The 72,089-nt window shown below is 37.7% G+C and overlaps 2 protein-coding genes and 1 pseudogene across 2 annotated transcripts; 1 reads left to right on the forward strand and 2 right to left on the reverse strand.

Annotated features, from left to right (window-relative positions):
- Positions 1 to 19,048: 19,048 nt before the first annotated feature.
- Positions 19,049 to 31,773, forward strand: LOC145987280 (uncharacterized). Its single transcript, XM_083121796.1, has 3 exons — positions 19,049 to 19,310; positions 24,104 to 24,455; positions 29,630 to 31,773. The coding sequence occupies exons 2-3, from the start codon at positions 24,184 to 24,186 to the stop codon at positions 30,405 to 30,407; spliced, it is 1,050 nt and encodes a 349-aa protein (XP_082977922.1). The 5' UTR covers positions 19,049 to 19,310; positions 24,104 to 24,183; the 3' UTR covers positions 30,408 to 31,773.
- A 2,527-nt stretch (positions 31,774 to 34,300) lies between these two features.
- On the reverse strand, positions 34,301 to 50,845 carry snsl (snustorr snarlik). Its single transcript, XM_083120950.1, has 3 exons — positions 50,601 to 50,845; positions 36,532 to 36,624; positions 34,301 to 35,330 (listed from the first exon to the last, which is right to left on the reverse strand). The coding sequence occupies exons 1-3, from the start codon at positions 50,656 to 50,658 to the stop codon at positions 34,966 to 34,968; spliced, it is 516 nt and encodes a 171-aa protein (XP_082977076.1). The 5' UTR covers positions 50,659 to 50,845; the 3' UTR covers positions 34,301 to 34,965.
- Positions 50,846 to 63,083: 12,238 nt separating this feature from the next.
- On the reverse strand, positions 63,084 to 66,563 carry LOC145987281 (ubiquitin-like modifier-activating enzyme 1 pseudogene; annotated as a pseudogene).
- Between the last annotated feature and the right edge of the window lie 5,526 nt (positions 66,564 to 72,089).

The raw sequence follows: 72,089 nt of genomic DNA on the forward strand, positions 1-72,089 counted from the left end.
TTAAAGCATTTCAATTCTGTCCAGGAACCTTTTATTCGGATAAATTTAAATACGGTCCAGGAACCTTTTTATGCAACTTGGACAGAATTTAAATTGTTCGACAAAAAATATTCCGGTCCTGCAGCGGAACCCAATAGAACCCATTAGAATTTATGGGTTCCTGGTTACATTTGTTTTACACTTAATAATTTTATAATACAATATTTTCTCTTCTAATATAGTTGGTAAGTATATATATTATTTTCTTAGCCGGATTCCTCAAAAGTGTTCACAAGGCGTATGTCCCATTATATCCTGCTTTTAGTTCTAAGAAATAATCATGCTTAGTTTTGTTGAGATGACATTCAAATATAATATGGTCCGGTATTCCTTCAGTTGCACCCAGAGGCATCTCCTGAATGCATGCTGCACATGCGTCAATTGTGGGAAAAAGGACAGCTTGCTCTGCGATGACATTCATGAGCATTTCTACATTCTAATTTCTTCATATAGAAGAAGTATTTATTTTACACGAGAGCACTGACCTAAGCTTATATTCCATTGGATCTGAAGTGACGCATGTGTCAATTGTGGGAAAAGAATTATTACTTTCTTTCACTTCAGATCCAAGAAATGTAATATAAGCTCAGTTGAGCGCTCTCGTGTAAAGTACGAGGCGCATCCAGAAAGTAAGTTTCCCTATTTTTTTAAAAAAAAAAAACCAACACAGTTTCAGGAAACCATTTATTGGCAACAGGTACAGCAAAGGTTCAGCTATTTTTCAACATAGCAACCACCAGAATTGAGCCACTTGTCGTATCGTGGTATCAACTTTTGGATCCCACTGTCGTAGAACTCTGCCGCCTGTGAATGGAACCAGCATGTGACAGACGTCTTCAGCTCTTCGTTGTTGCCAAAACGCTCACCAGAGGACACGAATTTCTTGAGGTGCAAGAAAACGTGAAAATCGCTGGGATGCAGATCATGACTGTAAGGTGGATGATCAAACAACTCCCAGCCAAATTCCGTCAAAACAGCTGCTGTGCGCCGAGCCGTATGTGGACGAGCATTGTCATGGAGGAGCACAACACCTGCAATAAGCATGCCACGCCTTTTGTTTTGAATGGCACGTCGCAATTTCCTTAGTGTTTCACAGTAATGGTCAGCGTTCACCGTTTCACCTCTGGGGAGGAAGTCAATGAGCAAAATGCCCTTCCTGTCCCAAAACACGGTGCACATCACTTTCTGTACCGACAGCGTCTGTTTCAATTTCTTCTTGACCGGATATCCACTATGCCGCCAATGCATTGACTGCTGCTTGGTTTCCGGGGTGAAGTGCGAAATACACGTCTCATCGCCCGTGACGATCCTGTCGAGGAAATCATCGCCGTCATCATGGTACCGTTGCAGGAATGTCAGTGCTGCTCCTGAACGTTTCATTTTGTGTTCGAGTGTCAGGTTTTTCGGCACCCACCTGGCACACAATTTTTTGAACAGCAGGCGCTGCGTGACAATCTCATGCAACACGGATCGCGATATCTGCGGAAAAAGGCTACTCAACTCCGTAATCGTGAAGCGACGGTTCTCTACGATGCGCTGCCGCACCAGCTCAACCAGATCATCAGTGATGAGGGACGGATGCCCACTGCGCTCTTCATCATGGACACTTTGACGACCTTCCGAAAACTGCCGACACCAGCGACGCACCATCTGCTTACTCATAATGTTCGGAAATAGACCTCACAGAGCTGATGATGAATGTCAATTGGCGCAATGCTTTGTGCATTCAGGAACTTTATCACCGACTGAACCTCGCATGCGGCGGGAGAAGGAATACGAACTTCCATTTCGGACCACTGCTGCCTCGCTACTGGCATGCGGCAGGAGAAGGAATACGAGCTTCCACTTCGGACAACTGCTGCCTCGCTACTAGCGCTGGACGGGATCTGTCCGCCTGGCATATGATTGATACGTCTTAGCTCTGCTGCGCATGAGCAATTTACACGGCTCATTATGTTTACTTTCACGGGAAAAAAATAGGGAAAGTTACTTTCTGGATGCGCCTCGTAAATACTTCTCCTATATGAAGAAATGCTCATTAATGTCGTCCCTGAGCAAGCTGTCCTTATTCCCACAATAGATGCATGCGTTCACGAGACGCCTCTGGTTGAACCACACTGACAGATGCAGGATTGCACAATCTTCCTAGTGTACAAGTCTTTGGGGTCAAAGGTGTAATCTAACGGACATGTACTAATAAGGGTTGTTCAAGAATTTCTTGAAAGATTAATATCTTGATACCAAGGTTCTTAGGTGTATGTTGTTGAATTGAATAGTACTTTTTCCCATAAGTCTTCCCTGTAATTGTCCATTGTTTCTGCCAACTTTCCAACAATTCTGGTTAGCATGTGCCTAGCGCTTTTGCAGAAACTCAATCCAAAGTGATCGGTGAATTGATTCTTCAGCAGCATATTTAGCTAATGCGTCGGTTATTTGGTTTCCTTCTATGGATGTATTCCTTGAGTCCAGACAAAGAAAATACTGTAACCTGAGTTGGCTAGTTTGGGATACAAAATTTTTATGTTAACAATATAGATACTAATCGACATAGTAATGAGCTGTCATCGACCCCAGGGAGTGTAAGACTGAAGCTGAATCAGTGGCGATCACTACCCTCTTGAGTAGGGTGAACAGACGTCCTCTTTTGTCCGGACATGTCCTCCTTTTTAGGTGTCTGTCCGGCATCCAGGCGGATTTTTTTAGAAATCGGTAAATGTCCTCCTTTTTAGAAAGATTATAGCAAAGGCCATAGCAAATGTGCTGCCTAGAGAATGCTTCCACATGTAATGATCATCATTTAAGGCAGGGTGCGAAATTTCCGGTCGCCAGGTCGCCATTGGCGACCAAACGTTTTTGGATGGCGACTAAAATTTCGTTGTTTCAAATGTGTGTCAAACACGTCTCAAGACTTCATCTCTTGAGAGAAACGGCAGAAGTTATAGAAGAAATTGTAAAACTGAGTGATATCCACACTATTAGGTGGTTAGCCAGCAAAGAACGTGCAATAAGAGCTCTCTTGCAATCATGGAAAGCTGTTGTGACCCATCTTGAACAGGTGGCCCATAGAAAAGACAATGATGGCGCTAAAGCTTTGCTGAAAAGTTTGAAGCAATTTAAATTTGTTAAGCTTCTGTACTTCCTTTTGGATTTCTACGGGAAATTGAACCCTTTAAGCGTGGCACTACAAAATAAGAATCTTTTGATTTCATCTCTGAAAATAAGAATTGAACACTGTATTTCAGTTTTGGCTGACCTGGAATCTAATGTTGGACCAAGCGAACAAGATTTCTTGGACCATGTATCCATTTCAGGGAAGATCAGGGATGTGCAAGAGTTTCAGACTGTTAGAGGAAACTTAATTAACAATGCGAAGGTGTACATCACAGAAACATTGCCGTCTATGTCAACAGATGCGATTGCATCTCTGCATGTTTTCGACACCTTGGGTTGGCCTTCCAAAGAAAATATTCTTCAGTTTGGGAAGAAATAAAGAAGCTCTACATATACTTGAACCCGAGCCTTTATAATGAGAAAATGGATGTTCTGTCAGCAGAGTGGACAGAATACACACTTTTGTTTCCTTCTCCAGCTTTGAATCAGACGCTGGAGAAGATCCACAATGCCGATCCACAGTGCGGAGTGTTCAGCAAGATTCTCCAATTTGCTCCAGATTTTGACATTTTGTGATGTTCTACCAATGAGCACAGCCTCATGTGAGGGAGGTTTCAGCTGTCACAACAGACTCAAGACTACTTACAGGAACTTTCTGAAGACTGAGACACTGGATGATTTGCTCAGAGTTTTCGAACACCCCCCCCCCCCCCCTCCAGCCTCCCTGTCCGAGTTTGACCCAGCAGCTGCGATTGATAAGTGGTACTTCAGTGCAGAACGACAGCGCTACACAAACATTAATTCCTAACTTTTTAATAATTGTTCATATTTTTATTATTTATCAATAGAAAATAGTGGCGACCAAAGATTTTAGTCTGGCGACTGACTTCAAACTTGAAATTTCATGGCCTGATTTAAGGCATATCACTTTGGGTGCGTTAAGTATTCGAGCAATGCTCACCTAGCATCTGGAAGCTCAACACGATCACTTTCCCGACTGGGTCATTAGTAGGGTGTGGACTTATAGGAACTAAAAATCTGAAATAGGCACTTAAAAAGGCACGAAAATAGGCATTTAAAAGGCACCATAAAATTAAGAAATATACGTTAAAATAGACAATGAATGAACTTATTTCAACTCTATTCTTACAATGCACAGGCTGTATTCGCACTTCAGTTTATACATAAAAGTGCGATAACGATTAACAAACTATTAATATTAATACTCTTTTGTTCGAAATTCACATTTGCAGGGCAAAAAAATTCTCACAAAAACAGCTTGTGCAAACGACTGTGTGAATTTGAACAAATGATGAAAAAACAATTTGCACCATTGTAACAAAAATAATATTTTCAAACAATGTTCTAATTGAGACCCTCAAATCTGGTAAATACAGTGTTGCCATTTTTTGTGGTGTCCTCTTTTTTATGACATTATCCTCCTTTTTCGCCGCCTCTGTCCTCTTTTTTGAATGTGTGTGTCTGGTCATCCTACTCTTGAGGTTTTTCTTCTGTATATACAACAAGGCTTGACCACTTGACGAATAGCAAATGCTATTATTATTTGTTATTTCTGCGTCACTTTAAGCTTGACGCGCACTGAGACACCGGAAGCGCGGCAACAGAATGGAACAGTTTCGCTTCCGGCATCTCGGTGGGCCATAAACCTCAAGATAACCTGCAGACTTCTAGCCGGAAATTCCATGCTTCGGTTCTGCACGTTCCCCTGTAGTAAGCGTTACACCATTTGATTTCAATAGAAGTTGACGACAGAAGGGTAACACTTTACTATACCGGAGATGGATTTCTTCAAATTTACAGGAAAAAGTACTTACGCAAATCATTTTCTGTAGTGTTGTTGATGTTCGGGAATGTAGGGTAATAAGAGTCTAGTTTACGTCCTTTTCCTAAGGAATACGTGTCATATATCGTTGGAAAGGTTATTTTATAAGGAATTCAACAAAGTAAATCCCAAGGCGAGGAAAAATTTCCTGGAGGAGAAAATCGAAAAAAACCGATGTTGTCGGATATGCGTGATTGAACGTACTGAGGACATTTTTCGATAATGAAGCACATATTTAGGGGTGAAATGAGTGCTAATGGAACCTAACCTAACCTCGTAGGCATACCTCGTTCCCGTGAATGGTTAGTGACAGAAAGTGTAAAAAGAAAAACTTACTTACCCTACGGATGCCGGAGCGCCGGCTGTCTGCTAGCACGGTTTTGTGAGTGGGCAAGAAGGACGTAAACTAGACTCTAGCCGAATGTAGTTTTGATCCATTTTAATGCGAATGCATGTGGTTTTCTACGAAAATCTATTTCCGACGCGCTATTGCTGCTGCTAGAAGCCGATGTTGTCCGTATATGCTAAATTGAACGAAAGGAGTGCTAATGGAACCTAACCTAACAGGCCTAACCTAACCTAGTAGGCATACCTCCTCCCCGTGATGGTTCCTGAGGCTATCGTAAATTTTTGGGATAACATCAATGGTTTTTGGGGCTACCCGTGGATGGTTTGTGGGAAATAAGGAACAACAGTAAGTACGTTAATGTAAGAAAGACATTATTTTCGTTATAAATTCATTATTTCACCTAAAGAAATGTTCCGCAATGCAGAATAGTACGTTAGCAATGTAAAAAATTGCGAAATAAATCATTGATAGGTGTCTCCGGTATAGCCATGGTATAGCAAAGTAGTACCGACAGAGGTTCTGTTGACGGATTTTTCCGTGTTTTTGTGTTATATAAATTTTTACTTTTCTCCCATAAAATTATGGAAAACTTGCGGAAATAAGGCAATTTGAAAAGACAGGACATGTGCTACCTCTAAACAGTTTGTCGAACGCGCGAATGATGGGCGCTTCCAGAAACGCTGAACGTTGGAGCACAGTAACGTCTCTAGGTTGGGAGCGCTTTATGACGTCTCCTGGGTGCAGAGTTGAGTCAGGCCTCCCGCACTGGTGCAAAAATCCGAATAAGGTTAATTTCGGAATTCATTTGTTCGTGCATGAATTAACCAGCTACCAGTCGGCACCACCATCGATGCTAAATCCTAATTTTCTCATTAAAAATTTAGTTTATGTATCTATTAATCAATGATGATCACTTGTACGTGATTTTGTATTTTATTAAATGCCTTTCCCTTCTTAAACATGTATAAGAAAAATCGTATTTTTAAAGTCAATAGTTCTACATGACGTAACATCGTTCCATATGATCTGTCATGGACGTACACTAACTATTTTAATAAGGATGTAGAAGAACAAAAAATAAAAACAATGGCTTATTGTGCAGATTTTTATTGTAAAAACTGTCAGAAGAGGAATCCAGAGCTGTGTTCGTGTTCTGTCATATCCTGAAAGGTTAGTTATTTATGAATTCTGTTCGCTCTTTATGTAAAAATAATTTCCATAAAGTTAGTTTCCACGGAGAATTATTCCTAGCATGTCTTCGTATTCTGTATTTTGCTTCATTTAAGTAAAAGGACATGTGTTAAAAAAAACGTCTGAAAGATTAAAGGTTCGATTTTGTAACTTAATGTTATTTATAAATTACACAGGAGGATAGGAAGCCAACGAGAATATTAAGAATGACTTGAAGTTTGTTTGAAGTTCGGAAAAGCTCATTTGTGCATGTTATAATGCAGAAAGTTGCAAGTTATCGCGCTCCTATTCGCTTCTGCATGAAGTTTATTTCTTCTAGCATTTAAAACTTTGTCAACATGTACAGGAGATGAAAAAAAGCGTGTAAATATTAAAGCAATGAAACCTAAGTTAACGGTTCCTATCGTTCTATGATTTTTTTTAAAATTGTCTTAGCAGGAAGACTAATTATCGTAGAATTTTAGCAATCATTGTCACACGAAATTTGAACCTTTCTTAAAGTAATTAGCACTCTTTGGATTTTTTTTAAAAAAATATTTATGTTGAAAAAACAACTTAAAAATTACCTTACGCAAACTTTCACGCTTCCCAAGGACAATGTATTTTCCATTGACTAAGGACTGTAAGTATCGTAGACTAGTGGGAATTAATGTAGAAGTAAATCGGAACCTTAGTAAAATGAATTTAGGTAATTTATTTATAATGCTAAGAGAACCAAAACTGGCCTGCCTAACCTAACTACGAAAGCATACATTGAACCAAATCATAAGTAATCACTAGTTTTGGAAACGAAATGAGTGTAACTAACCTACATGTGCAATATATGAAAAAATATTTTACGAACATTTACACATGTGTTACTGTAAAGAAAAATCCTTTCTCACTGGTGCCACGGGAGGAAGATTTTGTGTTTCAAATCGCATTTTAATCTATGTGCTTTAATCCAACCCTACAGAATTATGAATGTTACTCCTATTATTAATAATAATATATTTTGTTGATGGAATCATCTAATTATACCTGTAGTTAATATTATTGCTGTAATAGCTCTTGTTGTTGGTCATGGGCTTTGATCTACTAGATGGTATGGGTGATTTTGATTTGTTGACATATTTCCTGTCCTGGTATCTTCTTCAGAAATATGTTGTGTCATAACATTTTTCTTGAAAGCACTCCCGGGAATAGATTCCATGATCCATTTAATGACAAAAATTGCATTGTTAGCCAGGTGTAGGTTAGGCAGTAAGCTTCAGGGATTCTTTCTAAAAGATAATGTGGTAAAACTTTGCTTCATATGTTAGGACGTTTAGTGCAATATCTATAATATTTTTTTATTTGCATTACCACGCACTGTATGGTGCCATAAGAAGTAGTTACGATGCGAAATAATGTGAAAATTGAGTAAAAATAAATCAATTGAATGGTGACAAGCTCATAAGATTTTGCGCAATTGTTGAAGGAGCTATCATAGAATGGACCCTTATACATTTGACACTACTTTATTCAACAGATACAGATAGTGATCTAATGCATATTCATTTCAGCAACTTTTCTTTGTTATGATAAGCTTTGACCTTAGCTCACAAACAACTCTAGCACCATGGAATTTATCTTTTTTGAGTGACATAAAATGCAGAGTGCTTTGTCTTGCATAGTTATATGTTTCTAAAATAATTTTTCGTCTTTTATTTTTCTCATAGAGCTGAGATATAGTTGGAGAAAATATGGCGAAAGGACTTGAGGCACAAAACATACAAAAGTTACAGATTTTGTGGAGACAATTTTTCAGAGAAAATGTTTATGAATTCTAATAGAAATAAGTTAGTGCATGATGCATACCCAGATGTAGAACCAAGTAAGTATATTGCATTTCTTATGGAATAACATTGTCATTAGTTATGTGGCTCATGCATAAGAAATTGTATTTTCCCTTTTCTGCATTAAAAAAATATATGCTTTAGAGATAAATTTTGCTTAAAGTACATAACACCTAACAACACGATACATTGCTTGAGGATGTTAGAAACAAATGTATTTAATGTTTCACTAAATATTCCAAGCAGGATGGATGAAAAAGATATGATTTTCAGCTAAACAGTCCTGTAAAATATTTGAAAAGTTTGATTAAAGGAAATAAAATACTCATATTTTTCTGTTTGAGACTGTACATAAGTGAACCTACTATGGAAATGTTTGTTGAGTGTGTTAATGATGCTTTAATAATTTCAGTAACTTTTATTCCAGTGAAAGTCTGTAGGACCTCAAAGAGATTATCATACCTTATGCAAAATATATTAATTACTAGTGATTCAATAAATATATATATACCTGAATAACAACGTGTTTGTTTATTTTCCCTTACATTTGTTATTAGCAATAGAATATAATGTTTTACATTTCCACAGTATGAGTATTAAATCATTAAGAGTAATGTACTTACTCTGAAACTGTTCTCTTCTTCTGGAGTATTTCAACATGTAAATTCATTCTTGGTGAAGTATAACATGTCACCATAGTGAGTGTCCGACCAAGAAACCTATCAGTATGACACAATGGTTTGTCTAATGGAATTTCATTAACAATATTATGATAATATTCAATACAGTGGAAATTATTTGATGTAGGGTTTTAAGGATTTCTTATAGTCTTTTACTCTATATTCCATATGTTTAATGCTAACAATATAATTTATATATGTAATTGGAAGTAAGATGCTTGAAATAAATTTTGGGACTTCTAGGCATAATTACCATATTGGGCCATTCAATGTATGTGAGGAAGAATCCTCTTATCTAATATCCTTACTTGAGTTTGAACTGTTCTTTTAGGTCTACTTTATGCACAGAAAGGCTAATTTGGTTGAAACTACCGTTTAAAGTGGGATCCGAAACACTATGGGTCTCCACCGGGTATCGAACCCATACCTGAGTTAAAAACTGGGTGTGAAGAGCCCCTTGAGAAAGGTTGAAAGTGAAATGTTATAAAGACTTGCAAAGGATATACACAAAACTACGAACTTCCTCAGATACAGTATAAGAGCCCCGCTCTTCTCAAAAAGGTAATGACATTTATTAAAGTGCTGTCATTATCTCCAAACCTGGTCAATAATTGGTAAGATCAAAAGTTTGAGGAAAGTATAATCTACACATTAGGTAGGAATAAGCCAATCACTTAACATTTAGACATGACACATTGGATGGTCTAGCCCTTGCAGCAAATCATCATGAGTGAGACACCTATGTTCAATACGAGGCCAAGTTAAATTTACTTCTTGATGGAAGGGATGATATGAGAAACATGCACCAATGATCGACCTGATAGTGTGAAGCTTGAAAGAATGATTATTTATTAACTCTTTATGTTCACTTTCTTTTAGACTGACTAGAAACATGTGTGACATTATTTAGAAGTAGCAGGGATTTTGTCATTATGGCATCCACTATGAGTGAAATGTTGTTGTTCATTTCCAAGTGGCATATGTCACATGTCACTTTGGTGTGAAATCTCTCTAAATTGCAAAAGATACTGTTGGTTTCTTTGTCATCAGCTGGAAATTTGCACATTTCCTTTGTTTTTTAATTAGCTTTAAAAAATGCATGTGCAATATTTATTCTGAATGCATGGATTGTATCATCTTCAGTACTGTATTAAGTATATGAATATATAAAATACATATCTGTGCAGGATAAGATCTTTCAGTGGTGTATTTTTAATTCCATTGTGTGTGTGTGTTTAGGAGTGGGGGCTGGGAGTGTGCTTATCTAGCTTGATCCTACATACTCAATGACTGCTTTGTTTTTTTTATTCTAAGACATTCATATTTCGAGTCCAGATTTTTATGTAACTATGAAATATGTAATGCCATATGATGAAATTGTAGTCAATATGTAGAGTGGTTCCAGTAAGTAACTTCGAACAAAACTCGCTTGTATGACATACTCCTACTCCCATTCTAGATTAAAAATTAGGGATTTTTGACAAATACTAAAATGAATAAGCATGCAGTGATTAGTTAATAATATATCTTACAAACATTCACACGTTTTTAGAAATGGGTTGAAATTACTCTCATGCAAACCAGAAAAGTGAAATTTCATACAACTTCGATTGATTGATTGATTTGGTGTTTTAAGTCAACTTTATTCACAGTAAGGCCAATCGGGACTGGAACTACAGTTTAAAGTGGGATCCGAACCACTATGCATCTCCATATAGGTACAACTTCGAGATGGGGTGGTTGCTATATAGGCATTCTAGGTTAACTTGTGTAAGGTGTGACCTTTTCTTACTCTATTTTCCTATAACTATTCATTATCACCATCATAGTAGTTTTTACAGAGAAATAGACTGATAGAATTAAAACAATTACAATTTTATTCCAGAAATTATTCTGTTTGATAACTTCCCCAATGAGCTGTGTCACTCATAACTATTATTTTATTCTATTCTCTCATGGCAGATGGCACTGAACTAGTTTCTATGTCGTTTTGTCCAAAATACTATTTCATCTACAGAACACTGAATGTAAGTTGTGATAGAAATTAACTGTAGTGTAAAATATTTACTTTCATCTACAGCATAACATAACCCATGGTTCTACAGAATAGTTTCTCAACCTATAGGGTGCGACCCACTCCTGGGTCCTGAGGGGACATTTGGTGGGTCGGGAAGTTGGGTTCGAAACTTCGTTAACTGGGTCTTAAAAACCTATTACCTTAAATTACTTAGATATATTGTTTTAACAATTTAAATTCAGGCCGTGTTGTTGTAAAAGAGCAAATATATGATTATAGACTAGGTGCACACCCCTACAAAGTAATTCCGCTTGTTCCCATTTTATGGGTCCCATGAAGTGTAATATCCTTCAAGGTGGGTCCCCGACTGAAAAAGGTTGAGATCCACTGCTCTACAGCCCTGGAAGGGCCTTGCCCTATCTCATGACTGCCAGTCTGCCTCCCACAACCCTACCTAGAGGTGTGGATATCTTCAACCAGAAATGGGGTGACTTGGGTCAGCACATCGAACCCTCAGCTGTTATAGGAGATTTCCCAGACTGGGTTACACTACTCACTTGTAGGTCCCCAATTTCCTCAGGATGGTGGGTTGCCAACAGTCCTATACACAGGCTGAAGACCCAGAGACTGAACCCAGGTGGACTCAAGCTCATAAGAAAAAACTGTGTGATGAAAGTCCTGTTACTACACATTTTAAGTTTGGAAAACAAGTACTAGCTATATGTACATATCTTTTATTCCAGTATATTTCATACCTACAAGCCCCCACCCTATTTGTAATGGTTTCGTTAGATTAATAGTGCTAATGTTCCATCAGTAGTTTTTAATAATACGTTTTATGTTTTATTCTTATTTCCTGAGACAAAACTTCGAATCCTGTCTTTTGTTTCCCTGGCATTTTCGGCATCAAATCTCCCCCCCCCCCTCTCAGGGTACTCCACTGATATCAATTGCAGAGAAAGTGAATGCATTTGTCTTTCGTTTTACGAGGCCATAGACAGATGAATGGAATTTTCTACGTTGGTAAATCAGAAGTGTCTACATCTTGCGATTGAATATGGTACACAAGGGAGAAAATTACAGCCGATCCCCTATAATACTAGACATTCAGTGACGGCACCAGAAACAGTTGCTGATATTATGTATCCTGCAGATTATCACCCATGTTAAACTGTGCAGCAATTGTTGTGAAGAGAAAGAGATAATTTGGGAAATGTTGCAACATGGCTCGAGCGCTCTTTAGAACACTTTGGGTAGCGCAATGATCCGCTCACCCCACCCTTCCATTCCTGCTTTTATTTTCTGCTAATAATTCGGGACATATCTCGTAAGGTCGTAGTATTTATTTTATATAAGTGCATAAAAATGTTCTACAAGGATAAATACCATTGTTCAGTTAATGCAGGGGTCCTGGATTCGAATCCCTGTTAGAGTTTTCTTTGTGTCATCAATTTTTCATGGCATCGTCGCGATTAGCCCAAAATTGGAAAAATGCGACGCTAAATAAACAACGACGAGGGAGGGGTAAAACACATTGATCTATGAACAAAGTAATCACCGTAGAGTTTACACAAGATACAATCGCGATTTCCCCAAAATGTCAGAAAAGCAACGCGTAATAGGGAGAATACGAAATAAAAATACTTATTACCACAGATAATACACGGACCATTTTTCATGCACAACGGAATGATTTACGTGCTGGAATTTCAGGAATTTGAAATTATTTTCCTATGTTGTGCTTCTGGGCTACTAATTCTATATATCTCGTAACTTAGATGTAGAAATCATTCAAACGTAACATGCATTAACTGAACAATGGTATTTATCCTTGTAGAACATTTTTATGCACTTAAATAAAATAAATACTACGACCTTACGAGATATGTCCCGAATTATTAGCAGAAAATAAAAGCAGGAATGGAAGGGTGGGGTGAGCGGATCATTGCGCTGAGACGCATTCAACTGTCACTGCCAAGAGTAAGATATGATTGGCGGAGAGGTTGCTATGACAACGCTTTACGTTTCGAAACAGCCGTAGGGTGGCTCCACATGTTCGGTTTGCTATACGCACAGATTACAAAGGAGAGATAGGAAGTAAGCGATCTTATTAATCTGTGGTTGAGTAGCAGAGATCAAGAGCTGATAACAATTGACAATCGTCTTGAGATCCATGGCCGCGTCCGAATCGGCAGCAGATGTCACCTAGAGCACCGTTCCATCCGGGGACTCAGGCAACCCAAGGAATATAGAGATTAGGTAAAGCCATCCGAAGATTGCCGATCTTGCACGAACGCGTGACGTCACCGGAGAAGCAGTGAGCTCGGCTGAAGCAGACGGCCCCTAGCATTTATATGGGAGATTCAGAGAGCGAAAGTATATTATTACTTTTAGGAGGGGGAAAATAATAATTGTCATCCTCCAAGATGGTATTGAGGCATCCTTTTAATGATTAGTAACATAATTGAAAACGCGCTACTTTTAAAAAGGGGCAAAGTACATGTGAAAAAATGTATTTTGAAAATCCATATTCCTGAAACTTTCTGACCGATGCGCTACAAAGAAAGTTGCGTGTTCTCCTTTAGAATTTCGTCATTTTACAAATCGTAATATAATTTTAACAAAAACGTGGCATGCTAAAGAAGAATTAAAGAGTTTAAAAAAATAATTGATTAATAGACTTAGTTTAATTTACTTCGCTTATCTGTCACATATGGCTAATCGCAAAGATGAGGATGCGTGATGATATGATGAAATTGAAGAAAGGAAAGTAGACCCATGCCCGGGCGGGGATTCGAACCTGGGGGCCATTGGCATCGTAAAGCGTTGTGCTAACCACTTCGCCACGGAGGTCAGCATTACAAGGAAATAAACAGAAATTGTCATCTATGTTTTAATATGTGAGAAACATTTGCGAGGAAGTTATTGAAGTAACAAATAATTATTACAAAACACTGTGATGAAAATTATTAATATATCTGAAATATCGAGAGTTGACCTTGCAGTCTCTAAATGTACTTTTAGGGTTACGCAAAACCTTTACTCAAAATTGATAGTGTAAATTTATAAGCTATTAAAATTTAAAACTTATTCCTGTTCGAAAAAAGAAACTGCCAAGTTAAATTAATATTTCGTAGAAATACATATATTTTTATTTCATGAGGCCAAGAGATTATTTGGAGGGGACGGTGGCTTGGGAAGACTATAGCCCCGGATCTCGATCTGCAAAGGGGCTTCCAGTGGGAAAACATTCCTATGAAATAGTCCAGAAGAAGGGGCGAAATGATTTTTTTTATTTGGCTCAAGAATACAAAGATATAAGTGGATATTTGACAAGCTTAGTCTAAAACTTACAACTGAAGTCGTACGTGTGTGTTGGGGAAGGGGGGCTACGTGAGGTAACACAGTGGAATATGATTCACAATACTAAAATTAAAATAAATATGTGGGAACAATAGAAATCAAAATATGTTGTAGCTAGTAACAGCGCAATAGTAAAGATGGAGGGGTAAATCGTATTTTCCCGGGGCAATCATTTTTATTATTCCGTTACATACGACACAAAAATGCATATTTTGGCTAAAAGAGCATTCATTCATTTATTTATTTTGTCGTTTTACTGGGGGCAGATAAGAGAGAGAGAAATTGTCGAACGAGAACTGGGGGGGCGTTACTGCCCCCCGCCCCCCCCCCGTAGTGTGGTCACTGCCTATGGCTATGCTGGAGAAGAATGCACCAATTAATACGCTATTAAATAAAACAGATACTTTTAAAACTTATAATCAAATTATTTGTGAACTATGATTTAAATTTAGAGAGAGCACATACCTGTTTAATTTAATTTGGATGAGTTAACTTCTGAAGCCTGCAATTTCCGAGCCTTCTTTCGGAGTAACTACACTGCCCTTTGAGCCGTAGCTGCTGCATTCAGGTGGCGGAACGAGCAGAATACTAATTAAAACAAATATGTGACAAATATATAAAAAAAAAACAACGTGTTGCGGCGCCAAAAAAAAGACAGAAGAAGAAAAACGTGGAGAGTGCAGTGATATTTTACGGGAAGCAGCAGGCACGTATCCAGGAATTCCTTTCGGGGCGGCGGCTGAACACCATTTTTTAAAGGGGTATCACAATTGTATGTTTAAGGCCAGTGGTGGCAATTGGGTTCCAAAATGTGGGGGGGGGGGTGGACAAGGAGACAAGCATTAAGAGGCCATAGTGTGATAGTGTGGAGGCAAAAAAATGGGGAGCAACTATCTCCTAAATCGTCGCCACTGTTTAAGGCTGTCATTTTAAACAGAACGTGAAATCGGGACATTTTCTACCACTCAACTCCTCTGTTTCCATGCATTAATATTGTGTGCCGGAACCATCTCAGTATGTATGTTTGTCCATTTCTTCTCATCAGGCATCAAAACATCTATGTACCAGAAGTGTTTTTACGAAGGTGTTACACATGCACGGAATGCACAATCCACTCGACAACGCAAGATTCAAACTGTGTGCAGGGAACTGGAATCAGACAGTTCACGAATATTTCTCTCTCATTCGAGCCTGAACACCACTAATGTGTCTTGTCCTCCCATGTTTGCAGCTCTTATAAAAGCCGAAACCCACCAAATTGTTCATATTCATGCCTAAGCACTCGCAAGTGTCCAAAATTGTCTGTTGAGTGTGTGTCGAACCCAGTAGCCTTAAACAAAAGTATTTTTTATGCCATGAAATTCTCGGAGTGCATACACAAAATTTGGTCCTGACACAACCAAATCATCACTCAAAACTTTGATTTTCAGTTGATCTGTTCAGGTTATTTCTTTTTTAATAAATCGCTCCAATGCCCAGCCCGATACTGCCGAAATATTCATTTTAGATAGCGAGACCTTCGATCTCTTCGTCTTTCGACCCGAACTACTCGTAGCACTACTCGAAGTTCTGCTGTCGTCAATGTCTTTAGCTTTGGGCCAGAACTGGCACAAGTAGTAGACTTCGTTGCTTTACGGTATTTAGTTCATTTCATTTTCGAATCACTAGATCTTATAAAGCAACCAATGGACACTGACTGATCACTAATCGACTGTATAAAATGTCACACTTACCTCTGAAGTCTCCACCTATTCTGTTGTACAGATCAACCGGGAAATTGAAGTCGCGTATTAATATCCTCATTATATTCTAGAACGTTTCGCAGATATCACGATTCGTAAATATTGCCAGTAGTTCGACTCCTTCTCTTTTTCAAGAACGTTCCCTCTCGCGCTTTCCAGAGATTAAAAAAAATTCAATGAATCCGAATCGCCCTACCTGCGGCGCTACCTTTGTTGTGCAACTTCCAAATGCTGACAAGTCTCTTCTACATAGTGTTCAAGTTCGCTACGACAACACCGAAAGCGTAAGAAAAGTTTACGTGCAATATTATCAACTACAGGGTTATAGAACATTCTCCGTCTTGCCTTGATAAGTATTTCTCTCCTAAAATTATCGTCACATTATTCAAGAAGACAAAAACCTAATTTTATCTCGTGTAAACTGAAAAATTTCCTGGGGGAGGGGGCTCGAGACACCTGATGCCCACCTTGGATACGCACTATTAACAATAACAGGGTTATAGAACATTCTCCGTCTTGTCTCGATAATTATTCCTCTCCTTAAATTATCGTCACATTATTCAAGAAGTCAAAAACCTAATTTTATCAGTGTAAACTGAAAAATTTCCTTGTGGAGCGGGGGGGGGGGGCCTCGAACCACCTGATCCCTACCTTGGATACGCGCTATTAACAATAACAGGCTTATAGAACATTCTCCGTCTTGCCTAGATAATTATGTCTCTCAAATTATCACCATATTATTCAAGAAGCCAAAAACCTAATTTTATCTAGCGTAAACTGAAAATTTTCTGAAGGGGGGCTTGAGCCCCCTGATTCCCACCTTGGATACGAGCTGTTACCAATAACAGGGTTATAGAATATTCTCCGTCTTGCCTCGATAATTATTTCTCTCCTTAAATTAACGTCACATTATATTTTATTTGACACCACAAGAAACAAAAAATCTCATTTTATCTAGTGTAAACCGAAAACGTTCGGGGGGGGCTTGAGCCCCATAAGCCACCCCCCTTGGATACGTGCCTGGGAAGCAGTCACGTTTATTACACCCTTACATTTACATACAATATTATAAAGTTCTGCTTTTAGATCTCGCACAATGCCTTTTTCACAAAAATGGGCAATCTCGCATTTTTTTATATCAATCAAGCTGTGATATTTTAGATTTCTTCCATTTGTTTTCTGATAATAGTTTTCACAGCTTTCCATAGCATTTAGGCATGATTTCAGTTGACAAGAACAAAATAATCTTATTTCAAAACATAGAGCAAAAAGAAATCCAACGCGCTTAAGTTAAAACTCCCTTACATTGGAAGCCTGGAGAGAACAAAACAGGGGTTCCTTCGTAACACGATTTCTTGAAAACCATTTTACACATTTGAATCAACTTTGTGATAAATTGATTAGAAAGGATGAATCTTAACAGTAAAAGTTGTAACTTTTCCCTTGCTACTATATTTTAGAAGATATTCGTTGTCAAATTTCTCAATATTTGCATAAGGAACCAGCCTTTTCCGTGCAGAGTGTTTCGATGGTGACGTCATGCATCCACGGACAACTGCGCATACGATCTGCGCCGCCGAACGAGCACCCCCTGCAGCCAACCTCCGTTGTCCGAATTCGCGGCAGACGTGGAGTCGGAGGGGAGAGCAGAGAGGCGCGACAGATGCACGCTTGCACTCGCTGTGACCCTGCGCTTGGCAACCATATTCTAACTTTCACATTGTACAGACAACATTTACTGATTAGAGGATGTAAAACTCAGTTATACTTTAACATTTTATCGATAATACTGAATGTAGAAAAATTGTAAATGATGAAATAGCGTGTTACATTTTTAATATGAGTAGTAAATAGGTGGAAATCATTGTCATGTTTGTTTGGCGTCTGCCTTCTGCTTCCGTGCAATGCGCCTGCGCCCCAGAGCGCGGTAGGTGAAGTTCGGGCTGACACCTGGCGGGAAAAGTGACAACCGTACTACAAGGGGACATGTAGATTCGGACGACTTGGACGTGACTTCGACGGCACGCGAGGGCAACGGGAGAGAACGGGACGGAGCTCTTGCCAATCCGGACACGGCCCATGCCTTCTCAATTTTCACTAGGGGCGTCCGGAACGGTAAGATTTTTTAAATCCCTACTTTTGGGACGGGAAAAATTTTCAATTTGTCGACACTGAAAATCTCGAATTCTATACGCCACTTTTGCCTAAGTGATTGTATGTGCATACCCGGAATAAAAACTAGCAATTTCCGAGAAGTTTAGGACACTTACAATGGAAGAAACATCGAGAATTGACCACCTTTAAAAATGACCATCTGGGGGAAATTTTTTAAATCCCAACATTCGGGACGGAAAAAATCCGCAATTTCTCGATAACGTCGAAAATTTTCGGGACGAAAAATGTTCCAAATTTCCCGAAGCTCTGAAAATCTCGAATTCCACACGTCATTTTCACCTTACGTGATTGTTTTTGTATTTCTGGTACAAAAACTAACAATTTCCGATAAGTTCCACACATTGACAATACAAATACAAATTTTTGGCTATATATTTTGTATTTGTAAAATCTATTAATGTACCTGTATTGTAATGTAAGTATTGACATGTCCTATATTACCATGTACTGTAATTTGTACACACCGGTAGTCCTTGGACGCAAATAAACTAAACTAAACTAAACTAAAAGACGTCGATAATTAACGACTTTTTAAAATGACCTTTCGGTATTTCCCGACTTTTCGGTATCCCGCACACCCCTTCAACATACCACATATCGATACACGTTGTACTGCACCCTGCTGCTTGTGAAGCTAGATGCCACCAACTTTAAAATAAAATGAAACCGGAACGGCTATTTGTCCTCCGTTGAGAGTAGTTGAGAGCCAATGTGTGCAATTACTATCAGACTTGTCATGTTATTGCGTTTTGAGATAATTGAAGCTCAAAGTAGATATTTATTTTGTAAATTTTGTGCATCATCTTGAGAAAAATACAATAATTTCCCTCTTTGATTTTTCCTAACAAGTGAACTGTAACACTGGTCATTTTTTCACACCGTGTAAAAGTACTGATAGGGTGGAACTAAATGTAAACTGTTCAGACTGTGAACATTGTAATAAACATATATAGAGAGAGATATTTTCCGAAGGATCTATGGAGGTAAGTAAATTACTCATTTTTTTAAAAGCAATGAGACGTGATGATTATTCTGAGTGAAGCCTTAATTGTGTAGTTGAATTATTGTTGATTACAAGAATTTCTTTTCATTACAATCCCATTATTTCCGCCCTCTATTGAAAAGGAAGCCTGATTTATAATAATCTAGAAGCAAAGTATATTTTTTCTATTAAAGTATCACATAAAACTATGTAATATTCAACATTAACTCATTACTGTGAACATGTAAATATGGTATATGATGTACACTGTGTGGTTCTGGTCAATGCTCGAAGAAAATTAAGAAGCTTTGCATGAAGCATCCCCCCATTCCCAAACTCGATCAAGTATCCCTGCACCAAAGAAATTCCACTTTGAGCACTACATTCGATGTTCAAATATTAGGTTTACCACGAATATTCTGTTGAATAGCTGTTTCAATCTAATTTTAAGCAAAAGATAAAATAGTTAACCCAAGTTCCGATTGTTTAATTCCGAAATAATCATTGTACACAAGATTTCTGTTACATGGTTCGATTTCTATTTACGAGGTGCATTCAAGTTATAACACCTCCCTTTTTTTTTTTTTTTTTTTTTTTTTTTTTTTTTTTTTTTTGCAGGACTGGAAGCAGATAGAAACGTGCGGTTTGTTGTACAATGCACGGGCACTCGTTGTCCATGAGTGACAGAGATGGCAGCACTGTACAGCACATAGAACTCTATCGGCCAGAGTGAGGACTGTTTTGGATACTTAAAATGGCGACGTTTTCATTACAAGAGCAGCGTGTAATCATTCGTTTTCTCCATTTGCATGGTGTGACACTGATTGAAATTCATCGCCAGTTGAATGAGACCTGTCACCTTAGTGCCCTTTGGAACACAATGAGTAAGGATTACTCCATCGCTGTCCCAGAACATGGCTACCATCATTTTTTCAGCACTGGCTCTTACCCGAAATTTTTTTGGTGACTGTGAATCTGTGTGCTTCCATTGAGCAGACTGGCGCTTCGTTTCAGGATTGAAAAATGGCATCCATGTCTCATCCATTGTCACAATCGATGAAAAGAAAGTCCTATTCATGCTGTCATCATGCGTCAACATGTCACGCACGCAGCCTTGTGGTCGTCCGTCAGCATTCGTGGCACCCACCTGAAGGACACTTTTCGCATTTTCAGGTCTTCATGCAGGATTGTGTGCACAGATCCCACGGAAATGCCAACTTTGGAGGCAATGTGGTCCACACTCATTCGGCGATCCTCCAAAACAACTTTCTCCACTTGCTCGATCATGTCGTCAGACTGGCTTGTGCGAGGCCGAGATTGTCTTGGTTTGTTGTCACACGACGTTCTGCCTTCTTTGAACTGTTGCACCCACGAACTCACATTAGACACATCCATGACACCATCACCACATGTCTCACTCAACTGGCGATGAATTTCAATCGGTGTCACACCACGCAAGTGGAGAAAACAAATGATTACACACTGCTCTTGTAATGAAAACATCACCATTTTAAGTATCCAAAACAGTCCTCACTCTGGCCGCTGCGGATAGAGTTCTGTGTGCTGTACAGTGCTGCCATCTCTGTCACGCATGGACAACGAGTGCCCGCGTATTGTACAACAAACCGCATGTTTCTATCTGCTTCGAGTCCTGCAAAAAAAAAAAAGAAAAAAAAGGGAGGTGTTATAACTTGAATGCACCTCGTATGTCTGTTTACACATACCTTAGAAGTATTGGTGATTACTTACTGCGTGCTTTCTGGAAAACTATTTTCCCCTTCCACATAGCCCTTGGTTTGCAAGCAGCCATTCGTTTACTGTTCTCTTGGAACCAGACTGCTCTACCGTCTACTTCATATGCATGGGTGTGTGAATGGGTATTACGTCTGTAAATGTTTTCATTGGATGTTAGCATTAAGAATCCATCAGTGCTTCCAGCACCTGATCACGCAACACGCAGTCTCAAGCATGAAACCTCTCTTGAGCCTGACACAAAAATCTGCTGGAATTGTGTCTTTGAGATGACCTTAAACCAGAATGGCTGCTCTGCAAAGCGACGATTCTCATGTAAACTACTTTTGAAATTATATAATTTCTCCGGTAAATAATACTTTAACTGTGCAATTAGTTTCTGCAAGCTTTGAACTTCCTTCCTCATTTCCTTATAAATTGCGAGTGTCATTAAACGTTCGGAACCATTACCTTTTTCTACATGCTGCTAACTCTTTCATTGCTAAGTATGTTCCAATTTCAAAATCTCTAGTTTGGTAGTACAATTAATATTGACATGCCATTGTCATTCTTTTTCAATCTATTCAGGACCATACTTTTAATACAAACAGTCACAGATCTGGTATGTAGATGGGACATGAAATTAAGTTGGGATAAAATTTTTTTGATAGCGTCCCAACACCTCTCACTCGTTTATTTAGTTATTTTTAACATTCGTATTTATCTATTCTGCATTGCAAAATATTCTTCAAGATGCTATTTTGCTTTTTTCATGAAAAAAAGTTCAATTTTTGACATAAAGAGTAATTATTAAACTATTGATGTTAGCCCCACAAACCATCAATGGGTCGCCCCAAAAACCATCATCGGTAGCCCCAAAAACCATCTACGAGTAGCCCCACAAACCATTGCGTTAGCCCAAAAAAGCATCCACGGGTAGCCCCAAAAACAATTGACGTTAGCCCCCAAAATTCACGATAGCCCCACGAACCGTCACGGGGATGAGGTATGCCTACGAGGTTAGGTTAGGCCTGTTAGGTTAGGTTCCATTAGCATTCATTTCGTTCAATTTAGCATATATACGGACAACATCACTTTTTCTCAATGAAAGAAAATACCAACAAGAACTTCTAAATGCTACAGAAACTCATTTCGGTAAGTAGTTTCTTGTGTAAAAATGGAGAAATTCGTTGGGACGCTATCAAAGTTTTACCTAAGTTGGTAAGAATTTGGCAATGATAATTTCACAGGACAGTTCATAGTCATTGATTCATGCACAGAATTAGTAACACCATTAAGCCTTGTTTCCATGATATGAAAAACTAAATATGCTGACCAAGGCAGTAATTTATTTTATTAAAGACATAAACTAAACGTAACGTTTCAACCTTCTAGCAAAGGTCTTCTTCAGACTCTGTATCAAGTACAAAGGTAACAAGATACAAAAACAGGCCATTATATATACACAAACATTACTCCCTCCAGACTATTAGAAAGTTGTTCTGGAACTTTCTAACAGGTGACTTTCCCTTGTCAACTGTACTTTCACCTAAAAGGCTAAACATATCTACTTCCATATAGAATGTGGTTGGACTTTTTATCTCATGCTCTTTTTCCTTCATTTTTCTTCCTTCTCCTCTCCTCTTTCTCTCTTGTCCTTTCCATTCTTTCTAACACCTTCTTCCATTCTTTGTTTAACTTCAGTCCCCCATTCCAGTTCATTGTGTCTTCTTCACTTTCTTCTCTATTTCCTTGGCCTCCTTCCATTTTCTCACTAGCATTCTCTTCTCCCTTCCTATCTGCTTAGCCTCATCCCACTCTATGTCATGTCCTGTTTTCTCGTGTGTTTAAATATCGCATTTCTCTCTCTCTTAAGTTGTACATCATCCCTATGTTGTTTCAACCTGTCTTTCAGCCTCTTTTTCATTTCCCCTATGTACACACTCTGACATTCTTTACATTTCACTTCGTAGATAATCCCTTCCTCTTCCCTGTTTTCCTTTTTCTTGTTTGCATTCTTCGCTATTCCTAAGATGCTTCTCCCTCCCTTCCTCTAAGTTTTAATGCCCGCTTTCCTAAGCACTTTGCATATGTTTTCTTCCCCATACTCCTTATTCCAAACCTTCTCTCCTCTTTTTCTTTCTCTTCCAATTCTCACCTGCCCCTTTTCTTCCTTCTTCTGTTTATGTCCAGTCTATCCTGCTTCTCATAACCATTTTTTTCCAGCTGTTTCCTTAGGCTATTTATTTTGCCTTCTTTTTCACATTCTTTCGTGCATATTTTCTTTATTCTGTCCTCCATATTCTTTATAAAATTAATTTTTGTCACCTCACTTACATCACTTCTTTTATGGCAGAATACCCCTGCTGCACACTTCTTCTGATGCCAAGCAGTTTTAATTTCTTGTCCTCTCTTCCTTTTCATCAATATATCTAGGTAGCTTAACTTTTCTTCTTCTATTTCAAGTTCCAATAATATCCCTCTTTCTTCATCTTGTATTTCTTTGGCAAAAATGTTGAGCTGCCTCTTCGTTCCCTTCCATATACCAAAACAATCGTCCACATATCTGCAAAACAGAATTATTTTGTCACCTCCTTTTTCTGTCACTTTCATTTCCCATTCAGACTGAAGTTAAACAAAGAATGGAAGAAGGTGTTAGAAAGAATGGAAAGAGGAGAGGAGAAGGAAGAAAAATGAAGGAAAAAGAGCATGAGATAAAAAGTCCAACCACATTCTATATGGAAGTAGATATGTTTAGCCTTTTAGGTGAAAGTACAGTTGATAAGGGAAAGCCACCTGCTAGAAAGTTCCAGAACAACTTTCTAATAGTCTGGAGGGAGTAATGTTTGTGTATATATAATGGCCTGTTTTTGTATCTTGTTACATTTGTACTTGATACAGAGTCTGAAGAAGACCTTTGCTAGAAGGTTGAAACGTTACGTTTAGTTTATGTTTTTAATAAAATAAATTACTGCCTTGGTCAGCATATTTAGTTTTTCATAGAATTAGTGTATGAAATGAATTTTATTGTTCATAAATCTGAAGTATTTTTTCCATTTACAGTGAAAGAATGCAGAAAGTTCGTTAGGTACATGTGCATGCATAGGACGTTTAACTTTTGGAAGGGAGACTGATTGATAATAATGAGTGAAATTAAAGTGCAAAATATGACAAAGGAACATACACAGTCTTTGAAAAGAGGAAAGAAAGACAAAGAGAAAGAAGCAAAAAAACAAGACAAGAGGAAGAAAATAACTGACTTTTTCACTGAAGTATCAAGTAAGAAGTCTGCGAATAATGCTAACAAGGAAGGTGAAGCTACTACAGATGCCTCCAGTTCGCTTTTGCAAGACAATAAGAAATCGATTGAGAAACAAACAACCTCCTCAGATGATGCTCAAAAACCTTCTGCAGGGTAAGTTTTACAGATTTTATCTAGTCTCTTCTATTCCTTGCTGTATTTTCAATTTCCTTACTCTTTGATGCCAGTTTAACTCTTATACTATGTGAGCACATTTCTGCAGTCACTAAGGAATCCATGCATATGCTGGGTCTACTATATTGTTTCACCCAAAATTGAATACTGCTCTCCGATTTGGTCTATGGCATGCCCCTCACATTTAGATAGACTAAATTCCGTCATAAATTTCTTCCTGGCCATTGTTTGTCACCGAATTCCATCCACAAAACACTTGGCAAAACGTTAAATATCCAAACTCCTCACTAGAGACATAGACTGACAGACCATATATTCCTGCATAAAATAGTGAATGGCAACATCAGAAGTGACCGCCTTCTTCAGGAAATTCATTATTGTTTCACCTACGTCACAAACTGTTGCAGTGTGGGATCGAACAGCCTTGATGGAGGAGATTGTGCCTCATCCATTGTTTCCTCTTCCATAGACTGCTGATCCAATATGATAATCTAACAAGCCAAATAGACATTTTTGAAAATCTGGCACGTTTTAGAAGATTGTTGACTAAAAGTGTTTAAGTCTTTTAACTGCATGTAATTTTATTTGGTTATTATTCTTGTTTTTTTTTTTTTTTGTTTTTTATTTCGAGCATTAATGGTTAACGCTGTATTTGGAATCTTCAGTTAAATAAACAAATAAATAAAAGTATTGCTTGCACTATAGAGTTCCTTCCTTCTGATTTGCTGTTGTTACAAGCGTGTTAACATGTTTCGGGATAGCATGTGCTCCCTTTATCAGGCATTTAAAATTTAAAGATGATCTGCAAATATAGTACTGTTAGTTGTGTGACCGTTCTTGTAACAACCATGAATTAAAAGAAAGACACATTTAGTTTAAGTCTGGGGAATGTACAGTGTTTGAATGTTTTGTAATGATGTTGAGCATCGTTAACCTTTTGCCGCCCAAGCGTCTCGAACGAGATACACAAAAGTAACCCTCACGGAACCAAGCGTCTCGATCGAGACGCTGTGTCAAGGTCGTAGTTTTTACGTTATAACTTTTCTATTTTTGGCTAGAATTTCGATTTTATTTTTTTATATTGTTCCTAACACATGTATTTAACAGAAATGGTTTTTTGCATATTTTTTTTGTCTTCATGAAAATGGAGGGGGAAAGGCAGGAAAAGGGACTTCTCTTTTCCGTCTCTTTTCAAGGTCAATTTTTTGCCGACAAAGGAAGACCAGCTTTGTTGTTCTAAAAAAAAAAAAAGTAAAGTGCTCCCCTGTGCTTAGCACCACACCATGAAGGCGTATAGGTGGTGTGAAGGTACCGCCCCACACTTTCTTGATCTGGTCATGAGTGGGGGTGATGTGATCAGCATCATGCCCCTAACTGCCTTTATCCCCCAGGGTTTCCCCCAGGTACCCATGTTATTCGACACTGGGTGGGCGCCGGGGCCGCTTCCAACGTTGTTCTAAAGCAATGCTTTTCACTCCCTCCTGCTAAGTGCATTCGAAGGAAGCTTGTTTATCAGTATCCGATGTCAAAATGAAAGTTTTCCGTGAGGGTGCAAGCATGGGGTGGGGGGAGGGGGAACTGGTTGTTGAATCTGCGTTGTGAGAATGGAATTTCGAAGCACGCTGAAGGAAACCTTTGGTTTTTTTTTAGTACAAGTGTCCACAAGTGGCAACAGGGGTTACCCAGCATTGTCTAAAAATAGAATTTCAAGCAGCTGCAAGAATTGGCGCTCATTTTTTACTACGTTCTAGCTTTTCGTCCGTGAATGTTGTGCGTAGGTGTCGTTTTGTGCCCAAGTGCGAGGACATTTTTTGGGTGAAGTGACAATTTTTTAAAATAATTTTTTGGGGTTTTCTCCCTTCTCCCTCCATATATACACCAAATTTGCATAAATTTTTGCATTTTGTGCATTTTGACATTTTTTTTTCGGGGCGGGGGAAACCCCATTTTTTTTTAAAGAAAAGTATTTTTGAGGGGATTTCCCCCCTTTCCCCCTCCATATGTACGCCGAATGTGCATAAATTATATATCGTCTGAATCTGTGATTCATTCTGCGTACAACGGTATATCTTTCATATCTCTAGGGCATTTAGTTTCTGAGCTATAGTCATTTCAAGGTACCGCTGCATTTTGAAGTTTGAATCAGTGGCGTGCCGACCATTCCTTTTGGAGGTACAACTCAAGTTACATTGGTCATATGATAATAATGCAAATATTTTTGTGTTCCTTACATGTCAGCAATCATTTCCATGTGCATGTCGACACTGTCATGTACTTTTTCCTTGGGGGGAGGGTGGGGGAACCAAATTTTTTTTCCGAAATTTTGGAATTTTGAGAGTTAGCCCCCTCCCCCCTTCCACATATATGCCGAATTTGCAAAAATTTCATATAGTCTGAATCTCTGGTTCATTCCGCCTACAACGGTATATCACTCATCTCTCTAGGGCATTTAGCCTCCAATCTACACTCATTTAATTGAAACTGCATTTTGCTCAAAATCGGCTCGGGCAATAGAGGCTTACATGTGAAAAAGGCCTTGGGCGGCAAAAGGTTAAGGTCCAACTTCTAATTGATAAGTTCAAGATAGCACACAACACCGGACCCGCATGTGTATTCCTCCTGCCACATTGCCTGCTTTTGCTGACCCAAAGTACCATCACGTTGATTGATATACACATAGCACACATAAACAATAAACACATCAACTACAAGATTACCAGGCTCCAACAATCAACGAGAATTACATTACAAGGTAAAAAGACTTTCTGATAGTGCCACCAACCAACGATATCGAACTAGTAGCTAAACCAGTGGTCCGTTGCCTTGAAATCCAAGCTTCTCAAGATGGAGGAAAAAGTAGCAGCTGCTCTAGGCATGGCTACGTAATCTAGCCCGAATGCCAAGAATAGTAAAAACCATCTGCCCTTCAGGAAGTATTGGAAAGAAATATTTATTATCTCTTCCGTGTAGTTTACTAAGGTGATAAGTGTCAAACTGATAGATAAGCTTTGATAGTTGATGTCACAACATAAGTACACTTAGGACAAATCTTATGTGAAAACAAACTTGTGCAGAAGTGTGAGAGGTGATTAATCAGGTGCGGTTGGCCCTATAGCGCACAGGATCAGTGAACCCCCAGTAATATATGTCATTTACCTCGAGAATGGACAATAAACAATGTCTTTACCTTTTGACAAATTTTCGCTAAAATTTCTACACAAGAAGTCATGTATTTGTGTCCGTACCACGGCAAATTCTTTCGCTGAGAAGAGAAACCGCGAGTAGACCGCCCTCGTGCAGACCCTCCGCTGAACCCCCACAGGAGAGTTCCTGCCATAGTAAAGGTTCAGGCGGCAGGCAGAAGCTCGGGGTAAGCTATATGGGCAAAATATATGGCAAAGGATACTGAGGAACCTCGATCTCCAACCAACGGTCATGCGCAGTTCGTGCTCTCTCAGAAGTCGCAGCAGAAGCCAGAAGGCACCGTCCTCTCTGCGCGCTGCAAGTGAGGCCCAGCTGGTTCCTTACTTCCAGTGTTGCCCTGTGAGGTTCAAGTTTGATGCGCATTCGTTACATATTCAATCTTCTCTGTTGAATAATTTTTGTGCCGAACTTCTTGGCATAAATGCAAAATTGAGCAGAGAAGGATGAGTAGAAATAAATGAAAGCTGGAAATAGACGCGATGAATTAAAATAAAAGAAATACATTACTAAAATAATTTGAGCATGTATTCAGACCTTTTCCTTAAAGATGGAAACACTTCGGATATGTGAAAGTAAAAGAATGCCGCGATCTTAGACAAGAAAGGAAGACGTGACAAACCCTGTCAGTGTCAATTTTTCAAGTTTGTAAGTTTTCGAAGTGCTTTCATAGTTGTTGCAAAGTATTGATGCTCCGAAGGATGGACTATGTTACGTCATTTGATGCAGTGTAGATGTTGCCGTCTGCGCAGGTAAGAAATGACCGCTAAAATGCATACAATTAACGGAAACAAATTTTCTTGTCTGTTGAAAGAAAATTAGAGATAAAGCGGTGCTGGTCGACCAACTCCAAGTTTGAAGATAGAAAAAAAAAAAAAGCTGCAGCGTTTCAATGAAAGGGTCTCAGGTTTCTAGTACGCACATGCCATTGATTGCCATTTTCCTTTAATAATTGTAGGACCGTTGTGTTTAGTCGTTTTATAATTGCAGGCATGGACGTCCGAAGGCGAAAAGGGGCCACACCCGCCTGGAAAATTAATGTCAACCTAAAACTATTTATTACACACATATAATTTCATTTCAGTCACAGTAATTTATGATAAGTATTATAAAGGCGTTGCAGGGACTGAAGGGGTGTTTTTTTTTTTTTTGAGAGAGAGAACAACACTATTACAGGGGAAAATGTGCCTCGTTTATCCCCCCTGGAAAAAAATGATCTTGCTTCCCATCCCTGGAACAAATCATGAGGACGTCCATGATTTTCTAATGAGACCAGAAATTTATTTCATAGAGGCACAATGTATTGTACTTAGTTTTAGTCCTAAATTTATTTGCACACCTCTACTATGAAACCTCATTCTATGAAAAAATTATGTACCAATCTTTTAACCCACCCCGATCCCTTTGTTTCGCGAAGAAAGTTTTTTGCGGAAACTGAATATGTGTCATATGACTTCGGTGAACCCCCAGGAAAGTAATGCACGAGCCGCGCCTGCGATTAATAAGAACTTTCTGAAAAGATGTGCAAAATGTCTGACACTGTAAGGAAAAGTAGATGATTACTTGACTTATAATTGTGAAATATTTTAATTAAAATGCATCTATGTGCTTCAGTTGAGGTGCTAATGCACATCTGATTTTGCTAGCAAGTGACATGTTTCCAGTCACTACACAGATATGCGTTCAAGTGGCACAATCACCAAATGAAGACACTGTACATCTTAAAAATTTGTTATGTAGCTAAAAACATGAAATAAAGTAAATCAGCTCCCTATCGTACATATTTTTTTAGGATTCACTATCAATGTACATAATGGCAACAAAATTGGTGATGTGACCCTACAGACGTCTTTATGCAAGTTGAGGGTGGATGAATTTAAATTATGGTGTGGCAGTTATCAAAGTTGATTATATTTTCTACTAAATATGCCTTTTTATTTTTATCCTTTCAGTGATTCTCCAAAAAATGGAGTTGAAAGCAAGCATCTAGAAATGAGTCTTCCGTTAAAGATACCTCTCTTCAATCCGTCAATAATGTCCAAGTTGAAACAGGGACTTCAGTTAAAATCAGAACCAGTGAAGTTAAGCTTGGCCAGTATGAAGCAGGGACTTCAGGTAAAGTCAGAACCAGTAGATTTATGTTCAACCAATGTGAATGAGGGGCCTCAGGTGAAGTCAGAAGAAGTGGATCTAAGCTCAACCAACAAAGAGGATAAGAAAACGATAACCGAGAAGAAATGTTCTGAAATAAAATCCAAGAAAGTTAAGCAGGACAAGACAGCTAACACTGAAGAAGCAAGTGGTAACAAAGATGCATTTACATGTACAAAGTGCTCAAGAACATTCAAAGGAAAAGTCGGACTAAGCAAGCATAAATGCAAAGCTGAGAATGACAATCCCGGAAGCACAAATGAGAAAGCGGGTGACTCGTTTGCATGTGAGATTTGCAGCAAATCGTTTAAAACGAAAAAGAATCTACTGCAGCATGCTATGAAGCATGCCAATGAAACTGTTTCGTGCAAAGAGTGTGGGGAGTTGTTTGCGGATGAAATAAGTCTCGAGGAACACATTGACTTTCATCATCACAGTGACGCGGACAGTATTGGTTATGACAGAAATCCCACCGAAGATCCCTTAGAACCTGGGAGTGGGTATCTATGTGGAGCTTGTAATCGGAAGTTTGATGTCGAATTTGCTTACTTGGTTCACAAGCGTTTCCACAACATGTAGTTAACCCTGAACCATGTAACTTTTACAAAATGGAGAACACTTTTGAGACTTTTAAGGAGAGTTGGGAACATTACTCATAAAAAGTAATGTGTTACTGTTTGACAATTACTATGCTTCCAAACGTATAACTGTACTGTTACCATTATATTGCCATGGAATATAAGGATATTTAAATGTTTACCCAAGTTTCACATCTTGTCCTGGAAATACATCTTGCCCATCTGAATTTATCAAAGTAATGAGGCACCACTACATTTACTGTTGTAATTTCAGTAACGCATTACTAACACAAGTACCTAAAGAATATTATTTTATTGTAAGTACGTTGCTTACATCATGTTGTTCCCCAACTCTGACTTGTAAGGACGAATGTCAGAAAAGCATCTCGTATACATATGACATCATGCTACATTAGTTCATTTTGTTTTACAATTTGCTGTGCAATTTTGAAGAATTTAGGAATTGTTACAACTTGGATGAAAAAAAAACGTGTCAACTCTTTTTTAAGTAGTGTAGCATGTATCTGTTGGTAATCTATTTTGGTTGTTGATATTCATATCATTAATAATTGAAAGCTGAAGATGCATAAGTTAACTATAGTAATTATTTTGTCAACATTACCAACTGGACAGATGGTAATGTTTGCCTTCATAGGATAGTTGTTTTCCTCTCATAATTCTGTCCCAAAATTAAAGCTTACTTTAAAAAATCAGATTTTCAATATCTAGTTCCTTTCTTTTTCATTTTTATTTTCTATAATAGACATGTTATCTTCTTTTACACCTTGAAGGCTATTGCATTTATTGCTAAAACTTAGGACAATTTACAATACATACAAAGTGTCCGACAAAGGGGTTTACACTATTTGAATGTTAATAACAGAGAAAGTATTACAGATAACCTGATGGAACTTTTTGTATCTGGATCTGTCATGATTAGTGCTTGTTGCCATTAATTTGTTTTTCTTTAATTTCAGTTCAGTTGCCAGTAATGACAAGTAATTGTCAAGATGGCTGGGAACCTTACCGTTGAGCAACGGAAGTGGATTTTAAAGTGTTTTTTTGGAAATGTGAGAACATGAAAGAAGTGCAGAGACGATGGCGGGCAGAATTTGATACTGCGCTACCGTCATGTGTAACAATTACGAAATTACGCGACAAGTTTGAGAGGGAAGGAACTGTGTCTGATCTGGGATGGTGTGGCAGGAAGAAATCAGTATCGGACGAAAGAGGGCTGGAAGCAGTGGTGCAAACTTTCACAAGATCCCCAAAGAAGTCCATACATCAAATTCTGCCTGCCATCGTCTCTGCACTTCTTTCATGTTCTCACATTTCTAAAAAAACACTTTAAAATCCACTTCTGTTGCTCAACGGAAAGGTTCCCAGCCATCTTGTCAATTACTTGTCGCTACTGGCAACTGAACTGAAATTAAAGAAAAACAAATTAATGGCAACAAGCACTAATTATGACAGATCCAGATACAAAAAGTTCCATCAGGTTATCTGTAATACTTTCTCTGTTATTAACATTGAAATAGTGTAAACCCCTTTGTGGGACACACTGTATTTCTTGTGAACCATTTGCGGGTGTGTGTGTGTGTGTGGGGCAGTCCCATGTTATAAACTCTTTTCATTTACATAGAATACATAGAAATTGAAGAGAAATTTGAAGTTGTCGGGACTTCTGTTTTTGTTTTACTTATATGCCCTCATTGGTGTTTTTTCTATTATATCTAATTTATATATAATAAATATATACAATAAACCAGGTCAAATTTTCAGAATACACCATTGCTGTGCATGTGGGTCAGGGGGCAAGACGAACTCCATTTTTAGTTGGGTGATAACCCAATCTGTTAGGTTGCCACTTTTGTTAACTGTGCAGTTCTGATCCATTTGCACGTGGTAGAAAATTTACATACTCTCGAGAATTTTTCAAAGGCAGATCGATCATTTGGTATTTTCAGATTATTATGCAATGGTTATTTTTTTACATCTCTTTTAATGATTAATTCTATACTTTGTTGTCTTCATAGCAACTCTAAGAGTAAAGTGAATGAATACTTTGTAAATTCTCTAGGTAACACCCTCAAAGAGTCCCTTCCCTGGTATTTGAATTCAAGACCTCAAGTTTTGCATAGTTGTGTTCCTTGTACTGTGAAACATTGAGGTGCATTGGATCTAAGTGGTTCTTGGGGCATTATGCAAGTTTCAGCTGCAATGATGAAAGTAATATTTTTAATTTCAGGTTGTAATTTTCTTCCTTGTGTGGTCCTAGAAATTATAGAAATGTACAGTATTTTTTTTCATATTTGCTATTTTTACCATGTAACTTTGTCCTATTAAATCACATTTTGCTGAATAGGTTGTCATCATAAATGTTCTGCATTACTCACCAAATGGTGTGTAATTATTCAGTGGCCCATTGTTTTGGTTAGCTGCAGAAGCTGAGCTGGCCTAGCAAGTTTTTTGGCAGACCAGAGCACATTGTTCTGATATCTTGAAGAGAAGATAGTTATTGCAGTATAAGCATTGACTTAACAAGCAACGTAAGTATCCTCAATGAAAGTTTTGTCATGGTGCTAACTTATATGGGCACATGGGGCTCGAGCCCACACAACGATTTGCCTGTTATATTTTATTTTAGAAATAAAATCTCCGCACTTAAAGAAACAAAATGTTTCATCATTATACACCAAAAAAATTGTCACAAGTTAATTACTGACTAAATGTTATCAAAATATTTTGTAAAAATTTGTTACATCTCCAATATGATACATCTCAGTGCCCTATATTATTTACAGTATCCATGTTGACATTGTTATTAGGAAAGTAATGGAGGAAAGGACTTATAACCAGGATGAGGGTCGATAGGCACAAAAAACTCTAAAATAGGTAAAAACAGACATTATAAACTTAATGTATTCCTCTCAGAAATTACCTGAAATGTTTTTGAAATATCGAAGAATACAATTTCTGTCCATTTGTGACACATTATTTCATAAAACTATAAAACATATCTGAGATCAGCCCACCCAATGTATTTTCAAAAGTTGGTTACACTGTGTGTCAATGATTTAATACTCAGCTTTTTTTTTTTTATCCCACGTGGATCATTAAAACTAGTCCCAATTTGTCTTTGTGCTTAAGTGTTCAAAGCAAAAGCTGGGTAACCATCACTATTGTAAATATTATGGTCAGAATATATTGTAAATAATTTTTCATTTCATCTAGGATGTAAAAGAATAAAATTTAAAATTGATTTTTTTTGTTTTCCCATGTTGATAGAATAATTCTGAAGTGTGTTCATTTTTTATATTTTCACTTTAAAGTAACATAAACAAATGAGTGTGCATTCTTATTGATTTTGAACTTTGTTTTCTTCTGTAAAGAAAGGTGTGTGTATTGTACTGACACTTTGATTGCTGTTGATGGTCTATTTTTTTCCATCAAATAATTTATTTACAATTATTATCTAATGATCATCTGATATTTGCACAAGTTGACCAAAAATAAATAATATGTGTATCCATGAGCAGCATCCAATTTCTTTCAATGCACATACCTTATTTTTCATGGTTGATTAATCATGTAAAACAATCTTGTTGCCTGAATTTAGAGACAAGAATTGGGTACATGTTATAACTAAGTTTTATCTAGCTCAATGTTAACATAAAATTTCTTGTTGGACAATATTCAGAAAAATCTAGTTTTGATAATATACAAATGCAATAATATATCGCAGCATGTACAGATAGTATTGTATGAAGGTTTATCTTTCTATAAAATTGAGGATTGTAATACAAATCATGAATTTTGATATTGGTTTGACACTTTTATTTAAAGATATAATATTTAGTAATTATGTGTTTTTCATGAATTTTGTATATTTTATATAATCATAATGTTTGACAACAATTTTTAGATGAATGTGTAACATGCAGTGTGTTTGTTATTTATTAGTCTTGTCATAGAAAAATTGTGTAACCAAAGTGCCTTATGTTTTTGTAAAACTTGAAGATTAAATGATTGTTTTCAATCAATAGTGGCTTTGAAGTTTATTATTTGGATTGAACAAGGCCGTTTGCCAAAATAAGTCTTCTAAATACATATCTGTCTTGTGTAATATATTGTAATTTTACAAAACTACATGTAAAAAACAAATACCAGTGGTTGTCACCAATTTACTTCTGCCTCTATATTGATTTCTATTTAGGTTGTATTTGCCACATGTTTAATTTGTAATTTTTTAGTAAAATATAGGCCCAAAGCACTATCCAGGTTAAATATTTGTTATATTTTTCACAAAATGTGACATAAATAAACATTGTCAACTGCAGAGCTGATTTAATTTTAGCGTACATATTGCAATATGTTGAATCTCTTAATTTTTTTATTTTCATATTCATGACACACACAATTAAAATTCATTCTTTGTATAAAATAATAATTTTTTATTACTTGCAAAAATGAAATATTCACTGTCAATTTCAGCAACTCACTTCCACTTTCCCCATTCACAATCAAATGTCATCATTGTTGCTTTCATGCTGCATAAATTAATTACTTGCTTTATTGTACAATTTTCTTAAATGTGACACAAAATTCTCTCCACTCTTTGTCGGGTCTCCAGACTCGGATGGTACTGGACTTTCTTCTACCATGACAGGCACCATAGCTTTGTTACGAGATGCAAGAAGTGAAGATCGCCATCTCGACAGCCAACTGCTTCCTGGAGAGTTTGTCTGTTTATTTTCATCTGAAGATTTTATCGAAGAAGTATCAACATACTGAACTGTCTGACGGCGACGTTTTGATTCATCATTAAGCTTCTCCGTATTAATTTGAGGTCCGATATCGAAAAGCAGTTGGAAATCTGCATGTGGTCCTAATCGAAAGCCAAGACCAATTCTGGAGTCAATTCCTTTAAAAAAAGATAATACAAATTGATATTAACAGGCCAAAATCTTTTAATTTTCAATGGAAACCAATCTTGATACTTTAGTTGGATACCAATGGAAATGATTCTGGAGACTATTCTAGTGAAAACATAATTAACATTTCCTACTCATACACATTGTTATCATTTAAAAATCACTACAGTATGAATTGTTTGACATTCAGGTTCTTGCTTCCATGTCAGTTCCAATGCTTAACTGTGATCGATTGAAATTTATGTGCTAGTATTTATACTATTTGACAACTGCCTCTCCTCTGTTTTTTGGACCTTGTTATAGTATTTTTTCATTTTATGTTGCTTTTCTGCAAATTTTTGGCTAATCAGGAAACGAGGATGAATGATGATTAGATAAAATTGTTGAAGCGACACTCACCAAGGAACATTCATTCCCAAGTCGAGGCTAGCTTCCCTGATGGTGCAGTGATAGCGTCATCTCCTTGTAATCAAGGAGTCCCGGGTATGATACCCGGTGGAAGCACACATTGATTCGGATCCCACATTAAACTGTATGATGCAGTCTCGATTAGTCTTACTGTGCATAAAGTGGACTTAAAACACCAAATCAACCAAGTCAAGGCTGGAACCAGTGGTAAGTTTGAGAGTCCAGCACCCAATCTGTTCAGGCACCAAGGTACTAGGAAAGCATGAATGTTTAAGTGAGTGTTCCTTCATCTATTGCATCTTCATCCTCGAGATAGCTAGCATCTACCTATCAAGACAGAAGGAATAAACTAGAAATGCCAATTATACAACATTTGAATGTATAAATGTGTCATGTTTGGCTTTTGAAATATTATTGTAGATATGTGAGCACTAACACCATCTCCCTGCAATTTCCAAATATCCAGATTTGATCCCTAATTGAGATTAAATTTTTACACAACTTTTCAGTCACTTTTATCTGTATTAGTTCCCTTGATTGAAGGTAGATGACACTGGTATTCAATAGAAGATGCAGTACACCTGGAAAGGATATAAACTTACACGGGGATCTAATTTGTGGAAATTGTTGGAAGGCCAAAGGTTGTCTTGGTAGCTCGGTGGCACAGTATTGGCAGGCAATGCCAAAGATCCAGTTTGGATCACAATTTTCATCTAACTTTTCATTATAATTAATATCTCTGTAATCTAATGTTTCTACATATAGTCATTATCATCATCGTACCTGTATTAATTGGAGGTATGTTGGAATATACAACACTAAGTATGGATGGAATTTCTTCTGGAACAATAAGAGCCTGTACAGCTGTTACTATATCTGTAAAGAGAAAAAATACATCTATGTGGTAACAAATTCCATGATTTGGTATCTTGTTATCAGAATAAGCTCTTTTGCAGTAGTCAGAAGTAGCGCGCTACTTGTAGCGTCGCTACAGTAGCTAGCTACAAAATTTGTAGCTGTAGCTGTAGCGACACTACATTTTGAAAATTGTTGTTGTAGCGGTAGCGAAGCTACAAAATTCCTGTAGTTGTAGCGAAAATTTCGCTACAGCTAAATTTTTCTCTCAGCATTTTGTGGTGAATTTTGAATGTGGCAACAGCATCAGAAAAAACGACAATAACCTTTAATTTTGCAGGAGGTTCATAAAGACAAAATCTATTATATGGAAATACAGATTATCTAGATTGTAGATTATAGATATCTGCATCTTATTTAATTAGTATCTGAATAATTCAGTTATCCAGATAACTAACTGACATATATGAATATATTCCAGCTAACAGCTACTTTTTTTTAGCTGCATCGCTATTTTGGGGAGAAACATGCCTAGTTTGCTGCACCGCTGGAAAAAAGTGCCTCGTTTACATCACCCCCGGAACAAATCCTGTGGATATCCATGGTGTAAGACACACCAAAATGTCATTAATTGCTGTGTAAGACAACTTGCAGTGGAAAACGAGCGATGGATTTTCAACTGCACTGACAAAGGAATAGTGCCAGCAATAAATGGTTCAGTACGTTAACAGCATTGATCATCGTCAGTATATAGGATCTCACCAGCAATAAATTATTGTTACAAGAATGATAGGAGTTTCTGGAATTACAATTATTTTCGCTTTAATATTTGTTCACAAATTTTAAAATTACAATACGTTTAGAACACTTGGGTTTACACGACAGCTTCCTCAATATATTTTATCATATTGTAAAAAGTACGTACGAGTTATTAACTTTCCTGCAGAAACGACAATTTTCTTTAGTTAATATACATAGTTTTCAAATTTATGTATTTTTCCTACTTTTGCGTCACTTTTCTGTAACCATTGCTATTCATGACATCATCATCATCCTTCGCAGTTTCCTGCCTCTTGACTGGGTCGGCGTAGAAGTCAAGCCTCTCCATTATTTCCTGGTCTTCCACCACTCCTCTCTTTTCACAGTGTTACAATCTTATACTTATTCCCACTCCATGTGCATTATAATCTCTTACTGGGAGTCTTTCTGCATCCATCCTCTTCATGTGCCCGAACCATCTCATCCGTGCCTGATATCCCTTCTAGTCTTCTCCCATAGACTCCTTAAAAATTTCATCTCCACCGCCTGCATCTTTTTCTTGTCTCTCTGTCAAGTAATTATTGGCACATAGTATGTGTTATATATTACCTTCTTGCATTTCATAGGTACATCCCTGTTCCATATAAATCTTCGAACGCTTTGATATAGTCCTCCACTCATTTGTCCTCTTCTGTTTACCTCCTCATCTATTCTTCAACTTTTCTCAATCATGACAATGAGGATGAATGGTTTATTTAATTATTTTCTTATCTATAGTCTCTTTCTGCCACTTTCGGCTAATTGTGAGAACGAGGAAGAATGATGAATGATGAGCAGTGTGGGGAATGGAGGAGCAGGAGGATCTCATCCTCCCAACTTGGCATCTTTCCTAGTTTTTGTTTTGAGTCCATTTTATGCATAGATAAGCTGATCGAGACTGGATCCGAGCCACTATGTGCCTCCGCTGGGTATCGAACCTGGAGCCCTTTTGTAAATAAAGGGCCCCAGGTACTTTTCATTCAAAATGCTGCCTTCATATGTCTATTAAAAAATGAAATATTTATTCTCAAGAAAAATATGTTAATGTGAACATAAATACGTAATCCTACCAAATTTCATTTGTGTATAGTTGTAATCATTAATTTGGGTAACACCCTAATTGCAATATTCATATATTAAATTTGAATTGAAATGCCACTTGCATAGGTATGTTAATCTCAAAACTATAGTAAAAATAACTAACTGAAGTAATGCTGCTTTCAAAATTATCGAATGACGGGAATCATGATAATAAATAACAGAATCTATTTACCAGTAGTAGGGGATTTTTTTAATATCCATATGGTTATTTTTAATTTTTTTATTCAGAAGTAGCGCAAAAAGTAGCGAAGTAGCGAGTAGCGAACAGGAGTAGCGTAGCGGGCTACTTTTTGGTAAATGTAGCAGTAGCTGTAGCGAAGCTACATTTTGGAAGAATAGCTGTAGCTGTAGTGAAGCTACTTTTAAAATGTAGCGTTCTGATCACTGCTCTTTTGTTTCAACAGACATATAAACTATAAATTTATATTCTTTCGTACAATTTGTCATTTCATTTTAATGATCTACTGCCCTTACATTGTGTAAAAATGCAGTAAGGATATAATAAGTGTAATCTATATATTCCCATAACCTTGTCTTCAAGAAGCAAAAAAGCTTAAAAAAAGACTTTTACTCACGTGGAATGTTAACAGGCATCCATGCTAAATCAATCAGTCATGGGTCTGACAGAAAAATTAGGGTGCCACCAAACATTTTGACAAGGGTCATTTCAAGGTCATATTCTGACCCTAAAAGGTCAAATTTCAAAGTTATCCAAATATAATCATGTAATATATCAAGCAAGAGGTATGGACGAGAGAAACTGTTTGGTGATATTTTTAGTTCAGAATATTGATGTCGGAAGTAACCCTTGTGGGGCAAAGTTAATTATGTTAAATTTGTATACCCTGAAGTCTTGTAAATACATGTTGAAGTTTTGCTTCCGGAATGATTCTCCAACTTGTTCATCGATCCAAATTTTGATATTCATGTATGTTTCCGAATATATTCTCCCATGTTTGCAACCTCTATGGAAGTCCAGGGGTGAAAACAGTTAATAATGCAAGATAAAACATGTTCACAAAGGGCAATACAGCCCTGGAACTCCTTCCTCCAACACGTGATGCTCTGGAGCTTCATGTGCAACGTCCAAACTACCAGGAAAAGATTTGGCTTCAATCAGAGAGGAAACTATTATTGTGTCATTGCCCCCAGATGCTTGGGAAAGGGAATTAGGTTGTCTCAAACCTCAATGGGCAAGACTGCAAGATGCGTCTGCTTCAAAATCAATATGAAATGTAGTATAAATGTCTGTAGCTGTGATTCTAAAGAGTATTGTAATTCATCCCATTGAACATTATTTGAGTCAAATACAGATTACATGGACAAAAGTTTCTTTGTAATATATATATTCTAATAATATAATATATCTGTATTATTTCAAACAATTCATTAGTATATTAATTCTTGGCATTATAAATAAACACAACATAATAATAGAGGTCTTTTTCTCTCACTAACCTTTAACAAATAACCTGCATGAAATGTTAATCAATGTGTCGTAAGTCTGTCAGGGTGAACTTTCCCCTGACCTAAAATATCACCAAACAGTTTGTCTCGTCCATACCTTTCGTTTGATATACAGAATGTGCCAAAATATACAGTACTGAAACTCGCGCATCTCGAACGCGTATGTGCGTTTGTCAATGGGGCATAGCTCCAGCCGCACATGTTCTTAGTAGTGATTTACCGTGCATACCGTGGTATATCAACACACTAATAGTGTGTATGTTAGTTTCTTTCAGGCAAGGTAATGTTCGTCTTTTTATTTCAGTGCTGTATATTTTGGCACATACTGTATTATACTATTACTATATTTGGATGAGTTTGAAATTTGACCTTTTCAGTCACAACATGACCTTTAAGGTCAAAATTTTTGATGGTATCCACCCTAGTTTTTCTGTCAGAGTCTGTGTCAAACCTATGACTGATTGATTTTGCATGGGTGCCTGATATTAACATTCCATGTAGTTATTTTTTTTTTTTTTTTGGATGGTCAACTATATAGGACTCTAGTTTATACAAATTTAACGTGATTAACTTTGCCCCACAAGAGGTACTTCTGACATCAATATTCTGACCTAAAAATATCACCAAACAGTTTGTCTCATCCATACCTTTTGTTTGATATAGTATTACACGACTATATTTGGCAGAGTTTGAAATTTGACCTTTTAGATTCAGAATGAAATTACCTTTAAGGTCAAAATTTTTGGTGGCATCCACCCTAGTTTTTTCGTCAGACCTATTTATTGATTTAGCGTGGATGCCTGTTATTAACATTCCATGCAGGTAAGAGTGACAATTATGGTCTTTGGCTAGCTTTCTACCACATACAGGTACATCTGAATTTTTAAATCCTCCTCAACAAATTACCAATATATTCCACTGTACAGTAGTGATGGGAGATATTACTGTAAGGGAATGGGGAGATTTATCATGAAAGCAATTTTGTCACATATGTTGGAGTTCATAAAATCAAAGTAAATTGATATTTTAAAATTAATAGTCAAAGATCCTTCGAAATCAATAAATCAACTTATTTCAATATTATAATTTTCAGTGTTACCCAACTTCATATAAATGAATACACCATGATAAGTCAGTGCACAAAAGGAATAGCCTTAGAGTCATTGCATGTCAAATCAACACAGATTTGTGCAATTTCCAACCTGACCATCTCCGATTTTCATGAAATTTGGGGAGTTGAAACTATGAATGAAACTTCGTAACTATGAAAATTTTTAGTTTCGTGCGTCTTGTAATTGTTAAATTATTCAAGGTCAAAGTTAGCATAAATTGCCCATTTTGAGCCCGCTTAGCTATACTAAATCTGCTGCAACTCCGCCCCTATTTCGCCTAGGAAGCTCAAATAAAGCTTATTGTACAGTGGGATCCATGAGTATTACCGTGCAAATTGTCCATCACCATGTTCGTGCACTTTATTTGACCTACAAAGAGCTTCAACAATTAAAAGAAAACTCAAAACAAGCTGTTGACAACTTTTGCACCAGCATACATAGAAATCCATCGCTTAAAAACACACAGAATGTACGAGAAAAATTAATGAAAATAGTCATGGACAATTTGCACGGTAATACTAATGGATCCCACTGTACAGGGAATTGAACAAGCTTTCCAGCGATATATAACAAGCCTACCTTTGGATAAAAATATAATTTTGTCACGTGACCTTGACCTTTGACCTTTAATATCTCAAAACATGTCATCACCAAAAATCGTGAAAAAAAATATATTTGGTCCCTCATACCATACTCTAAAACATATGAAAAAATCATTCTGGGACTGCAATGGGATCAGAAGATACAAAATAATATGTGTAACTATGTGACTGATGAAAGCCCCATTATACGAACTATGAGGAGTCAAATGTCCCTTAACACCCCCTACAAAATGTAAAGGAGTTATCCCGGGTATAATTGGTCGTGAAAGAAATAGGTTAGGCACAGGGAGATCCCTAGCCGTGTGTGTCAAGCGCAGGTCCGGTATATTGTTGACTGCCATATTGAATTCAACGCAAAAATTTCAAAGGAAATTTTTATCCAAAGGTAGGCTTGTTATATATCACTGGAAAGCTTGTTCAATTCCCTGTACAATAAGCTTTATTTGAGCTTCCTAGGCGAAATAGGGGCGGAGTTACAGCAGAATTAGTATAGCTAAGCGGGCTCAAAAAGGGCAATTTATGCTAACTTTGACCTTGAATAATTTAACAATTACAATACGCACGAAACTAAGAATTTTCATAGGTACTAAGTTACATTCATAGTTTCAACTCCCCAAATTTCATTAAATCGGAGATGGTCAGGTTGTGGGCTGTGTTGATTTCATATGGAATGACTCCTTAGCACGGCCGTAGGCAGGAAAAATTTTCGGGGGGGGTTCATTCATAATTGTTCCCAGGGCGTCGCCAGAAATTTGAATAATAGAAATAATAATTGTACAATAATAATTAAAATTTCATAGTAATAAAACAATTTTATTCAATAATAATAATAATAATAATAATATTATTATTGTTATATCCTTGAGGGAGCTTACTCAATCCAGCAGATGAGTGAATATCCAGCATAAGTTTCTTTTTGTTTTTTTTACGTTTCATACAGTGTGTACTGAAATGCACAATTATTTTACTTCGTCATTAAACTTTAGATACCTTCAAGAAAAAACTTTAAAAGTTAGATGGAAATTTTAGTCATAAAGTTTTTGTTGTTTGACTTTAAAATTAAATTTTTGGAATTTTGAAAAGTGTGGAACCAGTTATTCTCTTTAAAAGCTTAGCCTGGTGCATGGATTGTAACCTCAATCGCGAACGTAATGCGCTACGAAACTGGAGGTACTAGGTTTGAACTCCTATCAAGGGGGGTTTATTTTCGACTTTATCGGACGGGGAATTTAAAAGCTGGAAAGGGAATTTTGGGACAATCATAACGGAATCTTATTCCTTGTGACTCAGGAACAACACTGGAAAGATAACAGCAGAAGTGATAATGGAGGGGTCGCCGGTGGGCTGCGATTCCAAGAATAAATCCTGTTTCACTCAACTTTCAGAATTCCAAATGTATGAAAATTCTAGCTCGATCGTTTCAACATTGTCTCCTTGTATTTTTGTGATGCTTCGAAAAAAAATTGAAAATTTGTTACAAATTTTGGTTTCTGAACATCCATTAATCCAACATGTCAGAAGTTTCGGGGGGGGGGGGGTTGAACCCTAGAAACCCCCCCTCTAAATACGGCCATGCTCCTTAGTTGAATTTGATGAAGAAGTATGGATTACACCCCACCATGTTTGTCCCAAGCTACAACTAAGAGTACCTATAGTAGGAAAACTTTTTACCCAGGGGATTCAAAGAGGGCTATTTTCTCCTTGGAAAATGAAACCTAGAATTGTATATTTTGTACCCATGTGTCGCCCTTGACAGATAATACCATTGACAGTTGTCAGTTGCAGTTCTCTCCATTACTATGGCCTACATCACCCCTTCCCATGGAAACATTCAGGATAAACTCCTGTGTCCATTCTTGGACCAATTTCAAATTAGCGATAGCACTTCCCTGCTGGAAATTTCTAGTCTTCACAGTAGGCAAAATCTATTGCTATCAATTGTACCCTACCATGTTCTTAGAAACTCACTGAAACCCAATGTTTTTCCAGCTGCACCTGGGGGGGTCCAAATTAGGTAAAGGGCTAGTAGGAAAAAAGTGGGGTTAAAGAGGAAATTAGATCAATAGTTGTACTTACTTATTAAAAAATGGGGTTTGAGTTTGAGTTTTAGTTTTAAGTCTACTTTTATGCACAGATAGGCTAATTGGGACTGGACTTACAGTGTGCCTCTACTAGGTATCGAACCTGGGAATGGGGTTTCTAATAACCATGTATAACTATTGATCTAATTTTCTCTATTACCACATTTTCTTCCTACTAGCCCTTCACGTAACTCTGACCCAACAACCACTGCTGTGTTTTTGTACTGAACATCTTTAGTAGTCAGCTACAGTAGTTGGACAGTAGAGGGACAACAAATAAAAATATTCTCTTCAGTAGTGTTAATATAATTAAGCCTTGTTTCCATATTAGTAGTGTGTTTTGTTTAACATGGTTTGGTTGCTTTAAAGATAACTTTTAATTTCTCATTATTAACAATTTTTATTTATATTTATTGGAGAATCTGAACACATTATAGATATTTCAAAACACCTATTGATCTACTGAAAACAGTAAACAGAATGTTCAGCAGGGTTTATCGTGCATCATGCTCCTTAGAGCACTGTCAAATTTTGGGGGTATCCGACCCCCGCGCTTTGCCTTGCCATCGCCAATGAAGGCTAATAGTGTTATAGTGTTATCTGTTTGTGGTGTGTACAGCCAACGGCAAAGATGATAGTAAGCAAAATGTTCATCATTACTTTCATTTTTTTTTATTCTGCATCCTGTGTTGTTTTAAGGAATGAAATTCTGTTCATGCAGATGTCTATTGATGTGAAAACTGAACAGTTATGAAGGATAATAAGTGTTAGTGTGATAGTGGCATATTTAATGCATACTGTTATTTTTTTTACCCATTTCTAACTTGCATTGGTATTTAGCGGTGATATAAATGGCTTAGTTTTATTTATTTCTGGATAACATCTTTTCTATTATTATTATTATTATTTGTAAACCGCTTCAGTCTAATGTTTATACTTATTATTTCCCTTCTGGCTATTATCCTAGTGCAAAAGGTTGGTAGAAGCAAAATATCAAGAATAAAAAATAATGATATTTCCCATAGTTTTTCATTGCTAGGCAAGCCTGGCGCGGTGCCTGCTATTTTGACTCACGTGAAAGCGCTGGAGCCAATAGGATCGCTGCACTGCAGGTAATGCCCATAAGCAAAGAAAGTAAGAGTCGTACTAGTTCTGAAACATCTCGTTTGGTGACGCTATTAAGCAGCAATGAACAGAGGCACGGAAAGCAGGAGCGGCGCCAGGAGAGCGCGAGGGGTTGCTGGCGCACCCCTTAATTTTCTTCCGCACCCCCTTCAGCACCCCCTACGTTCAACTGAAAACACTAATCCTTACAGTGCCATATTATGTCATGTCGTCATAGTGAGCGCCCAATGTTAGGTACTGAAGTAAGACCTTTATTAGACTGAAAGAGATACCGTGAACATACTTTCCTGTACTGGCGGAAGCTTCTATAAAGATCAGCGGCCGTTTTTTTCTTTCGTTATCATTGTTGTTATTATTTTTTTTTGTTTTGTTTCTTCAAGTCGTCTGTTTGTGGTTTTCGATATTGATTGATTGGTTTGCTTTATTTTACTTCGCTTTTTGTGCGAAGATGAGGATGAGTGATGACATGATGAAATTGATGAATGGACACTCACAAACATCCATGCCAAGGCCGGGATTCGAACCCGGGACCCCTGGCGTCGTAGCGCGATGTGCTAACCACTCCGCCACGGGTCGATAATTGCCTATAGCTTAATGTGAGTTACGTATTTTTCTTTTTCTTTTTTTGCATTGTTGATAAACAGTTTATTTTTTCACCTACTTGTTCTTCCTCACACTGGAGCAAAAATTTCAACTGCCTTCAAAGTATCACCAAGACGTGCTCGAGAAATTGCTCGAGTTGTAACGTGAAGAGTACGTCCTATTTATTTGTTCCACGTAACATGTCTAGTAAACGTACCATTTCAGGCTTTTTCGAAAACTGTTAGAATGAGGCCCAGTGTTCACGAATAAATTTTACAGTTCGTCGTTGGGGATGGTGCGACAGAAGGGATTTTAACGAAGACGACGTTGCTGAGCACCTCGCGTTTTGTCCTGAAGTGGCAGACGGAAGGTACACAATGTACTACGTATTTTGTACCTCCATTGGTTACGCTGAAAAGGTTCAAAAATTGTGTTTTGAAATGGAAGGATAATTTCATTTTGTATTTCACTACATAGTTCTATAAGACTGCAACGTGTATCTGAATGTTTACACTGCATGACCACTTCCTTGGAGTGCAAGACTTAATACAGCCTCCCTGCAAAATGGATGCCAATCCAAAGTTATATATTTCACACATATAATTTCATTTCAGTCAGTAATTTATGTAAATCAGTGGCGGCGATTAGGGGTGCACTTACGTCCTCCGCTTTTTGCTCAATTTACCCCCGAACTATGCTAAACCTTATCTACCAAGCAAAAGTAAACTGTCCTTGACCCCCCCCCCCCCGAGTTTTGGCACCTTGCTCCCCCAGTTTTGAAAGGTTGCATGCTTTTTTCATGTTTTTCATGGACAAGAGGGGAGGGCCATGCCCCTCCCTGGAGAATGAATGTCCACCTAAAAATTATATATTTCACACAATTTCATTGCAGTCACAGCAATATATGTTAATTATTATAAATTCATTGAAGAAACATGATAATTTCAGGCTGAAATAGTCTTTTTTGAGGAGGCATCACTATTATGGGGAAAATATGCCTCCTTTGCCCCCCTGGAAAAAATTACCTTGCTTGCCCCTCCCTGGAGAAAATCCTGCGAACGTTCATGTCCCCAAACTATACGTAGATTGGAATGCATAAATAATACCAAACAAATTGTCCACCAGCATGTTCATGCACTTTAATGAGAGCTTCAAGAATTGAAACAAAACGCCAAACAAGTTTCTGCAACAGCATGCTTAAAACTCTATTTCTTAAAATACGTATGATGTAAGAGACAATCTTACAATCATGGACAATTTGCCGAGCAATACTTGTGCATCTATACATCACAACACGCATACTCTAGAAATCCTTGTGCTTGGAGCTGTGGCCTTAACACATTGAGAAAATAATAGCTTCTTTTCGTTTGCATAATCTTTATAATAAGAAAATTACCAACATGGGTTCTGTTGCAATGCAAACATCCTTGGCCTAAGCCTAAGTACATGTGCAGACACGGAGAATCACGCGATCTTTAACCCTTTCTACAATAACTCGTGAGTTTTATGTGCAAAAGAAATGCCATCGTCTCGTGCAACAATGCCCGAAGATAACGGCAAGCTACAAAACGTACAGAACGTAGGCACGAGCTGGATCTTTTTGCTAAGTAGGTTAAGCCAACTCGTATCCCCACCTGGTAGGATCTACAGGTTGGTGAAAGTGTCTTTACTTTCGACATCCTTCAATTTCTTCTCAGACTTGTCGACTTAATCACGTACGATGTGCACATTGATGACATGCGTTCTCTGGGAATCAGGGGTAACGCATGCATACGCACGAATGAATTGTTGGGCTACAGGGGACTGTGATACTTCCTACTTCTTAATACAGTTGCTCTTATAAGGGTTTCTTATTTGTATGGGCTGACTTGTCATGCAAATAAGTTAGATGAAGTTGATACAGAAAGTGCGAGAAATAAAGATGAACTGAAAATTTAGGGAATCTTATGAGATATTATTTAATGTAGCAGAGAGAACTAAAAGTGTACGGTAAATAATACAAATAGATCGGTGTTCAAATATCTCTAAATCACTTTTGCCCATCACTGTATAGTGAGATGCATAAAGTATTGCCCATGATTACATTTATTGTCTTGTTCTACGGAAACAATATCCCAAACAATATGCTGACAACCTCTGTACTAGCATATGTAAAAACCCATTCCTCATAAACATGTAGGATGCAAAAGAAAAATTAACGAAAATGATCATGGACAATTTGCAGAACAAAACGTGTGGATCCCACTGTACGTACATCTAAATGATTTATTAGTAGAAAATTGTTCTATAAAAAAGGTAAGATGAAAAAAAACAGAATGATGAAAGATTTTTAGTGTCAACAACATGAAATAACCAACAGAAACGCTCATCCTTTCGTTCTTGGTAATGTGGCCATCCTTCAAACAACCTTCATTTTCAAGTTGCACTAAGATTGTGTATGTTAAAAGAAGTTCAACTAGACACTAGAGCTATTTATTTTGTGAACATTTCTTTGAGTGCACCAGTAAGTGAAAGTTTGATTTTTATGCTTCCTCTTACGTGATGGGAGGGGCAAATGTACCCTTAGGCACCCTCATTGCGCGCACTTTCCTCCAGAGTTCAATGATCTGGCGCAGAACATTGAATTGAAACGACCTAAAATTTGTTGTTAAATTGAAATCAAGACGTGATTTCTTTCAAGAGGAATCCTTATATCTTCCTTATAGAGTTTATTTGCTGTTGTTCCCAACTTAGAACATAGACGAGAAACTTAAACTTTATTAAAAAAGTTACATAGGCTAAACAGTCAAAGTTTAAGTCGACTTTTATGATGAGATAGACTAGTTGGGACTGCACTGGAGATACATTTTACATTGGAATCAAAACTACCGTATTGCGTCCCTACTAAGAATGGACCATAGGTTACCTTGAATACAAGGCAATAACGTTAACCACTACCCATAATATTTTTTCTTAGAAAATATCTGCATTCTCGCGGGGTTCAAAACTACGTAAATTATTGTAACGTATATTCTCAGGAAGCATCAGGGGGTAAAGCGAAATCACTTGACCCACCATGCAATAAGAAAAAAAATACCCGGTTCTCCTTCCTCCTTCCCTTTTATTTGTCTATTCTATTTCCTTGCTTGATTATTCTAGCTTTCGATCTTCTTTTCTGAGTTTTAGTACATCTTCTTCTTGTTTACTTCCTCTCCTCTTTATAATTTCTTTTTCCATTTTTCCTTCTCGCATTTTCTTTGATTCTTCGTTATTCTTTCTATCGATCTTCTGCTATTCATCCTCCTTCTCTCTCCCGTTTTACTTGTCTTTCTTCTGTATTTATCTTTCTTTCACTCTTTTTCTTTCTTTTCTTTCTCACTTCCCTTTCTCTCTCTCTCTCTCTCCCTCTCTCTCTCTCTCTCTGTGTAGGCATGGTAAGCACCAACTGCATGTATTGCATGTTCGTTTGGATGTGTTCGTGGCTGATAATGCAGATCGCCCACTGCAGATTTGCTTACGGAAATTAACAAAGTTAGTAAATCGTTAGTAAGAGCATTACTCTGACTGGTTTTTATTAGACCAAATTGAACTGCAACCATAGTCTTTGTGCTCTTGAGATATCCATAATAGAATAACCAGTGTACTTCTCTGCACCTGCTGGTTCCGCCTTGGTCGTTTTCCATGGCGCAATTCCGTAGCAAACATTTTAAAGAAATGATCGAAAATGAATACGGAAATGATTAATTTTGTGCTTTTATTTCGTGTTTGCTTCCTACAGCTTTCTCCTGTACTCTACAAAAACTATTACTCGTTTCCTTTCACAAAGACTTCTTGATTCGCAAGAGTTCATTGATCCTCTGCGATTTTTCCTCATCCTTTTTAATTGAAAATGTATTAAGTCCTTTCAAGATTCAAGATGGAAGAACAAAATTTGGTACAGCCAAGGAAAACTGCCGTTATTAGGGGCTTATTGAAAAATACTCTGTCACTTCTACAACATACAACATTGCATCATGTATTGCCTCTTGGCTTGTCTGCCAAAAATAATATAAATTAGTATTTTAATTTTATGGTTTTTAGAAAAGAAGTCAACAAGAACGGCTATTGTCTCCCGAGTTAATCACAATGGCGAGGAATTGTCAGTGGCCTTCTTTAAAGGTACAAATAAACATTCGTCTCCCGTGGAGCCTGTAATGAGACTAGGAGCTATGCTGTCTTTTTGTAACATTTAGGCCTATATTTTGACACATTTTCCCACGTTTGGCTTTATTTCTTTATGTTGGCTTAGGCAAACAAGGATATGACACCAACAACCGCGCTGGGCACAACACATGGGAGAAATTGTAGTAAACATTGTGGCTCTGCCTGCAGGAAAATGAGGCAAAAGGGACGGGATCGGGCGAGTGTGGAGATTTTTCCTGCATTCTTCACCAAACGGAGATCAGAGATGATTAGAATCCAAAACTATTCGTTTTTGGGATATGGCTTAATTTGGATGCTCAAAAGGGAGATCGAGGTCCCTCTCTGAAGTACCCCGCCCGAGAGACGTTAATGTGAATGTATCGGGTTACTGAACTAATGGAGTTTACCAAGAATTTTCCATTTAGGAATAGAGGTGTAAGGCGAGACCCTTCCGGAGGACATCCAAATGTGAACCTCTCTTCCAAGTAGCACACCCCGGTAACTGCAATGTTGCAGGCCAACGAGGTTCTGGCGCCTGGGCCCACGGTCAGGATAATCCTCTGTGGGACTTGTGTTGGGTCGCTCATACATGTTTGGGTATTCATCCTCATCGTCGCGATTAGCCAAAACTGGAAGACATGCGACGTTTAAAAAAACTAAATCAAATCAAATTGAATGGTGTAAGGTTACATTTAGTGTTAAAATGACCATAAATTCAGCTTTTCTGAACAATTTTAGGAGATCCTGCGAAAAATTTAGGGGATGTTAAGGGGGTATTGGAGGGTGGAAGGATAAATTACTGCTGAAACACCCTGCGTACACTCTGAAGTAAGAATCAAGAAGTGTTGTCTAAATGTGACGAACAACAATCTTAAATCACAATGACACAGAAACACATAAAAACGGTGGGAAACTAAAGTAATTAAGTTTCATAAGACGTACTACATGCCGTCATGTTGGCTACTTACAAGACAGAAGAAGAACGGTCCCCGAGGCACTCTTAAATATCAGCTGTCGCTTGCCCATTTCTGCAGCTCCTCAACTGACAGCTCACCCGCGTTGATCCTTCCAAGTGCACATCACAGGAAGCAAATCCTTCGAAGATTCGCTCAGGAAGAAGACACTTGGTGGTGCAAGCGATGCGAGAAGGCCCACAACACTTTTCCCAGCCGACTGAAGGCTCCGAAACGCTCGCTCCGTGAATACCAAGGAAGGCCGTGTCGAAACGAGGTCATTCGGTCACTCCGGCACTGCGACGGATCTCCTTGCACACTCCCGGAGGTAGAGTACGAGAGAGAGGCGGTGTGATTCACAAAATGCGGTGAAGAACGGGCATATAAATCTAGCGACGTTTGATGAAACAAACGAGAAAGTGGAAATTCCAGCACAAGTGAATTTGCAATGTGCTTTTCTTGCACACTTGACGGGACGGTTGGGAGAACGAAGCAATAGAAGGCTTGCTGTGGGAATATTGACACGGTAACTTTCCAAGTCTAAAATGAGAGGAAAGAAGCCATTTTAGTAAATAACGATTATGATACAATTGTTGCAGGCCATTCAAGAATCATTGTCATATGGAAAACTATTGGCAAGGAGTGCCCGATGATCAAATTCGGAGGCATATTGTTCAGACGACTTCTCAACTATTGGAATTAGCCCCACCCCATTTTCCACCTCCTCAAACAAGAAAAAAAATTATCATCACGTGTTGACCATCCAATCTTTCGAGGATACAATTACGGTGTCATTGTAGGGTTTGCGAAAATATGCACAGAAACTAAATTTCAAATACGTCACTGTTTTTTTTTAGTAAGTTACAAAACTCTTTCACAAAAATTAGATGGAGATTATAGAGACAGAAAGAGGCCAAGATTGATTGGTTTTCTTTATTTTACTTCGCTTTCGCGCCACTTTTGGTTAATTTACGAAGATGGGGATAAGTGATGATATGATGAGATTGACGAATGGACACTCACAAACATCCATGCCCAGGCCGGGGTTCAAACCCGGCATCGTAGCGATATGTGCTAAGCCCTCCGCCACGGGGGCCGGCAGAAAGACGCAAAGATATAGAGGGAGAGAAGTAGAAACACGAGAATGCGACAAAAAATAGAAGGCGAAAGTCTAGCATGAAGATTCGCAAGATCGTAAGTGAAGTAAAATAATGGAATAATATAGAAGAAGAAAAAATACAGGAAATAAGATAGGCACGATGAAAACTGAAACAATGTAACAAAATTAGGCAGAATTGTCTGTGGTCTCAATCTCTTCATTATTATGCAGATAGATGGTGTTACTTATTTATTACTCGACTGGACATTGAAAATATTTAATCAAATACTTTATACAAAATATATCTGTTTAGAAGAATCGCAATGATATTATAAATACTGAAATACTAGTACTGTTTATAATTTTTGTTGGGGTATTCGAAAAATCTTCCTCTGAAATCGCATTTACCACTATGCTTGGCATTCCTAGCCTATTTCCTATTTCAATTACAGTATCTAAACAACAACCAATTGATATCACACGAAAATTCTTGGTTCCTCTGTTTCATTCTCTTTACTCTGTTTTCTGCCACTTTCTTCATTCCTTTCTCTGTTTCTGTTAATCTACTTTCTTTCTTCCATTGTATCTGTTCTTTCTTTCTTCCTCTTTCTGTGTGGATACTTTTCGATTCCGTTCACCTTCTTCTTTCCTCTGTATTTGCTATTCCTTGCTTTCCATCTTTAATGCTTCCTCTTTTTCTGTATCTATCGAATTTTGCCTTACCTCTCTCTCTCTCTCTCTTTGTATGTTATTTTCTTTTCTCTCGTAATATCCTACTATATGTATTTGTGTGTATGTGATGAGAAGAAAAGTTCCCCTATAACCTTCGAAGAATTTCCTTGATTGAGGTGAGCTAAGATTATAATCAAATATGACAATGAATCTGTATTTCAGTGTATTAATGATTTGAAATTGAAACAAAGACAGATATTCACTATTGTGGTGTAGTATTAACTTCTCCGCCTTGTATTCAAGGGGTGCTGGGTTCGATACTCAGTGGATCCCACTTTAATCATAGTCAAGTCCCGATTAGCATTTATGTGCATGAAGTGGTCTTAAAACTAAAAAGAAAAATAATAACAAGACACACTATTTTCGAATACAATTTGTTAGTAAATATTTTATTATAAATACTAATATTACTGTTCCTATTGTTACTGTTAACTCCCTCACAAAAGTTTCTGGCGACCCCTGCGGTCAGAGGTAGCTTATTTTTATGCTGCTTATGAAACAGAATGCACTTACTTTCCTGTATAACACAACTTCTTTTGTTTTGCCCAAATCGATAAGCGATTTCCCTATGACGTTGCTTCACGAAAACAATTCCACCCTTAAGATTGTGCCCAGCATGTTCTCGTATCTTATACAGAGCTCCAGAACTGACATTGGCTCGTCATCAGGCTGTTGGAGGATGCAGCGCTTGGATGAGCATCATCCTGTGCGGATTCTGTTTCCTCTTCAAATGAGGAAATTTTTGTATGCACTTGACATTAAAACATATCCTGTCGTTCGCGTGACAAGCGTTTTACCTTCCTTTTCATCAATCCTGCCATTTTTTCCGGTGGTAAAGGGGCGAGGGGTCATATGTTGTTCTGCTGACCTTTCTGTACAGGAAGATAAAAAAAATAATAATAATTACACTTTGTTACAGATAGTCAGGGTCGGCGATAGAGACCACCGTAAAAATTCTTATGCCGACTCTAGAAAATTCAAGAAATAAACGTTTACGATTTTGAAAATTCTTTCATAAATATGTATATTTGTTCTGTTTTAAACTTTTTTGTGAATGTCGTTTACGATTTTGAAAAGTCTTCCCGTGGCTCGACAGCCCTTGGCCTATCTCCCGACTGCCAGTCTCCCTCCCACAATCCTACCTAGAGGTGTGGAGATCTTCAACCGGTAATGGGGTGACGTGGAGTCAGCACGTCGAACCCCCAGTCGTTATAGGAGATTTCCGAGACCGGGTTACGCAACTCACTCGTAGCTCCCCAATTTCCTCACGATGGTGGGTTGCCACCGGTCCTATACACAGGCCGAGAACCCAGAGACTGAACCCAGGTGGTCGGAGCCCAAAGCCTTAGACCGCACGGCCACGGAGGAGGACTATGACATACTGAGGAGTGCAGTTATTGGGACAGGACCTGAGATTAAAGTGTAAAGAGAACCATTGTGTGCAAACACTGGGACCCTTCGATTACAAGGCCTCGTCCTTACCATAACAAAATATTAAAAATTCAAACTTATGGGAACGAACTCGAAATAAAATCTAGTTAAATATATAGGGCCCGAATTAATGTAAAGTTTCAGTTGATCTGGCAGCAGGCTTCGTCACTCTATTTCTGCTCGTTAGAAATAGTAAGATATTCTAACAAGTAGTTTGCTAATAATAATAAATATATTTATCACAGTGCGGATTCGAACACACGCATGTTGGAACTTGCATCTGGCGAGTGAAGGAAAAGAGACTTCATTGTGAGGGATTCGAACACGCATCGTTCAGATTGTGAATCCCGAACGCTAACCAGTCACCTACAGCTTCTGCTTATTCAGTAGAAATCATGTAAGTTACTAATGAGGGTTTCATCTGTGCCGAAGGGTATTTTTCTTGCTCTTCTCTTTTAAACGTGCTTGATTTTAAGATTGCCATAGCTTTTTATTTTCTGTTGCCTACGGAAATATTTCTGACACATTATTTTAGACTTTATACCCAGGAAAACTCAAGGAATTTCAAATGGGATTGACATGTGCAATTCACAGGATTTCGGTCTAATTTTTTTATTTACATTTGAATTTTCACTCGCAACGATGGCTTCCTTTCTGTCTTCCACCTTCTCTTCCTCTCCATTATTATTTTATCTTCTCTCTCTCTCTTTAAAATACCCATAGACATGACGACACGATTTTCAATATGTATCCTATTTCACGTCACAGGTTTCGAATTGGATTTCCTTAGACAATATTCTGCTTTCCAAATGTCGACTTTTACCAACTGATTAAAGTCAGATCTGCTTAGTATTATAATGAGTTCAGCTTATTGTTAAGTTTTAATAATATACAGAAATATCAGCTGCTAAATGCTTTACAGTTCATATCGATCAAATGGTGCTAATTGCCGATGTCAATGATTTATCCATACACCCCCAACACTTTCCTAACAACCCTCTATTTTTCACATAAACCCAATATATGGTTATTTACCCCTTACCGCATGGGAAATTCTCAGTAATTCCTGCCTAGCTGATGCACCTATCACGACCATTTCTTCAATGAAGGTTGCGGTCATGATAAACATAGGGCATAATTCTTTGCCTGTCATGTCCAGCAGCTATGTGTTAAAACGCTACGAGATGGAGAAACCCCGCTGATAACTAGTGTACGTTGCAGTTCACTTCTAGGCGCTGTTGACATACTGCACATAATCTACTTCGGTTTGTCATGGCCATACCGACTGCTTGACGACCCAGATTCTAATAAGAGAAACTGTTTTTTTACTCTTGCTCGCCCACAGCAACAGAACAAGGAAAGTGAAGGGGAAAAGAGGACAAAAATCCGTTTTCAGTGAGTGACCGTGACGAATGATCGGTGTCATTTTTTCTTTCTTTCTGACTTATGTAAAGTTTTTTAATGGTCAAAGCGTATCATTGTAGCTAATATCTCAATCTTAATATTGCAGGATATAAAAAGGTAGCAAAAATCAATACTTGCCATCCTCTTCACAAATCACCTTTGCCATAGTCTGCATAAAAATAATAGACGTGCATACACTGGTTTGTAAAATTCATGTATTCTTCCTCTGCTGTTTTCATATTAACATCTTAGTATTTGATAATATTTCATAGCATTTAGTTAGGACTTTGATTGTATATATATATATTGTATCATAGAGTGCACATAATAGTAATAATAATAACAATCGGGTGTATATGTGGTTAAAGGGGGCGGGAGGGCACTGGTTCCTTCGAAACTTCCACGTGTTTTATATACACACACCCATACATTAAAATTACTATTATATATTAATAAAACTTCATATGGCAAACAAAATATATGTGCATAATGAATATAATACTGTATAATAGGGATGGGTCCTCCTCCGTGGCTGTGCGGTCTAAGGCACCTTGCTTTGGACGGCGGCTGCGGGATGGCATGGGTTCGATCCCGGGTTCAGTCTCCGGGAATTTTCGGCCTGTGTATAGGGCCGGTGGCAACCCACCATCGTGAGGAAATTGGGGAGCTCGGAGTGAGTGAGCATAATCCGGTCGCGAAGTCCTACAACGGTTGGGGGTCGATCGTCGGGCCGACCAGCGATCACGTCCCCCTAGTTGGCTGCAGATCCCCACGCCTCCCTGGTGGCCCGAGTGGGAGGGAGGCCAGAAGTCGGTAGGTAAGCCAGGGCCCAATATTGGGCTGTAGCTCTATAGGGTTACTTACTTTTATAATAGGGATGGATTGATACGAAATCTTGTCCTATATCGATAAAGTACCGATACCAATAACAGATATTCTACCAATCCTGTACAAAATGGTCCTTGAAGAACCTGAACCATTTACCTCATTAATAAATGCATATTACCAGGCGACTGCAATGTAAATTAAGCTGTGCATTTAGACACTGTCTTAATAAAGAAACTGGGGCATGTAGATTATATGTTGTAAGGCTTGACGGAAAGTAAAGCAGAACTGGCCGTAGACTGTTATAAGTGTGCAGCCTGGAACCGAGTTTAAGGCTCTAGTCGCCCTTTCCCGGGCCAGGTTCATGACGTACCTAAAGTATGTCTGTAGAAAATTAAACAAAATAGCAGAATATTGCATTAAATAATAAGATATTTATATATATATCGGATTGGAAAAATTGTTAGTAATTTTACGATAAGTTGATACACCTGTTATCCCCATATCGACCGATATCAATTAACCTGTTACAATGTATAAATATATATATATATATATATATATATATATATATATAAATAAATATATCCAAATTTAGCGCACACGAACATATTAGCCTATCTACGTTCCTGCTTATTGAGCAATTTTTTTTTATTGAGCAATTTTCACACTGGGGACATTGGTGCATGAACATTACAAAAATACATGTTGACATCGCACATAATATATATCTATACATCAATTTGGCAGAATTTTTTTTATAATAATATAACATAATATAATAGTAAAACACACAATGACAAATTATTTGTTGAAGTGAACTTAGTGCTGTAAAAGTACATGTTATATAGTGTATACAATCTAAATTTATTTTATCAATTTATTTAATTCTTGAAATTCTTGAACTGAATATAATGTGTATTCCAATAACAATTTTTTCACTTTACTTTTAAAGATTGTGGTTCTCTCAAAATTTTTGTAACTTTTTGGTAACATATTGTATAACTGGATGCCTGAGTAAAAAGGTCCTGTTTGGAATGCAGTTAGCCGCACTTTGGGAATGTGGAAGTTATCTTTTTGTCTGGTATTGTAATCGTGAGTGTCTATGTTCCTTGGATAGTTCGATTTTGTTTCGTGTATGAAAGTAAGTGTTTCAAGTATGTACAAACTTGGAAGTGTTAATATACGTAATTTTTTGAAAAGCGGTTTACATGTATCAGTTTTATGTGCATTTGCCAAAATACGCAATGCTCTTTTCTTAATATTCCTTTTATAGCATGGAGCACCAGGGCACTCAAGTCAGCGTGCTTTTCACTTCCGGAACATCCGAAGAGAAAATAGAAGAAAGAACAAATGCAAATATAATCTTAAAATGTGTAACAGAGAAGATGAATGAGACATTGAACAATAACTTCCGTAATATTTCAACTATATTTGGTGCTGACATAGAGAAAGGAAATAATTAGTAATGTACGCGTCTCGATAGGGGCTTAGAGGATTTCCATTATGCAGCCTGGATTGGCAGATGTTTCTTCACAGTATGTTCACCCCACAGCCCGCTCGCCCTTACAATGTCTTCACCTTGAAAGGTTGACCCACACCTGTCAGCCTCGTGTTCAATTACGATTCAACATGCAAATGTTTGAACCCTACAAACACTTGGGAATACTTCAGAGAAAGATGTTTCAAGAGTTTTCACACATTGGTACTGAAAAGCGTAGTTATTTTCATATAAAATCATCCGCAGCAGCAATTAGTTAAAATATCTACAACCAATTAACCTAAGGTGACCGGACGTCCCGTATTAACCGGGAGTCTCGTTCCCGATTTTTTAAAACGTAAAAAGGGACGCCAAAATGTCCCTTTTTTGTGACAATGACTTACCGGCATAGAATTACTGCAAGAATACACCTTCTATAATGTTACTATGAACTGTGGCATAGTAACACTCAGTCATTCATGTAAAATTATGAAATGTAAAATCAAATGTAATTGATGCATAGTTGAAAAGCTAAAACAAAATTAAAATTTTAAGAAAAATCTCACTACAGTAGAGATCTGCGCCGGTGCAGTTATGTTGAAGCACAAGAAGCAATTCATGTGCCGACTTATTTACACAGTATTTATTTATCAAACAAGAATTTGTAACGAAACAGTTCTTATATTAAAATGTATTAATTTTGCTGTATCGTTTTTCATGCATGGAAATATGAGAAATGTCCTGTTTTGTTGGTTGAGTTGGTGTATTAAGTCCACTTTATACACAGTAAGGCTACAGTGGACCTACAGTTCAAAGTGTGATTCGAACCACTATGTGCCTCCACCGTTTATCGAACCAGAGACCCCCTTGATTACAAGGCGCCGACGCTACCACTGCGCCATCGGCGAGGCCCTCCAGTTTTGATGTTTTAAAAATCTGCTCACCTTAAGTTAACCTGGTTCCAACAAGGTTTTGATCACTTCCCATGGAGCAAATTACGAGATCCGTTCTTGGCCTCATCTCGATGTACGCATAAACACTTGCATCGTTCTAATTTCTGATGTAGTACTATACGGTGTGAAAGTTTGCGCGGTGGCCAGTTGCATAATGTTGTTTATTCTACATATAGTTCGAGACTCGGGACGAGACCGAGACGAGAACAAGACGGATGTTTATAAATCGAGACGAGACCGAGAACTCAAAACAAGGCCGAGACTACCATGTCTCGTCTCATCTCGATACCATCTCTGATGGTGAGGTTGTGAGCCGACCAATCAACTTGCTCAGTTAATGGGTTGAGGCGGCAATTTCGAAGTACAGAATTGAAAATACATCATACTATTTGAGTATGTGATACAGTGTTATAGACCTACACATAAATTCCTTTTAGTTCTTTTTGAAATTTACTGTACAACCAATTCAACTTTCTACATTGTATTTTTACTTATTTGTACAAGAACGTTTGATTAAAAGTTATGTATGACTATGTGCATATTATGAAAAGACAAATCAAAATTGTCCTAAGGAAAAGGGAAGGAAACGAGACTTCGTAAATAAAGTGAGAGATAATGAAGTTGAATATCTAACTATTATCTACACTACACTTTATAGTAAGTTTCGATACATATAAGTTTTAAATACATCTTTAAAAATTGGTCAGTTACCGATTTTAGAAGAAATATTTTTTCTTTTGATTTGATGAGAAAATGTACGCATGTAAGACCTGTTACGTTAATATGTTACATTAATTTTCTACGCAAGGGCGGATTAGAGGGGAGCGGGGGCGGGGAAACGCAACATCGGACTAAAGGGATGAGGGGTGCCCCACCTCCCCAAGGATTTGAAGTGGGGCGGGGGGTGACAGGTTCTCAAAGGCCTTATTTTATATCTTCAATATCTCAACACTTGAAATGTAATAGAGCATATGTTGTGACATTTTACGATGCACATGGCAGAGCCAGGGACGTCGGAGCTGATGGGGCAGTGGGGGCGACTTGCCCCCCCACTCATCATCAAGGGGTGCCCCCTCCCCTCAAGTCGCGTGCTAAAAATGAGACTATACTTTCTCCAACTTGTGTTTCGTTTTGAAAAAGATTGAAAAATATATTTGCACTAGTTAAATCAACGTGGACTCAAGTTTCGATACCAGCAAGAAGTACGTGACACAAAGATCCATGTGCAGATAAGAATCGCAGCCACGTCTCAGCAAATCAAGTGTAAGGTTGAATTATCCCCTTAGAAATTCGCCGCTTCGGTTTTGTGGACAGATGCGGTCGGTGTGAAACAATAAACCCCGCGTACCCCGATGGGAAGGGGTCAGAGAGGAGCCTAATTTTAAATCTTTTATTTTCCATCTGCAACTACATTCCATGGATGCAAGGACTCCGAACCGGGGGGGCAGGTGGAGCTTGAGCCTTCTAGGTAAAAAGTTGAAGGTGGGAAAAAATTCGAGACTAAAGGCGGTGGTCTAGTTGGTAGGGCGTCTGACTGCCACGCGGAGACTAGGGTTCGATTACCGGGTGAGTGATCTAAGGTCGGAATTTTTCCGGCCTTATCCCCGCAAAAAGCGGCTCACGCAGCCTAAAATGAATGGGTGGGGGCAACACTGGGGGGTAAATGCGGCCGGAGCATGGTGCTGATCACTCCAAAATGTCAGAGATCGAAAATGTGTGGGCCCTAACCCCACATCCCTTAATGCGAAGAGGGACAATTACGCACCAGGCATGCATTTATTCCAATATCGTCGGAATGAGCAATGCTACTAAAAACATCTCCGCCAGAAGTGAAGAGTATGAATTTCTCCCCATGTGGCAAGTGGAAGCGGTTTCCTAAGTTGATTATTAAGCCTTATACGATTTTTGAAAAATATGATGAATTAGTATTTACCGAATCCCATGTATTTCTTATGGGACATCAACTTCAACTTCAAGTTAAGGCTCATCAAATGGTAGTTTCGACTTTTCCTACTACTATGACATAGTTCAACATGTCCTTTTTCCGTCCATGTACTTTTCTACGTCATCGGATGTTTGATATTCCCGAGAGAACGAATAAAATAATGGTCCCATAAGCCTAGTGCATTTCTCCTTGCCTCCTACGGCCATCCTGGCAGTGTTGCCAAACCTGATGTGCATAATAGAGCTAAATTTCACCATTAATACAGCTAAAGAGGACTTTCAAGGAGCTAGATTAACGAAGGCTGCATAAAGTGCCTACTAGGGTAATTTTAGTTGTCAGAGGGGTGGGGGTGCTGCTATTACCGTTAGCTTTAAAGTGATTGCAATTTATTCTTAGTTTTCACCGCCTAGATTTGGCGGCATCACTCATCTCAATAATCCAATGATGTTAATATAAAATCGAAAATAAAGGGTTCCCGGATAACAAAATTGTCATCTTCATCTTAGCCACAGCGCTATATATAAAAATACATGGGGAGGAAAGAAGAGGTAGGTGACGCAGCCTATAGCTATACGAATATCACGTCACGTGCAAAATGTACACTCATGGCAAAAGTTGGTATTTATGGGCCGGAGCCAGTGGTGGCATCATAGTGGGGCAGAGGGCGGATGCCACAGTTCACAGTGAAACGAGTGCACGAAAGAGCCAGATCTGGCTCCAAAAGAGCGAATTTGCAACAGTGATCAACAGCTGCCCCAGCAAGAAAGACCTAGGGAAAATTGGCCCTCCTCGCCTTAAATGTGCCTACATGGCACGGTGCTATTAGCACGGGTTAAAAAACAAAATCACATGTGAACATAAGAATGAATGGTGTTACCTCTCTCTGAGGTCTAAAACTAAGCCACCAGCCCTGAACATGACGTTTAAAACAAACAGTAAACTTTTAATAAGTCTAAATGGCCAAGAAATGAAAGTTCCTCCCTTGGTTGTTCCGCCTCTACCCGCACGTGCTTTCAGTATTGCCTGATGTTAAGAAGCCACAGAGGAGGAGTAAGACTGTCTTCTTGCTCTCCCTTCTCCCAGTCACGCCCTAAGAAATGAGACTACATATATTTCAATTTGTCTTGATTCTCAAGAATATTTGGAAAAATATTTTTGCACTAGATTTGTGAACGTGCTGAACCCCTACATACGTTCTTCCTGTCCTTCAAAGCCGTATGATCCCAATATAATCCAGAGGAAATTATACAACAAATGCTAAACGAGTATATTTTCATTATTTAATTTTCGTACTTAATAAGTCTCTCGGGTGTATGTGTGTGTGTGGGTGGGTGGGTGGTGGGGGTCCGGACCCCCTAAATACGTCCTTCGTGTCTTTGAAAGCTCTATGATCCCAATATAATCCTTATCTTCCAATAAGTTCAGAGGAAATTATACAACAACAGCTAAACGAATATGTTTTTCATTATTTAATTTTAGTACTTGATAAATCTTTCGGGGGGGCAGACCCCCTGGACCCCCTAAATACGTCCTTGGCCCAGGACCATTATGCTAAAAAACTGTTGCTACATATAAGGAATCATAAAGAAAATACTCTTAATTTCATTGTTCTTCAAGTAGCAGGAGGTCAACAAATATTCCCTTAACTTGAAAATTTTAACAAACCTGAAACTTTTATGGTGCAAGTGTCCTCTTCCCACTGCCAAGTTAACCCCTCCTGTCCCCCCGTGGAAAATTCTGGATAAACCCCTGATCACATGTGAATATGCAAATTAATCTCTGAATAACAGCGAAGGGAATTAAAGGCAACGAAAAATTTCTCGTCGACTATAAAATACGTGACAAAATGAAAGGATGAAAGCAGTTTTTTATTTACATTAAAACTGAATGAAGAAATTATCAGCCTTATTTCTGCTCACTTTAGTGTGTCCGAGATTGAGCTACATGCGGAAGTGCCGACTAAACATATCTGCAAGTGAAAATTGACTTCCTGGGGAATAGCTTAGATGGGTGAGTGATTCTGATACTATCTCAACTGCACATATACAATTTTTGGTAAAGTGCTGAAGATGCTTCTGTGGCAAGTTGTTCGTGTGAAAGAGTGTTCTCGAAGATGGTAGGTGACTGAGACTGAATCAGGTTTTGCTAAGAAAAAAAAACCTCAATAAAATGTTAATGTTTATTTTAAAGTATAGGGGTTTACTTTGAATGTTATTACCTCTGTATTTTTAGGCTTCTAAATATACGAGGTTGAATATAATTTATGAAAATTAATATTAATTAGTTGATTGCCATAAGCGAAAATAATAATATCCCATTTTCATTTCATGAAGAATAAAGTAACTGTAAAAATAAAATAGTTAATTTTTAAAGTAATGCCAACTGTAACTGAACTACTTCTTCAAATGAGTAACTGTAACTAATCTGAATTGCGTTTTTGGCGAAGTAACTATAACATTAACTCAGTTAATTTTTACAATAACCTTTCATTTCGAATATTCAATACATGAAACGCATAATTGAAGCGTTTATTGTAGACAAAATTAAATATAACAAAAATATGATTAAGAAATACAATATACAGTAATACAGAATTTCTTCTTTAAAATGTGTGTAGTCCTTAAACAGATATATAAAAAGTCTTCTTTGTAAATGTTGATTTTATTACACGTATAAAAACTGTAAAAGAATATCGATAAATATGTGAATTTTGAAGTGTTAAAACTCTCCACTCTAGAAATGCACAATAAATATTTACTTTTGTTCCTAACGTGGGAGTAGATATCGCACATTGGGGACTTCTACGTCAATTCCTTCTTCATCTGTGCAAATCAAATCAAAATTCAAAGAGCGTATGTTCGGACTTATGTTCTTTCCAGTAATATTTTCAATTACTTGAGACATGGGAAGATCCATCCTCTCTAGACGTTTCACGTCATTGATAAACGAAGCATATAAAAATATTGCACCTTGAGAAAGCATGTCGATCTCCAGTTTGTAGTTGGTCTTAAAGTATTTCAAAAACTGACGTAGTGTTAGCTCCCCTTGCACTTCAAAACTGTCCCATTGAGTCCACTCTACGTCGTAAAAGTTTCGTCTTACTGCGGCGATTGGCTCGGAAAATCCAAAAAACGGCAAAGCGAGGTTGATAAAACCATTCTTGTAAGGTGCTAGCGTTCTGAAACCTTGAGCGACCTTGTAGAACTCCAAGCACGCTAGGCCAGCTATCACTGAAGTAGTTGTTGCAATGGCTGGTATGATCTTTCCTGCGATTAGCTTACTCTGATGTTTATCAGCAGGAGGTATGCCATAATTTTCGGCACGAAGGTTGGACGCTGCGGTAATGAAGTCCATGTGGTAGTTCGAGTCATCATCCTTCTCAAACTGAATGGGTTCGATATGAAAAGTTCTCAAATCCTGTTTCAGGTGAAGTAACTGATTCGTCACTAACTCGAAGTACTGGGGATCTTCATCGTCCTTGTTCACTACTTCTTCACCTTCTGCGTTAAGCACCGTACCTTGTCTTGGGGAGAATGGAGGTACCTTGACCTGATTTGCCCAATTTGCTATCTCACCTGGATACTTGCATTTCTCGATGCCGTACACCTTAGCCCTTAAGTTTGCTGCAGCGACTACATAATTCAAGTGCAAAGAGTTTTTAGAAGAGAATATCAAGGGATGCGGGCATCGTTTTGGACCAGACCAAAATAACCTTCCACTTGATGTCAAATGATCAGCTGGGAAGTTGTGTAACAATTGCTCTATTTGGTTCCTAAATTGAGTCTCAAAATGATTACGAGCCCATTGCACACAATCAATAAAATTCGTGGGTCTGCCTAGTTCAAAAACACGCTTCACATTTAACAAACTCTCTAAATTCTTCGATTGCTGTTGCTGTCGGATTTTGTCCAAAAATAGAGGATCGATTAGAAACATTCTTGCATCTTCATACGGTTTCCGAAAAAGATCGTCGAACATTTCACGTGCCCACGATAATGTATGTTCTATTGAATTTGGAAAATTCCTCAAGGTACAATCTGGTATGCTTCTTTCAGGTGGATCGTGGGAATCGCCGTATGATTCAGTCAAAAATGGAAGGATCACCTGAATGTTTCCTTTCGTTCCCAGTGTTCCTGATTCTAGTAGTGGCTTTTTATAATACACACATTTCTGATTCACATACATCCTGGTTTCGACGTTGTCCAAAGCATTTGCTACGCCATCTAGATCTTCGAAAAAATCATCGTTGTAGAGTTCCTCTGTGTCAGTACCGACTTTGTTTATGAAGGCGCGTATCTTTATGTCTGGGTTCATTCGTTTCACGGCTTGTGCTGCCACTGGAGACTTGAATTGCTGAATATTAGATGACCTGAATAAAAATTGTCCGTTTAAGTTAGATCTCTCTACTAGATCCATGTCAGCCACTCTTAGATAACCAGAACCAGCCCCAACTCCCATCATGCTGAAGTTCTTCAAAACTTCACATCCAATTGCGCCAGTACCAACTACAAAATATTTCATATCTCCCAACTTCACTTGAAAATCTCTCCCAAAAACTGCTACTTGAGAGTCATACCGAGAATTTGCAGGCTTACATTTATCTTTTACTAAAGCTGTCCTGTCCTCTGGTAAACATTCAATGGCATCAAAATAAAAGTACTGATGTATAGGGTGAAATTTTCCACTTGTAGCTTTCATTACTTCCTGAGCAGCAACTCCGCCAATCACAGCATTCATGGGACATAAGTTCCCCGCAGATGTCTTTGCAAAAACCTCTAATAGATTCTCATTGACCTCCTCGACTTTGAACTGGTTGTTTTCATTTATTTTTTTAGCAAGAGCGACAAAATCTACTGCTTGAGCGTGATCCCAAGCTTCTGGACATTTACCTCTTTCAGAAATATAGTTATGCAAAGTCTGAAACGCTAAATGCAGCTGGGGTGGATGGTTAGGTTTTGCAAAATCTGTGATTATAAACTCTGGATTATTCAGTGAATCTCTTAGTGACTTATACTGGAGATTTTTAGGCATTTTTACCTGTGTAACGATTCCTCCTCTTGCGTACTTGGAATAATTTCTAGTGTCACCGATACTGAAAGTATATGGGCCAAGAACTTTTATTTCTTTTGGTTCACAACCATTTACTTCTATCATTCCCTGAACTTCGGAAAATGTCACATGATCTCCGTCCTCAAATCCATGTTTCACATCATCCAAACAAGCAACGACACCGTCTTCTTCTTTAGTAATACTGGCAACTGTAGCAGAAAGAGGACTCTCGCCTGTACAATCATCTACTGTAAAGTTTTCTCCAAAATCACAAAATATTTGCCCAAACAATCCCTTGGTGTCAGCAACTATTAAAGCAATATTATTCTCTCTTGTAATTTCGGAAACTTGGAGCTGTTCTTGCAGTGAACTAGTTGTCAAGACTACAACTTTGAACTGCTTAAGGAAATCTGGCGTTAACAGACCAGTGGAAACATATATGTGGACATATTGGTTTAAGCTTCCCAAATGCGCACTGCAAGAATCGGCTCTGTTTTTTCCCACATCATCTTTTGACAAATAATATTGAGACGAAAGATCAGAAAATTGACAGGCTTGCTCATCATGCAGTGTCACTGACTTTACACCAGCCAGAATAATATTTTTGGCTATCTCCACTCCAAGTCCACCCATTCCAGAAATGAGAATATGTGAATTGGTTATTCGTCGCATGGCATCATGACCCAAAACATACAACTGTCTCGAATATAACCCCTCATCGAATTCTCCTCTTAGACTAAAGTAGGGGATTCCTGAAATCTTTCGCCTTTTAGCAGCTGGTGGATGATCAGTCATTGTGATACAGGTGTTACTAGTAAGATTGTACATTCCTTAAATACCAATTCAATCTACAAGGCAGTTCTTGAACTTTCTTATGCCAAAGCACTTATTTTGTACTCACAAACTGCTGAAAGGTGAAATTTAATTCCTAGGAGCCAGGCCGCTTCTTTCAGGATCTCGGTCGAATGTTTGTATCGTTGAATGTTCTTCTCCTTTCTTTACGGAATATGTACTTCTTCCGACACGATAAGTTGTTTATTAAGTGGCTTCATATGCACGTAAATACATCAAAGAGCGTATATAATTCTTCTTCTTCTACTTTTTAACTGTCCCTGTCAGCATTATCTTGTCGACTTTGGACATCGTTATTGTATTGTATTTGTTTTAATGTTTTCTTCTAAGATTGATAGTTAGTCTCTCAAATTAATCAGAATCACAAACATAAAACGATTAGTATGAATAATTCACTTTTTTTTTACCTTTTGTTGTTTCTTTTTTTAAAATATATGTATATATATAAAAATCACTTTATTTTTCGAGTCTACACTTCCGAGCATATGCATACAGCATCCATATTAATGAAGGGGATAAATCTGTTAGAATGGATGAGAGTGGTATTGGAAATGGAATTTTTAAACGTTGTAAACCTTTGTAGAGTGTGATTTGTTGATCTGAAAAAATTGGACATTCTAGAAATAAATCTTGAGCATCTGGATTATTATTGCCACATTTACAATTTTCTTGAGTTTCAATATTTATGATATACGTACATGCCCTGTTCTTAAGCTATTAATAAAAACTATGACTTGCCGTAGGAGTGTGTATAAATTGAACCAAGGGACCTTGGATTTAAATTCTGCAATCCATCTATATGTATTGCCCACAAACTTAAATTGATCCTTGCACCATTCTTTCCATAATTTAGATTTTCACTCGTGGTAATAAATGCGTATACATTAATCTATTGAGACTTATGAGTTGTAAATCTCTGGCCTGATTAGCATATAAGACCACTCGATCATTTTCTACGTTAATATTATGTGCTTTAACATAACTGAATTGTATGTCAATGTCCCTTTTGCAAGCAAATTTAACTTGTTGAATAATTAAAATAATAAGCTATGATTGATGACATAATTTTGGATAAGATGTAGATAATGCTTGAAGAACACTCAGAGAATCTGTAAGGAGAAGATTTTTTTTAAATCTTCAGCTATTTCACATTGTAAGGCTCTGAATAGAGCGTAACTTTCCGCAGTAAAAATAGATGAATCTATAGGTAATCTAAATTGTTGAGAAATGTTTTTCTCTGGGATGTAATAGGCACATCCTACACCTTTGTTATTCTTTGAACCATCGGTGCAAATCATTACATGCATTGGCCATTTTTCTCTGTACGATGCATGTAAACCTAGATCTCTGAAGTGAATTGAACATTGAGTATACATATAATGGAATATCCAGTTGATAAATCAAAGGATGTAAGAGAGTGAAAGTGTTAGATCGAAGTTCTGGAAATAAGTAATGACAATACACAAAGAAATATGAGGTGGTATGAGGATTTATTACATCGGCTTCAGCCCATTGTTTTTGTATTTCAAACCATTTATTAAATGGATGAGGATGATTTTCCCATGATTTAAGGAGGAATTTTATTGTTAATTGAATCCGCCTGTGACTCAAAGATATTTCTTTACTCTCCATATAAACACTTACATTGGGGCTTGATTGCATAAGACCTAGACAAATTCTCAATGCTTTTCTTTGTAATATATCTATTTTGTCGAGTAGACTGGATTTTGCCCCTCCCCCCCCCCCCCCGTAGCTGAAAGGGCGTATAGAAAAAACTATTTTTTCTGTATTAAGTTTTAACAGACAAATATCCTAAACTGTAGACACTAGTGGCACTAATAACTTGTTCTTGTAGAGTGCGATGCATAAATATTACCCACCAAATTGTGCAATACCAGGTTTATTCTATTTGTTTTACGCAATGAACTTCAGTAACTGAAAAAAGATGCCACACGAGCTACTGAAACCACAACTCAAGCTTAAGTAGAAATCGATTTCTTAAAAATACGTAGGGTGCAAGAGAAAAATGAATAGAAATAGTCATGGTCAATCAACGGTACGCTTTCCACAATGCGGGGTAATAAATATAAACGTCAATAAGCAGAGGACATTCCTTAAAAGCAACATAGGGCGTACGAATAGAAATAGAAAATAGAAATAGAACGAAAAATTGCGTTCGACATCTTAGCCACTGATTATACAGGGGGCGTCTCCTATTTTCACCTTTATATTACCTAATTTCAACATTGAATCTTAACATCAGCTTTATATTTATTTACTTGTTATCATTCCTTGCAAATACCTTTCGATTACGCAGATAAATCTAATTTCAATTCCTCATGTTATAAAATTTGTAAACTTCTACTTCACTACCTTGTATTCAGTAGAAATTTCAGAAATATTGAATATATTTATAACCAACACACGACTATTTAATTTGTATTACTCAATTCTAATTTCTCCTCTCATGTTCTATAATTTCATATTAATTTGTCGCAGAATTGTGTATAACAGTAATATTTATCAGAAAAGTTACAATAATTGTAATTCGATTACTCTTCCTCCCCAAAAAGATTTCCACTCAAGATGTATTCAGTGAAGGTGGGTCCACGAGTGGTGATGAATGTCCATTGGTTACGAGAAATGTTCATGATATCATGAGAAATGCAAGTAGAAGTATTAATTTTACATGCAATTTGGTACTGGGAGACAGAAGGAAATCAAACTATCGACAATGCAAAGTGGAAAGGTGCGAAATTATTAACATGTGAGGGAGGGTGCCTTCCCTCGCAGTATTCTTTACCTCTCAACGCGCATGCTCTGCTGCTTACTACCCTTGAAGTGCAAGCGAGATGCTGAAATCTGATGTAGAACTTCTGAAAAGAAGCATAAAGGGGAGAATTCTCCTGGTTTCCCTCCTCAATTTCGACCACACCCACGCACTGAAGATATTACCAGGCGTTTTAAATGGTTGTAGTTTGCTATCAAATGAAAGTTCATGTTTAATGGATTAAAATGTTACTTATTTTACAGAGGAAGTTTCGAATCTTGTAACTGATTCTTCAGTTCTCAGAACAGGAGCCTGCAATATGTGCGGCAGTTCAAAGTGACAGTTCAAACAGAGCGCTTGTGTGCAACTAAAATGTTGGTACTAGGGGACAGTAGTTCGTGCAATATAGGTGTAACCAGTGTGTTATTTAAAAAAATAAATCAGGGGGTTTCAGTAACTACTCACCTTTAAGTACCACCCTGGCTGCAACTAGCCTATTAAAGCAAACAGTCATTACTAGGGAGCGGAAGTTGATGACTGTCATCTTTTTTCTGACATCTCGGACACGATGCTCATTAAATATACACAATATCATACTTCGTCTAGAACCCCAAAAAAGGTAATTTTAGAGTGCATTTGTTTTTGCATTTTTTGCCAACTTTCAGGTTTTAGGTAATTTTCCCCGATTTTCGGCATTTTCCCGTCATTTTTTGCAATATTCAGTGTATTGTTTTGTCATATTTTGTTACTTCTTTAATTTTGGTAATATTCTTGAGTCTTTTCACCAAGGTGAACATTGGCCCATCTATATATCTCGCAGGATTGTAATTTACGAGCAAAAGAAATGCTGAACTGGTGACAGTCTTTGTTGTGTCGGGGAAAACCATCAGTGTTCGGAAGTAGCGAGCTACTTGTAGCGGCGCTACTGTAGCTGTAGCTGTAGCGGCGCTACATTTTGAGAATTGTAGCTGTAGCGGTAGCGAAGCTACAAAATTCCTGTAGTTGTAGCGAAAATTTCGCTACAGCTACATTTCTTCTCAGCATTTTGAGGTAAATTTGATTGTGGCAACAGCATTAAAAAAATCGACAATGACTCTTACTTTTGCAGGAGGTTCATAAAGACAAAGTCTATTGTGTACATGGAAATACGAATAGATTATAAAAAATCTTGATCGTAGATTATAGATACTGGCATAATTTATTTCATTAGAATCTGAATAATTCTAATATCCAGAATACTATCTCATATGTATGAATACATTCTGGCTAACAGCTACGATTTTTGAGCTGCATCACAATTTTGAGGAGAATTGTGACTCGTTTCTGGTACCACTGAAAAATAAATTTTATTTGTGTATAGTTGTAATCATTAATTTTGTGTCATCCTAATTGCACTACTCATATATCAAATTTCAATTGATCTGCCGCTTGCATAGGTATGTTATTCTCAAACACTTTATTAACAATAAGTAACTGAAGTAACACTGCTATCAAAATTACCGAATGACAAGAATGGTGATAATAAATAACAGTATCTATTTTCCAGTAAGTACAACTATCATACTATGGGTCTTCTTTGGAATATCCATGTGGTTGTTTTAATTTTTTTTATGGAAAAGTAGCGCAAAAGTAGCGAAGTAGTGAGTAGCGAACAGGAGTAGCGTAGCGAGCTACTTTTTGGAAAATGTAGCTGTAGCTGTAGCTGTAGCGAAGCTACTTTTAAAATGTAGCGTTTAGATCACTGGAAACCACCAGGTGTTCGTCTGGGGAAAAAAACTCAGATTAAAGATCAGGTAAGGAGAGGCTGGAAATACCCAGGCCAGAGGGTGAAAAAAATTATTCGGTTGTTTCCATTGGAAATCCTCGTTGCACATTTCAATTGAATGTGCATGTCGTATCATTTGGTGCCTTTTTTGAAAGCAAGATTGCATTTTGTTTAATTTCCTTTTCACTTCAATTTTTAACCTGAAACTAACAAATTTAATGGTAATTTTTTGCATTTTTTACGTCATTTTTTCCCATTTCTTTAGGACATTCTATAGGTCATATACCTATATTTTTTAGGTCATCAACTTCCGCTAACTAGTAATGACACTTTTCGATCACTAGCGTATGCATAATATTTCTTCGGAATTGTAACAGTGGATAACACATAGCTACGTTCTAGGCAGGGATGCGCAATAAAATACACTGCATTTCGTAATTACCATTTTTAAACCTTCGTTTAAAGAGTTCTTGAAAGATAAAAAAAGATAATTGGGGGTCATTTTAAAAGAAGTTTTAATTTTGCACTTTGTTTTTCCTATTTTCCTAAATCTTTACTACTTTCATTTGAAAATTTTGGTATTCTCCAAATTTCGGGAGGGTCTGTAGCACCTTCAGTTCTACCTTGCGCACGTCATTATTTCCCATCTTAACAAAGTTCCTGGACAGCACATACCGAGGGTGAGATTCAACAGTCCCTCCCCTAGAAACATTTTAAACAAAAAGGAATAGTGCCGGACAATAAGATATACTTGCCTGATTTAGAAAACAAGGAAGTTAGCAACACATGTATAAACATACAAGGAGCAGAATAATCATTCGCAAGATGGAATTAGGACGAACAGAATAACCAATTCCGTAAATGCTCGATCAGATTATGTGAAATTATTAAGATTAAATATAACATCTGCGAAAGAATAGAAGGTGAAAAAATTACAACAAAACGGAATAAGCGTGAAACAAAAATCGTCTCTAGTGGTAATGGGATTAGAAACAAACAGAGAAAGAGAAGAAATAGACGAGAAAAGGACAAAAAGGAACGGGAAAGACACGAGGCAAAGAGGAATTAAAAGAGATGAGAAATCTCGCGGAGCAGAAGGAAGTAGGAATATAGAGAAAACAATTAGTAAGAGAAGAGGTAGGTAGATAGATAGAGAGAGAGAGAGAGAGAGAGAGAATATAACCTACAGGTGGAAGACG

Source organism: Lepisma saccharinum, chromosome 4, assembly GCF_977018435.1.
Source record: "Lepisma saccharinum chromosome 4, izLepSacc3.1, whole genome shotgun sequence".
Lineage (NCBI taxonomy): Eukaryota > Metazoa > Arthropoda > Insecta > Zygentoma > Lepismatidae > Lepisma > Lepisma saccharinum.

Excerpts from the sequence above, each read along its gene's own strand:
- LOC145987280 (XM_083121796.1), top strand. The coding sequence starts at position 24,184 with ATGAGTGAAATTAAAGTGCAAAATATGACAAAGGAACATACACAGTCT. Across the intron at positions 24,456-29,629 it reads GCTCAAAAACCTTCTGCAGG|TGATTCTCCAAAAAATGGAG; the intron begins GTAAGTTTTACA and ends TTATCCTTTCAG.
- snsl (XM_083120950.1), bottom strand. The coding sequence starts at position 50,658 with ATGGGCAAGCGACAGCTGATATTTAAGAGTGCCTCGGGGACCGTTCTT. Across the intron at positions 36,625-50,600 it reads GACCGTTCTTCTTCTGTCTT|ATATAGTAACAGCTGTACAG; the intron begins GTAAGTAGCCAA and ends TTCTCTTTACAG. Across the intron at positions 35,331-36,531 it reads CATACCTCCAATTAATACAG|GAATTGACTCCAGAATTGGT; the intron begins GTACGATGATGA and ends CTTTTTTTAAAG.